This window comes from Cydia pomonella, chromosome 3 (genome assembly GCF_033807575.1).
Source record: "Cydia pomonella isolate Wapato2018A chromosome 3, ilCydPomo1, whole genome shotgun sequence".
NCBI lineage: Eukaryota > Metazoa > Arthropoda > Insecta > Lepidoptera > Tortricidae > Cydia > Cydia pomonella.
This window is the reverse complement of record NC_084705.1, coordinates 4,926,530-4,998,618: the sequence shown is the minus strand read 5'-3', so window position 1 is coordinate 4,998,618 and position 72,089 is coordinate 4,926,530. Positions and strand designations below refer to the sequence as shown.

Genomic DNA, 72,089 nt, shown 5'->3' with positions numbered 1-72,089 from the left:
CGTCTGCACTTTTGCTGCTTCACATGTTAGCTGAACCGTGCGTTCGGCGGGGGCTGGGCGGCTGAGCTAGCAGCGGCTCAAAAGCGGGAAAACTATGCGGTATTGACTCGTGCATATTTGTCCCTCTTGCCGTGAGCCATTGGCTGCTGGTGAGCTGAGGCCAACACGTTTTTTGGGGAAGTGGGCGCGTTTTTTGGGGAAGTGGGCAGAAATTTGAGAGAGAGAGTGGTAATGACAATAGCCACGGGTAGTTTCTTATAAAAAGGTTGTCCATCGCGGTTCAACGTGGCAACGAGGTGAACGTGTTGGGCTACTTTGCATCTGGAGGGGCGCGGGCGAATTTTGTGAATAGATTTGTGTTTGTTAGTTTTTAATTTAAGATTCTTGTAATTTTTGTAAGTAGATTTTGTAGTTTTTGACATTAATATAAATTGATTTTCTTTGGGTAAGTTTTCTTTTATTATTTAATGATCGCCTGAAACACAGGGAATCCTAGTTCAGGCACATATAAGCCATGACTATTTATTAAATTCTTTGTTTTATATGAATGTAACTATCGAATACGTGTTTTTCTATAAATTACGTTTATGTTTGTTATTAACCTTTTAATCGCCAAAGACGTCATATGACGCGCGCGGCTACAGCCCAATATCAACCTTCATGCGTACCGATAAGGTTCACAATTACGCGCCGCGTGCGATAGGCGTGGCGTTCAAAAGGTTAACCTTCAGTTGCCTCTTATAATCAAAATCGCTTAACATTTCAGGCCCCTTGTTTACAACGACGTCGCGAGGCGCTCGTATCATTATCATGGATGGTTTCAAGTTCTTCCGTCAAAAGACTACCGGCTCGAAAACCCGTTGGTTCTGCTCTCGACACGGTTGGGGATGCCGAGCTACAGTCTTCACCATTGGTGACGAGATCTTGAAGGGCAAAAATGAGCATAACCACGATCCGCCTAGTAGCATTTAACGTATGCTACTAATATTCCAAGAGTGAAAGTAGCAGTTCTTTGTGGAAAGTCAAAACCATTTCCTACTATGTAGTTAAAAAGGAATTCACCCAGACATCCATGATATCCCTACGTCTATCGATTAATGCAAGTCCTTTGATTGGATGTATGAAAGCGCAAATTAAATTCATTTATTATGAATTTGATTTCCTGATTACCTACTGTGAATTTGATGTATCCAAAGACAACTATGATGCGATGTATCAGTTTAGTTACTGCCTGCTTATTGTCCACTCTGGGTTCTTCGTGCTTTGGCACATTAAAAGTAGTAAGTAAAATTTAGTTAAGTATTTTAACAATAGTAACCAATATCGTTTTTATGAATTTTACTTTCGACTGCTTTTAAAACTAGCGATCGGACACTTCTAATCTATTGAAACCTATCCTGGCACAGTACAAGAAAGAGGAATGGCTTATTTTGGTATCATGTTTATCAACTATGGTAATTCATAATTAATGCCTCTTTCTATTTTAGGTCCCATGTTTCAAACAACATCACGTGGCGCTCGTATTATCCTCGTGGATGGCTACAAATTCTTCAAACAAGTAACCTACGGCCCGAAGACCCGCTGGTATTGCTCGTCCCACGCTCGGGGATGCCGAGCTGTCACCTTCACCATTGATGACCAAATCATTAAATGCAATAATTATCATAACCATGATCCGCCTTATAGGGTTTAATTTAGTGTTTTGTATTAGCCTAATATATTAATAACCTAAGTTATTTGTGACATTTTTTAAATACGTTTGCTACTCTAGTATTTACATTTGATAACCACATCATTAAATGCAACAATGTGTTGTGTTTGTTTCGGTTATTTGTGACATTGTATTGGAAAACAAGTTTGCTACTCCAGTACAAAATTAGTCTAACAAAGAATTATAGAACAGAATTTAAATAATGTACTTTCTGGTATACCATAGACAAGGGATTATTAATAATAATAGTAACAAATATCATTGTTCCGATAGTCGTGTCAGCGAACGGTCTTATAGCGAAGAGTCTCGACCAACACCTAGAGATACTCTCATTGGGTGGCTGGATCAAGGGTCAGATTCAGAAGGCGGTAATCTTGGACACGGCGCGTATATTACGACGGTACCTCTCTCCCTGCGGCCCTGACAACCGGCAGCTTGGGCCCTGCCCAGTTGCTGGCGGCACCCTGGGGTTAGGTTTCTTATAATATGTTTATATGTTTTTGTATTGTTTTGGTATGTGTTTTGTATTTTAATTTTATATTCATGTTATAAAAAACCTAACATAAGAAAGAAAATAAATAAAGAGAATAATAATAAGAAAATTCTTTATTGTGCACTACTAGAGTAAAATTCATAATACAAAAACAGGATTTAAATAAGTAGGTAACAATAAGCGGGCTTATCGCTATAAAGCGATCTCTTAAAATTGTTTGATTACTAGAAGTTTCTTATTACAATATTGTGCACCTGTTATTTATTACCTTATCAGAAGGGCGTTCTTTAACACTGTATTCTGCTACTATTTCTTTCATAGAAATTGTTTTCAGAAGGAGCCTTGAATTAAAAAAATATATACTTAGTTATGTTTTAGAAAATAACATATAGACATTTACCTTGTATCTACGGAGTATAATTTACCATAATACGTGGAACAATTCCATAATTGAACTATGATGGACAAGTTCCCTGTATTATAAATAAATATTTGAATAGTTAATACCTTTAAATAATCTAACCACTATGTACTGTGGCCAATGTATGATGCGCTTTTACGTTGCTATGATCAGCGTTATTAATTTTATCAAAACAAAAAAAAAATTGCATAAAAATAAAAGTATTTACAATTTTAGGTGCCATATTTCAAACAACATCTCGCGGCAGCCGAGTGATCATCAAGGGCGGCTACAAGTTCTTCAAACAAGTTACTTACGGCCCGAAGACCCGCTGGTACTGCTCCGGCCAAAAGCGGCGCTGCAAGGCGGTCATCTTCACCGTTGACGACCAAATCATTAAATGCAATAATGATCATAACCATGATCCGCCTTACAGAACTTAATGCAATGATGAGTGCGTTTTATTTTAGGTTATTTTTGACATTTCATAAATAAGTTTTTAAACACTTAAATAATTAAAACATTGAACAACAGTATTACAATAATATGCTTTATATTATAGACTAGGAATTGTTTAATTGCTAGCAATTGTCACACGTCCGGACGGGTATTCCGTCTCAGTGTACGTGCCTTTAGGTTCAGCCGATCACTGCCTCGACTGTAAAATTTATAGGTAATGTAATTTTTTTTTTTACTAATAATAAAGGGCAAAAATGTTTTGTAATGTACAATTTGAGCTCATTCAAATGATACCCCACATGACCGATTCACTAGACTTTTAAATTTTGCCCCCTCTTCATATTGGGCATTTTCCATATATAATAAAAATAAAATTAATCAATATGTCTGGGTAAGCGTTGGTCATAACTATTCTAAATTTCAATAAATCGATATCTTAAGTGGTTCTCGAGATATTTAGTGATGTGACAGACAGACGGACGGACGGAAAAAGTCGCACCATAAGGGTTCCTTTTGTTCTTTCTTCGTACGGAACTCTACGAAAACGAATTTTGAAAAATTTGACACTTACAAGGTTTTGATATAGGACAGCCGCTTCATACAGGTTTTTAAAGGGTCGGCAACGCACGTCTAACACCCCTGTAGTTGCAGACGTCGATAGGCTACAGTGACTGATTATCTTCAGGAGGGCCTTGTTTGCCTCCGACGTGGTACAAAAAAAACTTATTCTGCCACTGTTTTTTGATAATTGCTTTGGGACCTTTGAATTATAATAATTATATTTACTTATGTAACTGCTGCATAAAATGTTTCTTGTATCTACAGAGTTTAATTTACATGCTTGCGCTGTTAAGGACTAGTTCCCTGTATTGTGGTAAGTAATGTATAAAATTCTTAATACCTTTAAACAATTTAACAACTATGTAGGTACCGTGGCATCTCAATTGACTGTTTCTGACGATGCTCATATTGTTTGCCATGAATCGTTGACATTGTCAAGTGCACTCCCTAACAATTAGCTTCTCGTTTTAGAGAAATAAAAATATTTACAATTTTAGGAGCAACATTTCAAATAACATCGCGCGGCGGTCGAATGATCGTGATGGGCGGCTTCAAATTTTTCAAACAATTTACTTACGGCGCCAAGACGCGCTGGTTCTGCTCCGGCCAACGTCGGGGATGCAAGGCGGTCATCTTCACTATTGATGACCAAATCATTAAATGTAATAACGATCATAACCATCCTCCACCATATATGACTTAATGCAAAGTTTTGTGCGTTTTGTTCTATGTTATTTGTAACATTTTATAAATAAGTGTGTAAAAGTATACACAGCTATTTTTCAATTTGAGTATAGAATAGCAATATTCAAATCATATATTTCGGTACCTACCCCACAGACAAAGATAAGTTTGATCGCTAGCAGTTTTTATTGCAATTTATATTATGTACTTGTTTTTATTTTACTTTATCAGAGTTACTGTATGCTGTCAATATTATCCAAAATGCAAAATGTTGCCAAGACGAAACCATAAGGCTCGCACTGTCAAACAGTTATGATATCTCTTGTAGAGCCAAGCTTCTAACTCTATTCACAAACTCTACACTTTAGTCAAAATATATGGCTTGGCCGTTTCGCTAACGTCACATACGCGTAAGGGGAAAAATGTATTTACTATTAATTATTTTTTATTATACAATACTTCTTGTAGTAACGAACAGCAAGGCCACATATTTTGACTAAGGTGTAAGGTTTGTGAAGTTAGAAGCTTGGCTTTGCAAGAGATCTGATAACTGTTTGACATTGCCAGCCTTACGGTTTAGTCTTGGCAACATTTTACATGAAAATGTTTTTGATGGGATTTCACTTCTTTTTGTAAGTTGCTTATGACAATTTTCCATCCCCTAACTTAAAGGTTTGGGGGTGATTTACTATTAAAAATCCTGAAATACGTATCGGGGGGCATCTTTTATACTCGTACAAACTGCTTTTTACTGTTACTCCATACAAACTTCGCTCGTCTGGGGGGTGGGGGGGGGGGGGGCACTACCGGGCCCCCAGATATAATAAACTTGGGAACTTTTTTACAGTGATATGACCGCCTGTTGCTACCTTTATTGAAATTGTAAATCTATTTATGGATTTGTTGATTTACGGTGCAATAAACTACATTTTCTTACTTAATTTTAGGTCCCGTATTCAAAATGACTTCACGAGGTGCTCGAATCATCATCATGGACGGCTATAAGTTCTTCAAGCAAAGAACCATTGGCATGAAAACCCGATGGTACTGCTCAGCACATAGCTGTGCTTGCAAAGCCTTCATCTTCACCATTGAGAACGAAATCATCAAGTACAATGATGAGCATAACCATAGGCCACCAAAGAAGATTAAGGTGCTCCGTGAAATTAAATAAATATTTTATTTAATTTTTTGGTAACATTACCTTACTACTAAGTTACCAAGTACAGAAAGCTTGACACTTTCCATATGCGTTGTTTACGCAGCATACTTAGAATTAAGTGGCAAGATCGTGTGACTAACACGGAGGTATTACGTCGGGCCAATACGTCTGGTATGGAGGCCATTCTCATGAAAAACCAACTAAGGTGGAGTGGCCACGTCTGTCGCATGGATGACTGTAGACTCCCTAAGTCCGTTTTCTATTCAGAACTCAAGGATGGGAAACGTAGCCACGTGGTACAATATTTTTGTGATACATCCAAACGGTTTACAGGAAATTTCGAAATTTTTGACGTATACCAAAGAGCCGAACACCCGAAAGGTGCTAATTGCAGCCTATTTCTGAAGGAAAGTGTCATATTTTGCTTCAAAAACTGAACTTTTTTGGGTGGCATCGTCGAAGGGCTGAAATTATCGTACTTTTATTTTGCGTACGAAAATGCTCTTTAGAACGTATATCGTACCGGAGCCTAAATTATCGTACGTGTACGATAATTATCGTACGTCTTACGGCAACACTGGGTTTGACACCAATGTGGGCGAAATATTTAAATTAATATGATATTAAATATTTAAATTAAAGTGTACACAAGGAGTTTCGCCTGAAATGTTAAATTGTATTCATGTAAATAGTGCTTGCTGAAACAGTAAAAACTTTTAGAAAATATGAATTATGAACCGATGTCTAGGTCTTTTTTTACTGGACTGTGATAAATCTCCACTTTCTGTAACGTTTTCCAACGTAGTTCCTCTTACTTTGATTAGTTTAATTATTTCTTGCTTACTCTCAGGTATATTTAGGCCCTTCGCCGACTTGAGCACGGAGCGGGTGCACACGGTCTAATGGTAAAGATAAAGATAGTTTATTATTCAAGTAGGCATATTACAATGCGCTTATGAACGTCAAATAAAGCTACACCGGCTCTAACCCTACACCTCTGACCCGAGAAAATTTAAATCCCCCCTCAATTGGAGGAGGGTATATGTGGCAATATGAACCAGCAAGAAACTCGGCGGGACACATCTTTTCAAAACATTACATCTTATAATTAACATTCATTAAATAAGAAAAATAAAATACAATTTAGATTACTATAGAGATCATGCAATTATATACAGTAGCTACTTTTCTTTATAGAAAATGGATAAAATATATATTCTATTTATTATTTTGCATAAATGATCTTCCCGACATACTTGATGAGCATAGCACGCTTTTTGCAGATGACATTTCTATACTATTGCCATGCGCTACTACTTTAGAAGCTCAGAATAAATTACAGTCAACCTTAAATACAATTACTAATTGGTTGCAATCCCACAACCTACAGCTCAACATAAATAAAACTAAAATTATCCAATTTAAACCACATCAAAAATCATCATTGCCAATAGACTTTAAATATAATAATTCAAAATTAGATAACGTGAGCTCTGCCACTCTATTAGGAATAGAATTAGACTCAAATATGAGCTGGAAAGACCATATTCTAAAATTGTCAAAAAAATTATCGTCTTTTATATACGCCCTTCAGCATCTAAAGCGAGTTACAGACCTACAGACATCCCTTGCGGCATATTACGCATATGCGTATTCGCGAATATCATATGGCCTGGTTCTTTGGGGAAATAGCTGCGATATTGAAAAAATATTTATTCTGCAAAAAAAGTGCATCAGAATTCTAGTAAACAATGATCAAATGGAGTCGTGTAAACCTTATTTTATTAAACATGAAATACTGACCGTTGCGTCTATGTACATATTCGAATCATGTAAATTCGTTAGGAAACATTTAAACTTATATTCATTCAAAGATACAACTCAAATCAAAAGAAATAATCGCAACCTAAATCAACTAAAAGTGCCTTTTTCAAAATTAAAACTTGTCACAAGTAGCCCACATTATATGACTATGAAAATCTACAACCACCTCCCAAACTCTATCAAAGATCTGGACAATGTAGGTCAATTTAAAAAACACCTGAACCTGTTTTTAATTAATGGATGTTTTTATAATCTTAATGAATATTTTGATAAAGTCAGTAAATGAAAATATTGCCGTGCTTCGTTTAAGTAAGGAAATAATGTTATAATACAATCAAATGATCATGCGTGAATGTATGTGTAATATTATTTTAATGATGTGCGAAATAATTGTAAATTAATCACCTACTGTAGCCTTCTTATATTGCTGTGCCCTTACAGGGTGTCACATGTATACCTATATGTTCCATTCCATCCATGCTTGTAATGTGATATGCAATAAACTATTCTATTCTATTCTATATACAGGGTGATTCATGAGACGTGAGCTAGACTAAGACTACAAAATCAGTAAATGTTAATGAATCGTTCAACATCATATTTAAGTAAAACAATCACGGTTTTTATCTGTTATTTAACTTTTTCTTAAGGACAAATTTGATTATCTACAATCATGGACACCCTACAACAATTAATTAACAAAGATAAAACCTCTTTAACCGTTATGACAGCAGTTTGATTATGAAGAAAATAAAATGTCACACTTGAGTGAGATACGATTTTATAAAAGTAACCACACTCCGATGACATTCAATTTGTCACTTATTATGGATAAAACAAAGAGGGTGACCATAAATATCGTAAATAAAATAAAACTCTTTTTTTTGAGCAGTAAAAATTAAATTAACGTTAATCTCACAAATACTGGTACGAAACAGTTGCTGATAATTTACCGAATATGCAGGCTTGATCCTGCTCACGTCTCCTGAATCATCCTGTATATATATATATGTATGTCATATAAAATCATACAAATACGTAGCTCTTTCAGAAAACATCGAATTCGTACAAAAGAAACATAAAAATTATTTTAATAAAGAAATGAGAATATACATTATATAAGTCTGACAGATTGATAGCAATCTGACCTACAAAAAATATTTGATGTGCTTTCTTACCTGATTTTACATATACACATAGTACAATGAATTTAATTGCCACTTGTTTTTACAGTTTCTAGTTTAGACCATGCATTTTTGTCTGTCAAGTAGTCCTCGACTCTTTAATAAGCCTTCAAGATCAATTACTTCTTTAAGTAATGCTTAAGAGCTGGCAAGGGTAATCTTAAAGCATCGTCAGGTAACTTGTTATAAAAATGAATGCATTGCCCAACGAATGACTTTTGTATTTTGCGGACACGAAACTTTCTGATAGAAAGCTTATTTTCATTTCTAGTGTTATAGTTATGGACATCTGAATTATTTGTGAAGAAGTCTAAGTTCTTAACAACATAAATAATACAATCATAGATGTATTGGGAAGCTACAGTTAAAATATTAATTTCTTTTAAAAGTTCTCTTAATGATTCACGTGCTCTTAAGTTATACGAGTATATAGAACGAATGGCTCTCCTTTGTAAGACAAATATACTTTGTATGTTAGCTGCTTTGCCCCAAACCAGAATACCATATGACATTACACTATGAGAATAACTATAATAGACAAGGCGAGCTGTCTCAACATTGGTCAATTGCCTGATTTTCCTAACGGCGTAAGCGGCCGAACTTAATTTGTTTGCTAGCGTGGTTAAAATCCGCCGCACGTGTCCGCGTCAGTTATCGTTGCTCACACTATTGTTCGTTAACTTGCTCACTCGCTCCGTGCACCCACTCAAGTCGGCGAAGGGCCTTAAGTATATCGATAAATTAATTTTGTACTATTTCATGACGCACCCACAACATAACAAATGATACAATTCCGCTACTTTCTATTTATCTACGTCTTATTTAAACTTTTTATATGTTTCCCCCAGCTATATTCGCCACCACGGCCCGAGGAGCTAGCTGCGTGTACTTGGATGGCTACAAGTTCTCGAAACACAGAACAATTAGTGGTAGAGTCAGGTGGCACTGTCCCTTTAGGAAAGACGGCTGCAACGCCTTCCTTTACAGCCTTGATAACACTGAGATTATTTATAAGCACAAGAACGTTCATCACCATCCTCGAAGTGAAGAACATTGGAAGCAATTTAATAAGCTGTTGACGGAAAGGCAGTTTGGTTACCAAACTTAGGTTATAAAATCAGGTGCTAATATTGTTCATAAAATTGGGCGAAGCGATGCTTAAGTATATTGTTGTTTTGTGCAATATAATATAAATTTCAGAACACCTTTTAATAGCAGGGCCTTCATACTTAGTCATTAGCCTTTTGTTGATTCAGATTTTGATCAAAAAAAGTCCTCCACTCTGGATGGTATCTTGTTCAACAGTCGTTAATTTTAGTGCAGCGAGGAAATGCCTCAGGCATTATGGGGACCTTTGAGCCAAGTACGATGCAGGGTAGAGGCGCAGATTAGGTAAACTTATTAATTTATTCAATCATACTACTATACATATACTATCTAATGTAATTTTGTTATTTCAGCTATATTCTTCACCAAATCGCTTAAAGGTGGGCGTGTCCTCAACTACAACGGTTTCAAGTACCACAGACATCGCCAACGTCTCAACGGTCAGGTCCGATGGCAATGTGGCACCCACCAACGCCGGGGCTGTCTGGCCGTAGTGTACACGATCGATGACGTCATCGTCAAGTTCACTGGCAAGCACGACCATCCGCCTATTGATCCGATGTCATATTTTGTTGGCCCTCTTCCTCCGCACTTAGATCTCTTGAATCCACCTGCGGTGCTGCATTGCGAACCGATAATTACTCAAGAAAATTAGGTTACGTAATATTCGATGAAATTTAAGCGTCTTAATATTCTCGTACTTATTGATCACTACTTTTAAAATATGTTTGTTATAGTCACCGTCACCACTATCTCTTTACATGCCCATATAAATATCGGCCATGTTGTAGTCTTATAACTTTAGTTTAGGACAAACAAATAGAAATAGATATATTTGTATTCGCAAGTCGAAACATAAATGAAAAGAATTTTATAAAAGAAGAACGTACAAAGAAGAAAGTGACACAAAATAGCCTCATCTTAGCATGTTATTGGCTTCCGAGGAGAGACAATCAAGTGGGAAAAATCACTCAAAATCAACTAATCAATAGGTCGCTTAAACCGCAGAAACACTTTTTTATCCTACGTAGTGGTCTTATTATTATTAAAAGCTTACATAACCTCAAACAGTATTCAGTCAATTAAAATAAATTCGTCTAAATGTTTGACAGATTAATGATGCGATGTCATATTTTAACTAGGTAAATTGTATTTTTTAAGAAGTCCAAAATTTCTTTTTAAAATGGAGATTTTTAAAATCTTAAAACACCTTACTATTCTTATTTAAAGATGACTCACGTTAGACTGGCCCGGGGCCGGGCCGGGGCGTCCGTTACTTCGTTTTCTATGACGGGTGATCGATGATCACATGATACTTTCTGTAGAAACGAAGTGTCGATGCATTAACTACCTTTGATCAAAGTAGGTACCTACTACCTAATAATCGTATGTTTCATTATTAATATATATAAGTATCTAAATTAAATGAAAATAATAGTGATAATGATAACTATGTACAGTAAGCTGCGGAGTTAAGTGAACCCCTGCATTTGTTTTCAGGGGGGGATGGGGGGAGGGGGGCGTAATGTACTAGTTAGGTTAAGATCTTTTAAATCGCAGTTCTTTACTCGTGAGAATCAAGCTCGTATTATATTTTTTTTTTGTTTTTTTTTAGTTATAAATTCCTAATTAATTTTAATTGTCCTTTGTCTCTTGTATTCTCTACTCACGATGTTTCTTTTTATCACCCTGCCTATGAAGCCGATACAGTCCTGAGTTCTAATCCTGGTAAGGGCATTTAATTGTGTGATGAGCACGGATATTTTCTCCTGAGTATTGGGTGTTTTTTATGTATTTAAGTATTTATATATTAATTTTATAATTATATACATACAACACAAGTCTTATTGAGCTTACTGTGCTACAATATTTATTTATTTCATGTAATTAAATTGCAATTAAAATGTAGCCATACAGTTCAACGCCTTTATTATTTTTGTATAACATAGGTACCTGTTTTAATTTACGAGTTGATCCCTCATTTACTACTATTATATAATAAATACAACTTTGTCTCTCTAGGTATATTCTTCACAAAATCGCTAAAAGGTGGCCGTGTCCTCAACCACAACGGATTCAAATACCATAAGCATCGGCAAACGCGTGGTGGCCAGGTTCGCTGGCACTGCGCGACCCACCAGCGACTTGGCTGCCTCGCTGTTGTCTACACGATCGATGACGTCATAGTCAAGTTTACTGGCAAACACGACCATAGGTCTATTGAGCCAACGGCGTATATAGCCCCTGCTCCTCCTGGTTTAGGACTCTTAGATCCACCTGTGTTCTCCATTGCGAACCGATAATAACAGACGAATTTTCGCACAGATAATTTTAATGCGTAAATGCTAGTTTCATATTATAGAAAATGATATTGCGTTGCCTTTATATTAAGTAAAGGGTAGGCCTCCGTGGGAAACGTCCAGCGCGATGTTTCATGGGGCGTGAGACTTATTCAGGCGTTACTTGATTAATGTACTTAGGTAGGTATCTGAAGAACTTTTATATGTTTTATAACTCTAGGACTAAAATCCTATTCCTAGCTCGCTGGTACTCAGGTTTGTAGTACCGCATTCGTAAGGTAGAGTGATGAGGTAAATAAAATATTTTCAAATTATGTTACTTACTATCATTTGTTTTTTGTATTATTATTATTATTTACTACGAGTAAAAAAATTGATTTCAAATACCCGCTTCTTCTGGCAAATAAATTGGCATTACATCAGTCCAGGTTAATTGTTTTTCTTTTAAAACCTGCTTCTAATGAAGGTACCTTACTTACGCCTAATTAGCCCTATTGTTTTTTTTTTTGTTATTTGTAATTTTAACTTCCAGTGTTGTCTGTATTAATAGCGAACATGGGCATAAAATTGAAACTCATTTATTTATTAAATGTAAGTATTTCATTATGAAAGTAAACGACATGACACATAACATTCTCATCTTCACCACTTTGGTTGACAGTCCTCAACTTTACATTTCTCCAGAAACTGCCTCGCTAAGCTAAACTGCGGTATTTCCGGACCGATACGACGTCAAACCTTGAAGAAAAGAGCGTTGTGAGTACGCTCTTTTCTTGAAGGTTTGAAGGTCGTATCGGTCTTTAAGGCCGACAACGTTCTTCCGAACCCTCTGGTGTTGCGGGTGTCCATGGGCGACAATAATTGCTTAGCATCAGGCGATTCATCTGCTCGTTTAGAGAGGTAAATCATAAAAAAAAAGATTTGGGTACCACGGTGGCTGCAGTTTGGCCGGCGTAAGTAGTAGAAAATACATGTCTTACAAAAGGAAGTTCTCAATTCAGGAACGTTTTTTCAGAACTGATCTTCATAAGCACACGCAAAGGAGGTCGAGCATTAATCCTTGAAGGCTACAAGTACCTCAAACATCGTCAGCACGGTCACAGGATCAGGTGGCACTGCAGTCAGACACAGCGATTTGGGTGCCGAGCGACTGTGTTCACAGTTGATGACGTTGTCGTCAAACGTCATGGAGACCATGACCATGAGTCGCCGTTTGAAGTTTGCCAAGTGACAGTGTAAGAGTGATAGTTCGTTGAGGATACTTCGTTGTTGTTAATTTTCATGTCCATTTAACGGCTTGTTATATCAGGTCCGGCTCCCGGATCCCAGCCACTTGGCGTGGGGTCCGGCTCCCGGATCACGTCAATGGAAGGGATATTTAATGTCGTTTCGTGCACATTTTGTCTGACGCAGCGTGCATCACAGAAATGTGAACGCAACCATTTTAAATTCATGTATGATATCGATTGCCGTTCTGTGAAAAACCGTTCCAAAAAAACTGCCACTGGATGCGCCAGGAAAAAGGTGCCTATCACTCCTACAGAAAAAATAAAACATGGGTAAAGATTGATTGTTTTTGGGTAATGCGGTAACGAACGTCACGCATTTGAATAAGGAAATTGAATGTGACAGAAGCCTCGTCAACGCCGCAGCAGTAATGCAGCTACTGACGTACACCTTAAAGCTACAACAGATCATAATGTTGTACGCCGTATTCGGAACAGCCGGCCTGGCCAAGGTGACAGTCGCTATTGCTTCGACAACGAAACGCTTTGTGTCTCTCTATCACACTTCTATGTTAGTGCGACAGTGACAGTTGCATTTCGATCGCTACGAAGCATAAGCGATTTGCGTGTTGGGTACGCGGAAGATGTAACGTATACTAATAGATATTTAGGAAGTTTACTTTGATTTTTCGTAATAGTTTATTATTTTTAATGGTTTTATTTTTGGTAGTTGTTAGTTAAAGATCAGACATTAACATTAGGAATTTGCTTTTGTATCTCTGAAACTAACCAACTTTTTATTGAACGGACAATTTAAAACAGCCAAGATTTTTCAATTTCTTTTATTTTTTTATATTAAGAGACTATTGTTTACGCTAAATTCTAGACTGCATGTAAAATGTGAGAAAGATGTACATTTTTCATAAAATGTATTGTTATTTGTTATTGAAGGAGAAAGTGAACGTCGCTCGTGTCGTATCAGGCCGTCAAGGAAGAAGCCAATGAAAGGCATGCCTGGAGATTGCTTCACCGACAAGAGCACAGCTCTTAAATTTATGATGATGATTGTTATTTAATAAAAAAACTATAGAACCGTATATTTTATCTTGTGTTTCCATAACAAATTACTACACAATATTTAACAGCCATTTTATATATAGGTACGTATATATTATATAAAGTGTAAAAAGAGTGAAGTAATGGTTTTTAGGTCTGGGATTCGTTTACCAGAAAATGTGACCCCAATTAGGTTGAACGGGGTCGAGGACCGATATGAACCAGGTACAGTCGCCATCAGATATATCGGAGCGGCCGAGGTGCTCACAAATATCTGTCCACCAGTAGTGTAGATACTACCTACACGTTCCTCACCGATCGTTGTATTAAGTATTAGTTATCCTTTGAAGGCCACGCCTATTTTACAGTCGCCATCAGATATATCGGGGCGGCCGAGATGCTCAATAATATCTGAACACACACTTTAACACGTTGACAATAGAGGCGTGTCCAGATATTTGTGAGCACCTTGGCCGCTCCGATATATCTGATGGCGATTGTACCTAATCTTGTTGAAATGCAAAAGTTGATATTAGGCTGTAGCCGCGTACGTTATTTGACTTCTATGGCGGTCAAAAGGTTCATCAAATCTGTTTTTTTTTTTAACGTTTCATCGACGTTATAGTTTCATTCTCATCCTATGGCCACTAATTGGATTCGTATAATAAATGTTTGCCGTAACTAGAAAACCAATTACCCAATGTAAAGCACTCTTTACAGTTAGGTAAGTATATCACACAAGGGCAAATATTGCAATTATGAATGTTATAAGCTGTTAGACATTTTATTAATATAAAGCATGTCTTTTTTTCTTTTAGCTCCCATCTTCGTTCAAACCAGCCACGGCGGGATAATGATGTTCTACCAAGGCTACAAGTACTACCGCAAAAGACAGACAGGCGCTAAAGTAGCGTGGATCTGTGGGACGCACTACAAACAAGGCTGCTTGGGCAAAGCTACCACGATTAATACTGAAGTATTTACACATGACAGGCATAACCATTAGTGGTGTTAAAATTACCATTAAATTGGAAGAAAATAAATCATTAATCATAGTCGGATAATGTGCTATCAAGAATATAAGTACTATCGTAAGAAACAGGCCGGTGCCAAAGCAGAGTGAGTCTGGAGGACGCACTACAAGAAGACTGCTTGAGTAAAGCAACTACGACAAATACATATAACATGCATAACCATTCTTGATTAAAATGATCTACGTTGGAAGAAAATAAATCATAAAACAGCGTGATCATGCTGTTCTTCCAAGGCTTCAATGAGCTTCGAAAGTGTATATCCCCATAACCAATCATGGAGTCTTTGAAACAATATTTAATTGTGTACATCTAAGAAGAAAAATCACTGAAGTGGTATATTGCTGATCCACATCACTGCGCAAGTACGCGCAAAGCCAGGCTAGTCGTTTAGTAACGATTGTAAATAACTTAATTTAAATATAATGTACAGGTACCTAACCTAACCCCTAACCTACCTACAATGTTTTTTTTTACTTTCAATATCAGTGAAAAGGCGACAAAAAGTATGTACAGTTTGATTCGACAGAAAGAACCTTGACTTATTTCCTTCACCTGGCTTGTTTTATGCTGTGAATGTATTCTGATTTTATTACGTTTGATTCAGTTGTGTCTACTGCATTTAATTATTTTGTATTGTAACTCTCTAGTGTGTCTGAATGTAACTTATTTTTTTTTCTAATATTTCAGGTCCCGTTTTCCAACAGACGAGTCGAGGTGGCGTAATGCTTTTCTACCAAGGCTATAAATACCACCGTAAGCGTCAGTCAGGCGCGAAGGTCACTTGGCACTGCGGGACCCATCAGAAATACGGCTGCGTGGCTACGGTCATCACTGTGGACTCCACCATCGTCAAGTTGAATAATGTACACATGCATGGGCCCACCGAATGTAGTGAAACTGTTTAGTTTTTTTTATATATCCAGGGCGTCCCAAGACTATAGGACATCAAGGGAAAGTACCTTAAATATCGTAGATAGGATATTTTGCTGAAAGAAGACTTTACGTTATTTTTAAAAGTCAGTAATTCTGCATTTAAAGATTTTGTCTGGGAATCGAACCGACTTAATAGTTTTCTTCAATTTGACTCAAACATTTTACGTTGTTCCTTTCTTTTAAAATACTATGTTACTTAAGAAGAATTATTATTTTTTGTCCATTCTTTCGATTGGCAACATAAAAATAGGGGTGATTGTTTTTCACATTTAAGTCGGTTCGATTCCCAGGCGAAGCAAGTAATTCTTAGAAAACCTTTAAATGCAGAATTACTGACCTTTAAAAATAACATACAGTCTTTCAGAAAAATATCCTATCTACGATATTTAAGGTACTTTCCCTTGATGTCCCGTAGCCTTGGGACGCACTGTATAGGTAGTTTATTTAAACCGAAATAGTTATTTTAATTAATAACAAAATTAGAATTATGTGGTGTTTTCATTGTTCAGTAGCTGTAAGAGGCTTTTTCTTGTACCTGTGTTCTTTTTATTTATTTCAAATTAATTACCTAGCAGTTCACCCTCATTTTACTTAAGAAATCATGTTATAACAACAACAATGTTTTATTTTAAATATGATTATAATTATAATATTAGAGGTTTGATAACCTACCTTATAGGTATTTGAACATTTTGCCTGGCAAAAATAGTGACTGTAGACAATCTTGTTCCTAAAACTCGTAATTTTCACTAAACTATTTTTCTTAAATAATCTTTGTAGTTAGAAGTAATTATCAAATTATTTACTGCGGTGATATACGATCTGAAAGGGATCTTGTGTGACTAACTAAAACTAAGACCAAAAAATTCCGAGTCTGAAAGAGTTCCCAGAAATGGGTTGATAACTATGGCATTAAACTGATAATGCTTGTTTCCTATTGGTTAGTAGGTATAAAGAAACTCATACTTAAAGTCTACGTCATATTCAATTGTAGGTACATGTATTTTTCTATATACTGTTGTTTTTCACTGATTATTGATTTGTGTGTGTTTTTAGGCCCAGTGTTTCGAAAAGGATTACGCGGTGGCGCTGTTCTCTACTACCAAGGGTACAAATACTACAAAGATAAAGTAGTCGGAGCAAAGTTAAGGTGGATTTGCGCAACGCATAGAAAGCAGATAGGCTGTACTGGCTCCGTTTGCACGCTGGACGCTGAAGTTGTACCGACCAAGATAACACATCCGCATAACCATCATCCTGTAGAGAATATGGTGGATAATCGGATACGCGTAAGGAAAGATCTTAGTGGAAATCACTTTGAAACAAATGAATGAATAGCTTTATACGAGGTTTGTTTATAGTAATGATGAATAATTGACAGTTTTTAACCATTGTGGTGTAATATCTAAAATACCATGGTTGCAATAATTAAATATGAATATAAAGGATCAAACCGCTGTTAGAGTCGTAGTCTAGCGGCCCGATTCGAGCTTTAAAGGTATGTGATTGTCAAAAGTAACGTTTCTCCAAACAAAAACGTCACTTTTGACACTGGCAGATCATGTCCATAACAAATACAGATTAAATGTACCCTTTATTGCAAGCATATTAGTAAATAGAATTTTATAAGTGTGACTGAATTGCGATTTTCATTTATTTGTAAATAAATCTTAATCATTCGTGTATGACATATTGCGTTTTACTTGGACCAAAAATATTTGATTTTTTACGCTGCTATGTTAATGCTACCAGAATCTTAAATTAAAATATGTACAGTATAAGGTAAGGTAAACATAAACGATTTTTTTAAATGACTGCTCCGCAAATAGCAATTTATTAAAAACACTGGAGATATCATTGGTGACAAGCCTAAGTAGGTTAAGATTTTTTATATACCATTATTTTTTCAAATTTGTATATGTGGCTAAAATGGCGGGTTATAATAAAATAGGTACTTTCTTGACCATAGCTTAAACGGTACCTTTAAATTATTCATTTCAGAACCACAGTTCGTAAAAACATCCCGTGGCGGGACCATTATGTTTTACCGAGGCTACAAATACCACATCAGAAACCAAAGGCCAACGAAGAGCGGAGTGAAAGTGTATTGGAAATGTGGGACTCACCTCACGAAGGGGTGCTACGGTTCCGTTGTCACCGTTGGAAACGATGTGATAAAACATATCAAGCCGCATAGTCATAATGAAGAGTTCGGAAGAATAGAGGAACTGTATGGGTGCAATATATGTAAGCGAATGAACTACGTCAAACCAGTAGCAGTAACCTAGCTACAGAGCAGTACGGTTGTTTGCTTTCCGACCCCGCGACACACCAATGGGGAACTCACTTTAGGGTCATTCCACTAAAAGGTCAACTTTGTCGCGAACGTGACACGTATGGCAGCTACCTTAATTTAAAGCTTAGTTATCAAATCATGTCAAATATCGGCTTCTTAGCTTTATCAGAACTAAAAAATAGCATCACAATGCCCCTTCAGCTGATTTTTTCTTAGTTGCAAATGTGCAATATACCGAAAAGGGTGATTTTTCAACTCATCATCTTCCTAGCGTTTTCCCGGCATTTTGCCACGGCTCATGGAAGCCTGGGGTCCGTTTGGCAATACTTACTCCAAACCAATGCGTAGACACTAAATAGTTTTACCGAAAGCGACTGCCATCTAACCTTCCAACCCAGAGGGTAAACTGGGCCTTATTGGGATTAGTCCGGTTTCCCCACGATTTTTTCCTTCACCGAAAAGCGACCGGCAAATATCAAATGGTATTTCGTACATAAGTTCTGAAAAACTCATTGGTACGAGCCGGGGTTTGAACCCGTGACTTCCGGATTGCAAGTCGCACGCTCTTACCGCTAGGCCACCAGCACCCAAGAATTGGCGTAGGTACGAGATTTTACAATAGAGACTGCCTTGTTGAGATTAGTCCGGTTTTCCTTCACCAGGGTTTGAACCCGCGACCTCCGGATTGAAAGTCGCACGCTCTTACAACTCGGCTAGGCTACCAACGTTACCAACGCTTCTAACTTGTATCTAAATAAAGCGATAAATGGCGTAGATAATTGTCATATAGATAGAGTCATCCAAGATGACGCGCAGATTTGTCCAATGTAACCTTTAATAACATGACTTTACGAGTCAAGGAACAAGTCACGCGTCGTCGCCGATGACACGATAATTATGTAAGTTTATGCGAAAGTTTGTTAGATTTTGTGTTAGAGATATTAAAAGATTGTACTATTATCATTAGGTTTAGGTACCTACTAAATAAAGCCATATTTACTTAAATGTTCGATTTTTGTATCACTTTGTATTTATTTTATGTAAACGACTATGAAGCATTAATATTTGTAAACCACGTGGAAATCCCCCACCTTCTTGAAATATTCCACCCTTAGATTTCGAAATTTGACTTACTTAAACCATTGTTTTAGATTTTGCTCGTGGTAAGCGCAAGCCATTAACGTCAGCTGAAAAACAAAGAAGGTACATGGAAAGGCTGAAACGAAATCCAGAAAAAAATGAAGAGAGAAAAAGAAAAGAAAGGCTGCGTTATCATAAATCTAAACGGCTGGTTAAAGATATGTCGCCTCAAGAAAAGAAAAACGCAAATGCTATGTGGAAGCAACAGAAGAGAGTACAAAGAAATATGTATTCATCCAGTTTCTCAGCTGCAGCAGCATCATGTAATTACGACATGAATGACCTGCAAACTATCCCTATTTATGAAAACCCTTTGGTAAAAATTGAAAAATATAGTGACATAATATAGAAAACAGAAAATTCTTGTTTTAGTTCAAATTACTGCTCTCATCTTTTTTTGTATAATAAGTTTGGTATTGTTTTCGTATAAATCGTGGATGTCGAATTCATTTATGTTAACGTAATATGTACACCGAAGGAAAACATATAAAATATGCCAATTTTTTTTATTCCTCTTCACGCTTAAACCGCAGAACCAAGTTAGTTAAAATTTGCTATAGAGATAGTTTGAGTCCCGGGAAATAACATACAATAGTTTTTATTCCAAAAATCTTCCCTTAAGTATGTGAACAGGGAGGTGGAATTTTGTATGGGAAATCAATAACCGCTGAATCGATTTTGATGAAATTTGGAATAGAGATATTTTGAGTCCCGAGGAAGAACGATAGTTTTTATCCCAAAATCATCCCTGAAAGGTGTGAAAAGGGAGGTGGAAGTTTGTATGGAGAACCAATTTAGATGAAATCTACGTTTACATCTTTGATTTTGTTAAAAATAGTACCAAACTTGACTTAGAACATAAACTTAAACAGGTATTAACCTCATATGTCACCGAAATTGAAAACCCTACTACTTCAGAAAAAGCCGTATTTGGCATTTTTATGTACCACAACTAATAATGTAGTTAGTATAATATTACTAAAAACAAAGTTCACTTCATGCACAAAGTCACACGCCTACTACTAAATTAGGGCACTGAGGTCACAAACCAATATTTAACTAGACGTTATGTAGTTTAGTATAGACGTTACGGGTTTAATTTATGATGTTTTACAAGTAATTGTGACATGACACAACGACGTATTTTTAATTAAGCCCGACAATTACCGTATTTTTCAAAAAGCTTGGGTACTTTGTTACCTTAAAACGCAAATCCCGGAATTTCGTATTGAAATGACATCTGTTAATTTACCTATGTTGTTTGAAGAATAGAAAGGCGTGAAATGGATGCGGCATCAAGAGATGTTCATTGCCTGAGATCTATAAAAAGACAAGTTTAAGTTAGATAATTTTAAATAATCTCTCTGTTAGGTTAAGTATTGCACTACTATCTACTGCTTGTAGAAAAATCATCAATCAATCATGTTTGCATTTAATTGAAGTATGTTTTCGGCAGTGATTACCTATTTTGATGTAAGATGTAGTTAGGTCCTGAATATTTGTCTGAGACTGCTTGCCATTAGGCGGGCCGTAAGCTTGATTGCCACCGACGTAGTATAAAAAATAATTAACTTGATTAATTTTACAGCCGTTTAAAATATTTTTACACAATTTTCAGTCGTGGCTGAATGCCGGACGGGTCTGTCAAAAAGTTACAATATGGCGAACAAATGTTTGAAATGTACCCGTATTTAAGAATTATTTCGCTTAAAATTTAGTTTTTTCTTCGCAAGTGTGAGAAAAACATTGTGTGTAACTCCGGGGCTAAGAATATTGCAAACTCGGGCCTTTAATTCCCTCTTTTATAATATCTCACTTACCCCTGATCTAATATAATCTTGCAACTGAATAAAGGTTTTATTATCAAAACTGCTCGTTTCTTTATCATTGACTGGTTGAAAATATTGTTATTATTCATTCATTTTTTTAAATGATTAAAAATAGACAACTCTTGGCCGTCCTGTCATCACTCCCAATATAAAGGGTTTTGTCATACATTGTTCATACCACGTGAATGGTCTATTATTAATACAGATGTGTTCGATAAACAGGTTTTCCATGTTCTTTTTAGTTTTTTTTTTATCTTTTGTAATGACCATGATATCTGTAGGCATAAAGCTAACAAACATTGTTTCAATTTTCAGATCCTCTATTCGAAACGACCGTCCGAGGAGGCGTCATAATGTTCTACAAAGGCTACAAGTACTATCAGAAACGAAAATCAGGGCTAGCGTTAGAACGTGTAGTGTGGATATGCGGGACTCACAAGAGGTTCAAATGCCCCGGCTCCGTGACTACTGTGGGTAGCGAGATTGTGAAGATCAATAATGTGCATGATCATGATATTGTTAGGGGCAAGGAGAATTTGACAACGATTAAACGACAAGAGTTGTGTCGTGTATAGTTTGCTTAGAAATATACAATAGGTAAGATAGTTTGTTTAAAGCTGTTTTTCTGCAAGATTTTATTTAACTTGCTATGTACTTACCGGTTTGCTTATGAAGCTGAAAATTTGCCTGCACATATAAGTCGGGTGACAATGCAATTTTATGGTACTATCGAGCTGATCTGGAACTCTTTGATAAAACAACACAACCTAATTGCGTTTGGGGTTTTTAGAATTGTCTCGATGAGTATTAGTTGCCTGTGGAAAGAAAAGTACAGTCACCGATAAAAGCTTGTACCAAAAATGAAATTTTTGCCATAAAATTATTTTTAATTGTGTTCAACTAGAATTATATATTGACTTAATTTAATATTGACTGTGAAGCAATTGTCTCTAGTATTTTTAAAATGTGTCAGATCCATCAAAAAGCCTGTGTGTGCAAAACCTATGCCATGTTTACGTGTGCAGCTAATTAATGAATTAAATATTTCCATTTTGGTATTTTGGCTGTATTCTTTAGACTATATGATAAGATAAGATAAGAAGAATTTATAAGCACAAAAAGAACATAAATAACCATACACAAATTAATATACAAACGAACAGAAAATTGTGCTAAAAGTCGTAGAGTTTGTAAGTTATTTAGCCTAATTGGATCTTGCATATAAATTAAATTTCATAAAATATTATTTGTTGTTATTATTTTTAATTGTAGATATGCTTACTTTACATATACACAAGTTTCCAGCTTATTATACCATGGAATGGAATGACCCATCATATTAGGGGGCAGAAGCTTTTGATTTATGTTGATTTTCCTCAGGATCGAGTCAAACATAAATTGATTCAAGTTGGCGACCGTTTGGTTCAATTTTGACTTTTGCTTCGTATTCGGGTCCTCAGATATCGATTTTCATCAAGATCGGGTAAAAATAAAGAAATTCAAGATGGCGAAAGTTTCGTTCAATTTTGACATCAGATTCGTATTAGAGGGAGTCTCGACTAACAGGATATCGATTTTCATAAAGATCGAATCTAATATAAAATTCAAGATCGTTTATTAAAATGTTTACATCAGATTCGTATTAAGGGGGCTCTCGGGTCAGATATCGATTTTAATTGATCAGCTTGGACGCTACGTTTAAAGTATGACTGTCAAATTAATACCAAAAATTGTCTAAGAAATTCAATACTACTGTATATATAATTACTTAGATACACAACGTTTAACATACTCGTCTATTTTCAGAACCAATTTTCCAAATGACAGCCAGAGGGAGCCGCATCCTATACTTCAGAGGGCACAAATACCATCGCGAGCGGCAGAAGGGCGCCAAAATTAGGTGGCAATGTGGAACACACCAGAAGAAAGGTTGCCACGGATCCGTCACGACTCTAGAGGACCAAGTGGTCAAGATATCTGTGCACAACCACTTCCCTTGCTTTTTTGATTAGGGATCTTTTGAAAGTTGTTTCCAGAGCCCGGAAGAAATGTGGCGGTTTTTTAAATGTCATATAGACCTCATAAATTATTACTGTATTGACTTATTATGTTGATACTTTTCTCGATACATGACGAAAACTAAGTAGGTCATATGCTATGTTTTTAAAATATTTTACTCCTTTGTTAATTTTATTCAGTTATTTTATCTCTAAAACAAGAAAAACATGTTTTTAATACAGTTGACCAAAAATAGCTACTTTACGTAGCTTGGTTTTTGCGAACTAGTGCTTTTTACTTTGCCAACTTTTTTTAATTTATTTTTGACGGTTATCCATACGTCCAACCAAAGAGTTTGGATACCCAAAAACTTTATATGTATTTTTATTTCGCCATTGCACGTTTATTACATCCAAAAAATATTATTACACGATATAAATTGAATATTTATTTGTTATTATATAAATAATATGTTTTAAATTACGATATTTCACTAAAACATTTTTTTTATTATTGGCTGAATGAAACTATCATTACCACGTTGGCTGTCGTTAACAGAAAAAAATAAGAATGAAAAAGTAAAACCGGCGCGGCGCCCGCTGATATTACTTAAAATTAAGTTGTATCAAAATAATTCACGTTAAATTGCAACTGTGAGTGTTTTTGTATTAAATGAGATGTGATTAATTTTTGCAATGTAAATCATGGCTGAACGTATGTAGCGTATAGTGCTGAATTAACAATATCATTCAAGTTCAAGGGAAAATTCGTAACTGTAAGCTTTGTAAGTGTATTACTCAGGTAACAAATATTTGTTTTATTGTGATATTTCGCAAATGTATTTAAAAACGTCGTTCAATGATCGTGTGCAAGTGTCATTATTTACTTTAGCCTACGGCTCATAGAAAACGTCTCGGGACTCGTAAATAATGACACACTTTGCACACTTGCATTGAAATGTACTATTATTTTTCACATTGACACACAACATTGATATGAAACTTATTACTTAATTAAAACTAAGTAACATTCATTGTAGCGCTGTCAAGAGTTGCTAATATACACATATAGGTAGAATTTACTATTATGTGCATATAGATACCTTTACGTTTGAAATCGAAGTCACAAATTATTCCGAGCTTTACTTATCACATACATTGAAATACTCAAAACTGTGCTAACAGTTCTACGAAATCTTTTTTCATACCTAGAGCTTGTATATTTTCTATAAAATAGTTGACTCCTGTTACCTACTGCAAATAGGTATTCGTTATATCGTCCTAAGGCCCGCCATACAAGAAATCAATTTGGAAACAATAGTAAAGGAAATATTCATGTACTTTTTTGTTTATAATCGGACGTAACACAATAAACGCGATTCTGTTCTAATTGAAAATGGTTTAAATTACATTGAAGAAATTATTACTACCGGTAGGACCGTGGGCCTTGCGAGTGTATAGTAGCTCAAACTGCTTAAAAACCATCATTAAATTACGTGCCCTTAATGCACCACACATATAAAGTAATATTATGGACGCAAAGCACATAAAAATAAAAGTACCTACTTACAGAGTTTAGTTGTTAGAGGCGCGCACTTTAAAAATGGTTGTTCTGTACCTAGCTATATAGTATGATGTCACTTGTTAGTCATTATATTTTATTATCTTGTTCACACTTTGCAATAGCATAGTTACAACTGTAACAAGTGATGTTTCAAACAAGAAATAGACAATATAAAGTCTATGTATGTTTGTATTTTGAGGTGCCTTTAGCGACATAAGTAGTTAAATTAAAACATGTACAAAGTTGAGGAAAAAGTATTATATTGTTATAAATACGAATGTACCGATATTATTAAATAATTGTGACGTTACTATCTACTTTTTTCAATTTCTTATACCAAATTTTCTTACTTTGATTTTGTTAATATTCTTTTTTTAACGTATCTTCAATTAACATAATTCATTATCTTAGATCAAGCGAGGGCAGCGATTAAGGATTAAAGGCATATTACATACATAATTAAAAATGTAGATTATTGGGTAATGGGATATTAAAGTATATTGATTAGTTTTTATACTGTTAGTAACTGAGAGTAATAAAAAAGTACTAACTCATAACTGGCTTTTTAATTTACTCATTGTATGTCATTTAATATATTATCAAAATATGTATAAACAACGCACATACAAAGAAGTCTATAATGCTGTTGAGCTGGCACACAGTCACCGCATCCGAATGCGTCGCCTGTGTTATAACCGTCTAATTTGTCCCATGGCCTCAAGTTTCTTCGATATATTGTGTTGTATTTCTATACATCGTTAAATCTGTCGCTCCGCTCACGTCTATAAAATACTTTTTCAGTATGTGTATCGTCTTTTTTTATTTTTTATTTAGGCAACAAACAGTCTTATACAAAAAAATAATGTAATAATAAGCAATGTATTAGTAGACCTTGAGTGCCCTACCTTAATAATAATAATATGCTTTAATCTAAAGTAGCTAGTGTAGGAGCAGTAAGCGGAAAACAAAGTTATCAGTAAGTAACAATAAAGTTATCAGTAACTTGAGTGAATCTGTATTCATTCATCCATGTATATGTATGCACGGGCAGGTTCGTTGATACTCGTACATACATACGTCTTACAAACTGATCAACTCAATAAAAACATCTTTCAGCAATCTTCCACCCAACAAAGCGCGGCGGACAAGTGCTCGTCCACGGCAACTTCAAGTACCACAAGGAGCGCCAAAACGGTTACAAGACTCGCTGGCAGTGCGCAGCAAGACAGAAATTCGGTTGTCCGGCAACCGCAGTTACTATAGGAGACGATATTGTGAAGCTTAGCCATAATCATAATCATGTGTAAGCTTATAAAGCTTAGCCATAATCATAATTTGGAATATTTTTTTATAACTAAGAATTAGATAAGTAGTTTTTAGTTTTTGGACATTTTCATTTGCTGTTTCGGCTGAATACGGTGACTGTGTTTATAGGGGAGACCAAGGAGAGTTGAAACAATTTTACTTTTTCGGTCATAACAGTCATAACTCTGTTGTATTAGAAGCTAAATTAATTTCATAACCATTTACCACCCCGAACAGAAATACTATAGTGTACTTAGAACTATTTAAAAACATTTGTGTAGTGCATCAATCAAGCCTCTTCACTCTTCTTCTTCAACTCTTCTAATACCGAAGTAGCTTGAAATAGGTACTAAGGTAAGTTGACACCTATAATTATGAATTTAAATAATATCTAGCAAAGTGTCAAAAAAATATGCTACATTAATCAATATTTTTGTCAAGTACACTAGTTGTTAGAGACTGAAGCATTTTGATATACACGAATTTTTCAATAAGCTCTCAGTTGGTAACCAAAGTGACCGTAATAGTGAGTGAGTGTGATAGTGAGTGGTGAGTGAGTTGTGAAGTAGAATTATTGAAAATATGATTTTAACAATCTCTGATCTGATCGATCTGGTATGAACAGTCTCTGACAAACACAAGCAATAAATTTACGATGTAAGTTGCAACATTCCCTTGTATTTTTCAGGTGTTTGCACTTTTCGTTTACAAAACATTAAAAACGTTATTTAAAAACATTGATAAGTCCATATATGATAGCTATGATAATAAATACTGCTAGAATGCTCCAAACATATGTCGAAAAAATGCCAAAACTAATAAAGAAATAGCCTTACTCGTACTTAAAGAAACTTACTTTTAGCAATATTTTGGCTCTAACCGCCGTAAAACCTCAACTGCTCATCTGAGGCCTTAACCATGTATGATGAAGTTGGTTGATAGTTTGTTTTTTTTTGTATTAACTTATTTGCTGTGTTTACGATGCGTTTTGCAGATGACATTTATGTACATGCATGTTTTATTTTCACAAAACATAAGGTAGATCAGAAAGAAAAATGAACCATTTGTTTCTTGGGAGTTTTCTAGGGTCTATAGTTTGCGAGATATGTACGCTGTGTCAACTTATCTTTGAGTTGACTTACCTCGGTCTCCCCTACAATGTAACATCTTGTACCTACGTATCCTTACAAATAAACGTTTATATTCTATTCTTTTCTGTTCTACGCCATTTTCCATAAATAAATAATATGTTCTTCTATAAACCGATATTTTTTCATTAAGTATCACACTCTCCTAAGATGATCGGTATCGAGTTACTAAAATTATTATTATTATTCTATTATAATTAATTCTTTAATTCTGATAAATTTTATTCATGTAATTGTTAGTATGGCTTATGGCTACGTTAATAACTTAACAACTACATTACTTATTTATAATTAATTGTGCCCACATTTTTAGGAAAGTACAATCCATCCTGTATGCTGTTGTGACTGCCACGCACAACAGAGACGCTATTCGCTTACGTCTGATGACATAGAAGTCATCAGTTCGTTCCGCGGTGAACATCCCTGAAGCGCTGCCGTAACTAGGCAGACCCAACAGCATCCTAATGGCCTGATCCTGATATTATGTACTTAGCTTAAAAATAATGAATAATCTGGATCTACTTGGACTTGTAACTTGGAGTAGCCTAAAGAACGGCAACACTGTTCAACGTGGCTGCAAGCCATTTTGGTAATGCTATTGGATTGGCCAATGAGAAAAGTGAACATTATAGCCATGTCATCAGCCATCTTGTCGAATCAGCTTGTAGCTAACTAAACATTTGTTCCAGCCACATTCCAACGAACTAAGCGAGGCAACGTCATGCTCATCCACACCGGCTACAAGTACCATAAAGAGCGTACCCGCGGCATCAAAGTTCGTTGGCAATGCGCCGCTCGCAAGAGAAAAGGTTGCCCAGCAACCGCAACCACGTTAGAAGGTCAGGTGGTCAAGCTTAGTTACCAACATAATCATACCGTGGATGGTGATGCCAAACCAAGAGATGCAGACTTCGAGTGGTTTATGAATCAACTTAACAAATAGATATTTCAATTTTGTGGAATACCAAATACCTCTTATAAGTTTGCAAATTCCATTCTTGTGTTTTTTTTGTCAACTGCCATTGGAAGTAGGAAAATGTTTTCAGTAAAAAGAAATGACGTTTGAAATGTTTTCATGCGGATAGTAATAGTCAAATGACAATAATAAAATATAATATTGAGGTTGAAATAAACGGGATCTATGTGATTTTGTACTAAAGTTAATAAATAATATTTTACCTATAATTATATTTATTCTTACCCATTCAATAACATTACTATTATTTTCTTATTGGTATTTGCAAAATGTCTAAGTGCTAAGGTACTTTCACAAAATTTTGGGCGGGTTTTTACCATTGTCTGCAGCAACAGTTGTGTGTTTAAGTTCTATACGTTGAATAAATATTAGCGTATAAACTATCTGGTAAGTTGTGATTTCATAAGAACAAAATTTACGTGAGCAACCTTGTACTCGTATAACACCTTGTTTTTTTCAGCACCCATATTCCTACCATCCAAGAAAGGCGGTCGAGTGCTATGCTTCGATGGCTACAAGTATCACCGTGAGAGGCAACGCGGCATGAAAACGCGATGGCATTGCGGTACACACGCCAGGTTCGGGTGCGCCGGCTCTGTCATCACCGTGGACGACATGGTCGTGAGGACCAGTAACACCCATAACCATCCTGAGACTTACACGTAGTTGGAGAAAATATAAAATAGTACATTACGATACAAGTGCGAAAAATAGGAAATTCGAAACGAGTGGCGATAAATTAAAACACGACCGAAGGGAGTGTTTTAAATCGACACGAGTTGCGAATTACCTATTCGCACATGTATCGTACAACGTTTTACAGTACATATGGCCCTTTAAATGTTCGACACAGTAACGTAATATGCTACTTCTCGCACTAGTGCTATAAAGTAGCCCCATATGTACTGTAAAAAAATTGTAAGTTGATAACCGTGATAAAACAGGCATCTTATGCGTTGACTACGAGAAAAATTGCGGGAGACAACGTAGAGTTAAACTTTTTTGACACTGCAATATAAATGAATAATTCGAGTATGTGTAAGGTGTAAAATGTAACATAGACTGTTCAAGATATTTTTGCATCTTTCTCTAAGGAGCCTTAAGAGGCGAAAAATATAAACATAATATTTTTGTCATGGATTGTGAAATAAATAATAAGTTTAAAATTTATGAATTAGATTAGTATAATGGTGGTCCCACACTGGCTGAAATATAACGTTATATAACGTTGTGTATCAGGGACAATATAATAAAACACTATCAATACTATCATCTTGTCCGTATCACACGATGTTATATAATGTTATATAACAGCCTGTGTGGGACCAGATTTTAAAATGTTTTTTTTTTATTGGCATATTGTATTTTAATTTGTTAGTATCTAATGATTGGACAACAAGTAAGTACTTTGTATGTTTTGGCACATGGTTGTTTTAATTTTAAGTATGTTTTAAGACATTTTAAACAGTTTTCGTTATGATTTGCGGCAGGTAATTAATGATCTGTCGCTTAATTACTGTGAATTATGCGACAGCACTTTATAACCTCAACACATAACGATGTGCTGTGGTATTAGTAACGGTATAGTAAGATAAGTTTTCTTTTGTTTCAGGTAAATACTATTTCTTCGTATGTATCGGAGACAGGTAGGAGAGAAATTATAAAAACCGGAAATGACTTTTAGCCGATTGTTTAAATCTAATTCATATGATTATAAATAATTAATCTACTATTATTTCTAATACTATGATATCATTTGTGTGGGTAGTTTCGACAGTAACATTTTTACTGCATTGCACATTTTTTTTCTACCATGTGGACCACCAAAGCCTAAAGGTGCATCCCCAACTCGGTGGAGCAGCTGTGGAGTAACACTGTGCAACGGTGAGAAACTAGGTAAATTAGGTAGGTTACGACGTTGCACTGTGTAGCTCCACAAAAGGTGTGAAGTGTCACTGCGGTGTGGATGTAGTGTAACAAATATCATACTTCCAGACCTCTACTACGGAACATCCCAACTAGGAAGCAGGGTGCTCTATCACCGTGGATACAAATATCACCGCAAGCAGGAGAAGAATGGTAAAACCACGTGGCATTGCGGGACCCATCGCCGTGCCGGGTGTACGGGCACTGTCACTACGTACGAGGGCGAGTTTTTGAGAGCACATGAACATAATCATGGCCCTGTGGTGTGATCTTTTGAGACTTAAGTGGTAATACATTGTACCATTGGTCTATGGGATAGCGGAAATCTAGAATCAATGTTTAGCCTTTAGTAAGGCGACGAGTTATTTAGGGACCGATTGTTTGTGTAAAATGGGATGCCAATACAGATGTGGCTTTAATAAAAATGTTATAAAGAGTAAAAACTGACATAAAATAATGTGTTACACAATTTCAAAAATAAATCATTAAATAATTCCTGAAAGAAATTACTTCAAATATTTGTTACGTGCCTATCATTAGTAGGTCAATGCGGCCAAATCCGTCGTAGGGACAATTCCGAACACAAACGTTTGTTTTTTGCCGCATTGTCCTGTCTTAATTATATCTTTTTTTTGGTATACCAACAACTGGTATTACACAAAGATCTTCTTTTCAATTTGAAAATACATATATTTTTGTATAATATAATAAATATTTCATAGAAAACTAGTTGTTTAATTAATTCGCATAATAAGTAACGTTCCCAAATAATCATAACACTTTTATTTGTTGGTATGGTACCTATTATCTATAAATAATATCAACCCAATGGTTGACTGGCAGAGAATGCCTTTTGGCATTAAGTTGGCCATTGGTACATTTTTATTTATTTGTGCAATAAAGATTAAATAAATAAATAAATATTCTCTTCAAAACATTTGCTGTTATTTATTCAGAATAAAACATATATAATTACCAAATATAAAATTTCAGGGTTATTTTTCGGGACATCACACTTTGGTAATAAGGTGGTATTCTACAGAGGCTACAAGCACCACAAGAAACGTGAGACAGGCAACAAGACCGCCTGGCACTGTGGCACCCATAGAAAACTCGGCTGCAGGGGAATGGTCACTACCATTGATAATACGGTGGTCAAGTTCACCTGTCATTACCATCACCCAGTACTTTAGAATAGTCGTCTAGTCAGCCTGACACTATGGCACCCAAATATTGAGTTCACATGTCCACACAAACCCAAGTGTTGAGTCACTACTCGCGGTTTATAGTTGGTTAAATTTACCTGTTACAGCCATCTCCCAGTATTTATTTTAAAATAATTATCTTGATACTAGGTTACCTAAAACTTGGATGCATGTGAATTGTCACTACACTGGATGATAAGTTGATCAAGTTTGCCTATCACACCATTACCCAGTACTTAAAATAATCATTTAGCCTCCACGGTACCCAAAATTGGGGTTCGAGTGGATGGTCACTACTATAGAGGATACAGTGGTCAAGTCTACCTCTCGCTACCATTGGACATGGTTATAGACGTATTAATGATGAGATAAAGTGTATTTCTATTGAGCGCTGGTAAAAAGTGACAACCGACGACGATCATGATGTTATCACGTCACTAACCACGCGTGTAAATAAGCACATTGTACCTATTATTTTCATCTTTTACCAAATATATTGTATATAAATGATCCATCATCATAAAAATGGTCTAAATCATTTATGATGATGTGTTCTGTGTTGTGATAAATATTAAGTAGAAGATATAATATGTTGGAATATGATTCCAAAACATATTTAAAACTTGTTAATAGTAAGGATTGTTGTCAAAGTAATGCCTACTTTTAAAAATGGAATAATTAGTGCTATTATCACTAAGTAAATTTAAAGAAGTACCCACGTAATTTTGTACCATTTCTACTGACTTCCTATTTGTGTTTCAATGTTTTTTTTTTTTCTTTTCTGTATGCATTTCTGAGTTGGTGTGACATTCAATACACCTTTGAAACTATATTTCTGTGTCATTATCTCATTATATTCAATCCCTACTACAAACATATTTCTTTGTTATTATACTTTTATGTTATACTTATATTTTATGCAAGGATCAAATTGTCAAGCCTCGTAAGGTCCGATGTGGCTTACAATGTACACTCCGTTTGAATTTAATTAGGACCTTTCACAAGCCAAATAAAGTAGCATTTCCTTTGTTTCTTTGATTTCTCAAACAAACGAAATTCATTCCAATTCATTGTACAGTGAGGTTAAAATAAAAACAGCAACATTTTGTACGGTGAGCCTTAAGCTAGAATCAGGGATAATTTTATTTTTTACAGTTACTTTTGGGCAGACACGGCTGGGTGGTCGGGTTTTGTACCACAACGGTTACAAGTACCAAGTTCAGTATGCGCGCAATTGCAAAACTAGATGGCACTGTGGTACGCACCAGCGGCGGGGGGGTTGCAGGGCTTACATAGTTACCATCGATGATATTCTGGTTAAAAGTAACGAAAACCACAACCATGTGGTTGCTGACAAAGGACCGGATCTAAGAAAAAAGAAATTCCGAAGTAAATAATACATTTTTAAACAAGGAAATAATCTGATTATGCTACTTGTTTGATATGTATTGGATAACAATAGTACAGAGTCGATTTTCGTGAAACTGTTTAGTACAACTAGAAATATAGTAATAAAGTCTAGTAAAACGTATTTTTATAATTAATTTATTGAAATCACGTAAAGTTGCTCCGCTTCTACAAAACAAATTCAAATACAAATACAATGTCATGAGAATCACTTAAAAACTCTGTAGCAATGGGGCACCCACAGTTGATAAAGTCATCATAAAAAGTATTGAGAATTTCAATTAGATTAGAGTACATGAAATTTCAATGAAAGGACCATGTAGATTGATAACAAAAATGTATGATTTCGATACGAATTACTCAAATAATTAGCAAAGGATTAGAGACTAAAAAATCCAGACTAATGAAATAAATAAAAAACGGTAGCAGTGTGATTGATGAAGTAACAATGTGAATTGTGTACCCTAAAATCCGACCAGAAAAATTAAAATGAAATAGTATAATTTTGATAGGATCACATCACAACCGTAAAAATAATATATAATACAATTATAAAACCGGAAGCTGTCCGGTGGATCGGCCCAGGTATCGCTGGGAAGACAGTGTTGCGGCAGATCTGCTTCAGCTTCGCGTAAGTAACTGGCAGAAAGTTGCACAGGATTGGGACCGGTGAACTCTCGTTTCGAAGGCTAAGATTTTTTTTGGATCACTAAGCCAAACTAGGTACAATTATAAAAAAAATATGTTACAATTATAAAAAGCGTAACAAACCCGCGAATGCCAACTAACTGACATCGTTCTGATACCAGTTGCACGTTCGAATTGGCTTGTTTGTGATAGAAAAGTGAACTAAGTTCACACACAGTGCGCGTTCAATAGCGTAGGTACTTACAGTTTTTATCTTCATATACCTACTTCCCTAACTCTGTAAAAAAAGGTTGTCTGGAAGAGATCGCTCTTTAGCAATAAGACCGCCTGTTGTCTGCCTTTATCATTAATCAATTGTTTTTCTTTAAACTGTATCTTTAACTGAGGTGTGTCAATAAAGAGTATTCTATCTGTCTCTACCATCGGACCAGCTATCATCTCTATCATTACCTATTCTCTGGGTGAATCAACTTTTTTTGTTTTGTTATCCTGTCCCGTTGTCCAAGGGACAACAGTGGCACAGTTTGTTTGAAGAAACGTTGTATGCCGTTCTATTAACATGCTTAGTAGGGGGCCCATTATGGACATTGGTTATAACGACCACAAAAACGCAAGTACCATAAAATCAGTATTTCAATGAACTTTTGTCCCCTGGACAACTAATCGTAACCATGGCAACGAGTGACGCTAAAAAGTTGATTCTCCCCTCTGTTCTGTGCAAATAAATTCGTTGAATCTTTTAAGCTTTTAAATGCTTGCGTTTATCTGCTAACTATACACTTATAAAAATAATAGTAGAAGCGAAGGCTAAGTAACTGTTTTTGTTATGTTTAAGGTTCTTTAGTGCTTGCGATTATTGAAGAGCAAAAAACCGTAACAAAAAGGTCGCCTGTTTGGCTGTTTTTTGAAAAGGACATGGACAACCCAAGGCACGCAATTTGCAAACTTTGCAAATCAAAACTATCGCGCGGTGGTGAGGGCAAGGCTGCTGGAACTTCTGCGCTGAAAAATCATTTGAAGAGCAAGCACGAGAATCAGTACAAGAAAATTTATGGTCCGTTCTCTTAGTGGTTCACTGGGAACTTCCGACAAGGGCACAGCCATGACCCTATTACTGAAAAATAACTCTATGTAAGGTAGCAAAAACAGCAGAGGTCCATTCATGCATGACCGATAAAAGAATATCATTATTTGACTAGAAAATGTTTTGATTGATTGAATTAGAAAATGAGCCATTGTTAGTATTAAATGGTTTTAACTGAGTCATACAGAAAACAGTACGGAATTATATTATCCCAGATATTTACAACCGAATCATCATGAAATTAATAGAAACAATAGTAGTGTCATTGATAATGTCGATAATGTAATAAGAAGGCTAATAGTAATGAAATATAATTACGTTTTAAGAACATCGTGACCCTTCATTGTACTTACTCCTCCGTATAATGTTTATCTGATTTTGAACAAATTATAATATTATACCGGTGCAATATCATTTCTAATCTATTATTAATTTATTTTTTAGCATTTTATGCACCATCTACTCGCGGTGGTCGCATTCTACTATACAAGGGGTACAAGTATCACTGCAAAAGCAAAGTGGGCAAGAAAATTCGGTGGCAGTGTTACTCTCGCGTTCGTCTGGGATGCAAAGCGACACTTTATACACTGGACGACGTCGTAGTCAAGCATGGCAACTCTCACAACCATAATTCATATTTCGATCAAATTGAAATGAATTAATAGATATTAATAAGTAATGATAATAATAAAACATTTCAAATAAACTTGTATATTCATAGAAATTGATGGAAAAAAGATGGATATACCAATGTAAACTCCTCGACCCGTTTTGAGCCAGCGTGAAGACTAGTTATTAGTTTACGATCATTGTGTGTAATTTTTAATAGTAATAAGTATAAATTTATCATTAAATACCTACATTTATCATTAAATATTTTGTTTACTTTCCTCCTCTTCTTATATTTTTGATTTAGGTAATACTTGCCAGTGAAAATTTTGCATGTAGGATAGGTCACATTCAAATACAACTTGCCGCGTTACGTACTCTTCCAAAGGTCTTGGAAGAGTAGGTAACCGAGCAGAGTGTGGAGAGTAAGTGGGATATGAGGAGGTTTAGTGAAATCAATGAAGTCGGGCGTAGGTTACTTTATTTTCCAGTCAAGGACACTGGTCAATATGGAACTTCAGTTACAAAAAAGGCTAAGTTATATGAGGTTAAGAACAAAGGTCAAGTTCGAACTAGATAAAGAAGAGAGGGCGCAGGGTGCACCGTCGTCCGTCGTCTCATCCGGCATGTACAGTCTTCGGCAGGGGCACTCCAGAAGCGAGCCCAGGCTCGCACGCTTGAAGGTGGGGCGCGCCATATTGACCTTTAAAAAAATGTTATTTTTCGGTAATACATCGGAACTATGTTTTCAGCCCTAATATTCGGAGTGACTAACACCGGGGGTCCGTGTCTCTACTACAAGGGGTACAAGTACCACCGCCACCGGAGCAACGGCAAGAGAACGCGTTGGCAATGCGGGACCCACCAGAGGCTCGGCTGCAATGCTGTCTTACACACAGTTGACGGTTGTATCATCAAAGCGAACGAATTTCATTTCCACGACCAGCCTAGTTCTCTCAAACATCCTAAAATTATAATACCGTAATCCTGATAGAGATCCGTATAGGTAATGCAAGCACATACTGTGGTTAATGCTGGAGAAATTTTGCCCGGTGACTCGGGTGGCCTAAGGATTAAGACGTCTACCATGCACGTACGGGTAGAAAGGGCATTCCGCAACAATTTCATTCCCCAGGCTATACCTATTATCGAATTCCCAATAGATTCCGCTAAGCAGTTTTGGTTGTAGTTGGAACTTGGCACGGGTTACACAGTCACCAGAAATGAGATGCTAATAAAGCGGAATCTCCTGGGAATTTGCGAATAGGTCCATACCTATATATTTCGTTCCCCTGGCCATCCAGGGGAATGAAATTTTTCAGGAATGACCAAGAAGATGCTAGTTCAACCCCAGCCTTGGGCATTGAAAACCTTAGTCGCTTTTTTCTTTCGTATGTGACATTTATTTCAGTTTATCCGAAAATTACTGAATGGAGTACAAATCCAACCGCCATCGGGGCAGGTACCCTTTAGGTACTTAACTTTTTTAAATATTGTAGCTATGTATTTTAAAATGTTGTGTAATTTTAGATTAAGCTTTGTCTAAGATACGGTATTTAGAATTAGGATCCTGTTTTTATGTAGTTTATTATACTATACTTACTTGTTTCCTATACAAATAGTTTTTTTAGCCTAGTGCTATTTTTAATTTGAAATTAAAACAATAAAATCAATTTGATATTTTAATGGTATCTTTAGTATTATTTAGCCTATATTGCCTACAGCGGTGGTCTTCACCTTCTATTTCAAGGGGTACAAACCATAAGACGTTTAAGTACCATCTTAATTAGGTGAAGTCCGATTTTAGTTCGTAGTTTAGTCGAAACACAAACGTATTGCATATTATTCAAACGGGTCACTCACGTATTTTGAAGTCGACGATTGCTCGATATGTTTCGCTCCATAATGAGAGCACGCGTAGGTGGTGCGAAGCAGACTGCAGGCTAGCAGCGACCGATTGCTTGATTGAGTGAAAAATATCGAGTACCTAATGATGAACATGAGTGACCCGTTTTAATACCTAAAATTAAATATGTTTTATGCCTCATAAAGGTTTTGTTATTAAAGTGAATTTATTTAAATCCATACAACTCACCTTGCCGCACTTGCCTTGCTTGCTTGCTTGCCTTGTTGGTGCAATAAAGAATATTTACTTACTTACTTACTTACTTGCCGGTCTTTTCAGCCACGTTTTTTCTAAACAGAAAGAGTGGGCGGGTGTTATTTCGGGGCTGCCGGTACTACCGACATGGAACCAATGGGTCGAAAACACACCGCTTGCCGAACGTGTGCATGCACAGCTGCAACATTTTAGCGCATGCGCACGTCTTTGCACACGCAGCCGGTGTACTCTGGCCTTAAGATATATAGCATTGTGTTAACGTATAATTAACATTTTACCATCAGTATTATGTTTCAGTCATCTTCCAACCGACCCAGAGAGGCGGTCGAGTGTTACTCTTCCGGGGCTCCAGGTATTACCAGCACGGGTGTATTGGAATGAAAACACGCTGGCAATGCCAGTATCGTGGGCGTTGGTGTCATGCCTCGGTATACACTGTCAACGATAATATGGTCAGCTTTAACGAAAATCACAACCATATTTAATTTACTTTATCTACACATATCGTAAACCTACTGTGATGTGGTCAAAACCGCAAATTACGGCCAGGTTAAAATTATGTTACAATAAATTTTATATGTGAGAAAATATTTTCCATAATGTCAATATCCAGAGAGGAAAATGGGGACTACGTTTGTACGGAGAAGCGGCCGTCCCCTTTCCTCTTAAAAGTATACAATAAAAAACCGTGTGGTGTTAAAATAAAGAAAAAATCTTAACTAACCTAATCCTTAATCGACTTTTTCTTGCGTATATTTATCCAAACGCGTTAAAAGCAAAATCAATATTTACATAGGCTTAAATTTCACTAGCAATTTTCATTTTAAACAAATATTGAAAGCCGCATATCTTAGGTAAGATAATTAAATGTATGTCACACTTATAAGAATATCTCATTTCACGAAGGCGGGTATAAGCGGAACCGAGACCCTAATACCTTATAATAGGAATCAAGATTGCCGACTTCGTGATATGAAATACTCCATGGTTTTAAAATGTAAACAATAAACCTACCTATTAATATTAGAGTGTAAGAGCGATTACAGCGACAGTTAAGCCCTAGGAGGCTTTGTTCGCTGGAATTATTTAGAGAATGTATGTATATGTTTTTGTGTTAATAAAAAAAAAAAATGTGTGACTGGCCTTTTAATGAAATGTTTTAATTTACAGGTTCTAAAGACCAGTCAGCGGGAAAACATGTTCTAATCCAGAGTCGTGACAGAAAGCGGTGCGTTGGGTGCTACGCAAAATGTAGACTGACCGAAAGCAGAAGCGTTGCTGTATCAAGAGTTAAAAAATTTAGGACTAAATGTATCACTTGTGAAAAAGGTTACTGCATACCTTGTTTTAACGATACGCATTACATTACATTGCAATAAAGTCGAAATAAGTTTTGTTGAACTTACTTAGTCATGGACAGCATAATGCTTTTATTATTTTTTTTACGAGTTTTGGTCTTTGTAACTTTGCCTTGTTGCCTTTCAGTATTTTCGGTAAGATTAGTATTTTTTTTTCTATATTAATATTTTGCGTTTTAAACATCGATCTCTGATACAAACATTGCTTTTATTTACTTACTTACATTTTATTTTAGAAAATGATATAAGTATGTAAATTGTAAGTATGTAGGTATACAATTTGAATAATATCGAACTTTTGTAATACTTAGGACTAATAAGCCATTTTACCAGTCGTAATTGACACAGTCTAGAGTTATCAAAAGGTAGGAAAAGGTATAAAGTTATAAAGGCGCTTATATAGTATTTCAACAAGGTTACAAGCAATAAGGTAAGGATGTATCGGTAACATGTTTTTTTTTTCAGATATATTTCCACTAACAAAGTAGCCCCACTTCACATTAGTACACCGTCGTTAGTCTAAAAAGGTACTTATTTTCCCTTTTTTTTGTCTCCAGTAACATTTCAGCGGAGCAACAGAGGTGGTCTAACCCTACACTACAAGGGGTACAAATACTACCGGCAGGAGTGCTACGGAAATAAGACACGATGGCAGTGCCACCGTCATAAGAACCATTGTACCTCGGTAGTGTACACTATACAAGATGTGATAGTGAAGTCGAAAGAGTTACATAACCACTATTAACAGGGAAATAGTTTTTCTCTAATATGCTCGGAAATGTTCACCTTATTGTAGCAAAAATAGTACAGGAAGTTCTTCGTTATGGTCAAACTCAAATTTAAAAAATTCAAACTATTATTGTCGTGTTTTAGCGGACGGGAAAGTTATTACAGTATTGTTTTTTTACTTTTTAAAAACATGATCCACTAAGAAAAACGCAAAAAGCCAATTAATATAGCCTTGGGCCGCGTCTACACGACCCGGTCAGTATCATTTCAAGCTATAGGATAGAGTCGTGTAAGACCGTCGTGTATGATCGTGCGGATACTGCTTAATAAAATCATACCTTTTATATTTTTTTAAGGATCTCATGCGTGCAAATACAGCTTATCTTGCACAATATTGAATGGTACTGAATGGCAGAATAGTTGAGCCTGCAACCTTTGAAAAATAATTGAAGAGGGAAATTGTTTTTGACGTTTTTGATGTGAAGGTTCGACTCGAGTGATGGTTGATGTTTAAATTATGATTATTTTACCTGATTTCCTCGTATGTTTGGAGAAAAGCACTATATATATGCCTCGGCAGGAACAGCAATTCGTGGATTCGTCTACTTTGTCGGACTCCGCTTCGCGTCGTCCGACAAAATCGAAACTCATCCACGAATTGCCCTTTCCCGGCCTCTGCAATAATGTACTATTGTAACATATATTCTAGTCCTCGTTACTTAATTTGTATAATTTTCATAGGCTTAAGTACTTAACTTTCCAAAACCAGCGTTTCATTTTATAAAAAGCTTGTAACCTATAACCATAATTGTTAAAAAGAAAGGCAAACGATTACATGTTAGCACACATCCTTTATAAAAGCGATCTAAGATGTATTCAGGCATTGTAATTTACACGGGCGCCTAGAAATGTTTAAAAGATTATCTACCTGGACCTAGTCCTAGAATTACCTACTTCATCATCCAAGACGACGTGTCTAGAACAAATGTACAATAATTAAACTACATTATATCAGTATTTTGCAACATTATCAGATATTTATTAAAAAAACTCAGTTGCACTAAATGTATGCCCATACTAGTTATCACCTACATGTAAATAACCTAAACGCCTGTATAATTTATTTTCTTTTGTGCTGTTTTTTATGTGAATATTATTTTAAGCACAAGGGTGCTTTTGTTGCTTTTTTTATTTTTGTCAATTTTTATAAACTAACAATAACCGATTTCTTCCAGTCACATTCATAGCCACGCCAACCGGCGGTCGCTTGTTATACTACAGAGGCTACAAATTCTACAAACACCTGTGCAACGGCAATCGGATTCGGTGGCAGTGTAGGCGTACGTGCCCTGCTTCCATACACACTTATGGTAATATAATGGTGAAATGCAGTGATAATCATAATCATCGCCCGACTCCCGACGTGCTAGGCCAATCATCACTAAATTCATAAATATCGTTTTTCTTCTCGTCGACGACTTTTTTGTATGAGCTCCCAACTCAACTCTGTCTACTGAGATACTTACCAATTTTCATTAAAAATTTAGGATTTATAGTTAAAAAAAGTATTAATTTAGATGACTCGTAAAAAAAGAATTGTATACAATAGTGATAACTCAAGCTTTTCAATCTCGTACCTTACTTAGGCAACTCAGCAAGCTTAACTGAAAAGCTCTGTATTATATCACGATTGTATAAAATACTATTTTGCATACCTCCAAACCTCAACTTTGCAACAGTAGTAACTAGGTAGGTAAGTTACCTATTGTTAACATGTTGCATAGCACAGATGAACCTTAATGATTCGCTGAATAACAATTCGAAGATCATTAGGTAACTGAAATAAATGTAATACCTATACTATTGATCCATTAAAATAACGGGTTTTACCTGGAATTGGAAGATAATATAGGGATACATGATATATTGATATACGATGAAAGACTTCCTATGTAAAATTTGAATTTCGCGATTTTTTCTACTTGTCGAGTGTATTTCAGTTCAGTATAATCGGGCATTAAAATAAAATATTACAGTTACATTGTCTTCGATTTTATTAAGCACTATTCGCACGATCATACACGACGGTCTTGTAAGAACGTAAATGTAAGTTCGTTTATCTGTCTATCTCACTCCATCCTAATGGCTTGTAATGCTCTTTTATATTAATTTCAATTAATTGAACATAGTAATTAATTTTACTTTTGCTTAGCTAATAATAGAGAAGTAGTTATTTATGTTTCAGGGCAAATCTCTTTAAATATATTTTTTTCTTAATACATGATTGTTTGTATATTTGTAAAAAATAGATTTTTGTATCACTTTTATCCTTTGGATTACTACCCACAGTTTTTGTTATTATTACTATATCATCAGAAAACTAAGACGACTTACTTGTGAGTAAGTATTTTATTCTGACACCTAAATACGAGTAAATGCTGCAAGGAGTATCCCAACAAAATTATTAAATTCTTTAAATGAGGGAAAAATACGAAAAATCACCACTGCGAGAACTCGCGACCTAGGACACCGATCCAATCCAACAATCAAACCGAATCCAAAAAGTCGCAAGTTCGAGTTTCCTCCGAAAAGATATTACCATTTCTCCTTTAAAATAAATGCGTATTTAAAAATAAAGTGAAGACGTATTGGTATAGTTTTTAACCAGCGATATTTCAACGGACAAAGTTCAGCAGCGATACTTTTGCATTCGGGCATCGTCATTAATCTAAAAAGGTACTTATTTTCATATTTTTTTTTGTTTTCAGTAACATTCCAGAAAAATAACAGAGGTGGTTTAACCCTACATTACAAGGGGTACAAATACTACCGGCAATACAACACTGGAGTGAAGACGCGATGGATGTGCGAAATGCAAAGACGTTCTTGTAACGCGGTGGTGGTCACTATAGACAATGTCGTGGTCAGGTGCCACAATAATCACAACCATTAGTAACTGACAATTGTACCGAATAAACTAATTTTTATCATGCATGCTTGATATAAAAAAAATTTAGTATCGTTTTCAGATGTATCTCCTTGATAAAAATGAAGACTAAATGATTTTGATGTTTTTTTTTCAAACTTAATTTCCGGCCCGATTCGATGAATGAGATACGATGACGATAAGTTCTGGTTTAGATAAGTAAAGTTCTCATTTAGATATCGTATAATTGACAGAAGCAGCTCGATTCGGGCAACCAATGTCACTTTGACGTTAGAAATATCGTAAGAACTTACTGGGATCACATCAGAATCGAAATAAACGTTGAAATTTTGACATGTCGTTTAGGTATCGATCTTTCAAGGATCTTTCCAAGATCTTAAACGTGTCTTAATCGTTTTTCGAATCGGGCCGTTATTCGTACTGAAATAAGTACCTACTTTTTTATCTGTGTTCTATCCGGTGCACGCGACACTAAACTCAAAATACACCAATTCTCAATTGATACCAATATTAAAAAAAAACTAACCTCGTAAAGAACGAAACCCAAATGAACTTATTACCAATATGAACCGTTCTTCATTTGCACTTTTCTCAATATGGCCTAATCACAAATGGATTGAAGCTCATAAAAGCCGATACACAGAAGGCTCTTTTCCCAAAATACCCTAAATTTTAATCACAGAGCACTCGATTTTCATAAAGATTGATTCACAAAACGGCCTTTTCCCACAATACACCAAATTCTCGATTGTCTTATTTTTATAGAATAAAACCTCGCGTAAACATAACAAGCCACTACAGATACTATCTTAACACTAGCCACTTAAAAATAAAGTGTGTTTTATTGAAAATCAAAAAGGACACCCCGCTCTTTTATATGACGGGCACCGTTACAATTTTAGTCACAACAACAAAAATTCCGACAACTGGAAATGTGACAACCGCAGTACTGGTTGCTTTGCATCCGCAACTCTGAACAAGAATAAAGACACAGTGCTGAAAGTAAGCGATCATGTCTGCAAGAGGCACTACAGTGAGAACATACGCAGTATTGCCATAGATACTTGTAAGGCAGAAGTTTGCAAGAAAATGACACCGGTAAAGAAAGTCTTTGAAAAAATGGTGATACATTTGCATGAAGCCGATCCTGACTTTAGTATGTGCTCCTTTGATGAAGTTAGAAGTTCTTTCTACAGGGCCAGGCACAGATATCTAAACCAAAAGACTACTGAGTTTACTCGGTTGGAAAATGACAAAGTACCTGATTTATTGGCAGATGAATTTCGGGTACTGGAAGATGGAGACACGGAGAAAATTTTAATTTTTTCGACGAAGGTTGGCAGAGAATTTATGAGGAAAACAGCGGAAAAACAAATTCAGTACTATGGCGATGGGACTTATAAAAGAAAACCAAAACCCTTTAGCCAATTGTACTCTATACATGCTAACATAGAGGCTAACAAAACTATAACCAATGTTGTACCCGTACTATTCGCGTTGCTGCCGAATAAAAATCAAAAAACTTATACAAGATTTTTCACGTTGCTACGAGATGGAATGGGAGCAAATATACAAAAGTTTAAATGCGACTACGAATTAGCGCAAATTAATGCATGTGAATCAGTTTACCCGAACTGCGAGTTGACAGGATGCTATTTTCATTATAATCGTGCGGTTTGGAAGAAAGCAACGTCATTAAAAATTGATACTACCACCGAGGGCCACAAATTTACTGAAATGTGTGCTGATATGCCGCTGTTGCCACAGTCAGAGATATATGATATGTGGGTGACACTACTAAGTGAGGCACCAGTAAGAAACGAATTCATGCGGTTCAAACAGTACATGGAAACGACTTGGTTGAAATTAGGACCCCATAAATTGAGTTGCACTCAAGAAAAACACCGCACCAATAATCCGGTTGAGGGCTGGCATCGGCGGCTTAATATTCGCATGCCGCACAAGCCAACATTAGTGCGGTTCCTATATAAACTAAAGCGAGAAGCCAAGTACCAAGACACTCGCATATGCAATCCGTTGTTCAGTGGAGCGAAGAGGCAACGATGTGACATTGTTTTTGATCGCAAGTATCAACAGCAATTATCGGATCTCAGTCAGGGATTAATATCCGCTACAGATTTTTTAGAAAACGTCATCCGACTCAAGAAACGTCAGAGATAAACGACGAAGATTAACAAAAACAACAATAATTTAAGTTTAAAATAGAAATGTTTTGGTTTTTTGCCAAATAAATATCGTTTAAGTTTATTGCTACTGTATTTTTTTTACGAACATTTGCATAATCCTACTCGGACGTACAGCATGTCTACCATGAACATCGAAAATTGGCATTGACAGAAACACCTCTTTGTCACTCCAATATGCACGTGTGACAGACATGGAGATACATATCCGCAATTGTTCGATCTTCGTGGTACCAAGACAGGGTTTCCAAAGGACAGCAACGCATAAGGCTGCATTTCCACTAGCACTGAGCGAGGAGGGTGTTTTTGATTATCCAATAGGATTTGAAACTCCATATACTCGTCCTCACACAGCTAAAGAATAAAAAATAATAAATATATATAGGAAATTGCTTTCTATATTTTATTAATACCGCTTTGTCGGCGTGACTAATAAGTATACCTGTACCAAATTCTAATACCTAATGGTCACTGAGCTAAGCTGCGGACAGACGGACGAACGGACGGACGGGCGACAATAGCGAAACTAATAAGGGTTCCTATTTTATTCCTATCCTATCCTAAAAAAAGTAAAAAACCGGCCAAGAGCATGTCGGGCCACGCTCAGTGTAGGGTTCCGTAGTTACTCTTCCGTCACAATAAGCTAAACTGGAGCTTAAAGTATAGTAAATTGTTAACCAAGGGATGAAACGGTACCTTTCACCCGAGTTAAACAAATAGGCAAATTTGCATAATCAGTACCTAATTAAAGTAAGTCTTTTTACTATGAAGGGAAAACTTTTTGCGATAACTCAAAAACAGCTAAACTGATCATGTCCGCTATAGTTTTCATTTAATGTCTTTCTTAAGCTCTACTTCCACGATTTTTTTCATATTTTTTGGACCTATGGTTCAAAAGTTAGAGGGGGGGGGACACATTTTTTTTTTCTTCCGGAGCGATTATCTCCGAATATATTCACTTTATCAAAAAATGTTTCTTGAAAACCCCTATTAGTTTTGAAAGACCTTTCCAACGATACCCCACACTCTAGGTTTGAAGCGAAAAAAAAAATTCAACCCCACTTTACGTGTAGGGGAGGTACCCTAAAAAAAATTAAATTTTTATATTTTATTGTACGACTTTGTCGGCTTTATTGATTTATATATCCATGCCAAATTTCAGCTTTCTAGCACTAACAACCACGGAGCAAAGCCTCGGACAGACAGACAGACAGACAGACAGACAGACAGACAGACAGACAGACAGACAGACGGACATGGCGAAACTATAAGGGTTCCGTTTTATGCCATTTGGCTACGGAACCCTAAAAACAGTATTTTCGATGTAGGGGAGATACTGTTTTTTTTTTAAGATGTACTACTCTCGTACCATAGTACAGCGTATGATAATCGAGATTTTAGGGTATTTTGGGAAGATGCCGTTTTGTGAATCAATCATTAAGGGAATTAAAATTTAGGGTATTTTGGGAAAAGAGCCTTCTGAGTATCGGCTTTTATGAGCTTCAATCCATTTGTGATTAGGCCATATTGAGAAAAGTGCAAATGAAGAACGGTTCATATTGGTAATAAGTTTATTTGGGTTTCGTTCGTTACGAGATTAGTTTTTTTAAATATTGGTATCAATTGAGAATTGGTGTATTTTGAGTTTAGAGTCGCGTGCACCGGATAGCAATAGTCTATTTATACCCACCAATTTGGGTATAAACAAGTAAATACTGCTAAATTGAGTTATAACTCAGTATTTACTCACTACCCATCTCTAGATATGAATCATTATAATATGTAAGTGCTTTTTGGAACTGTCAACTTACTTTTTTATTGAGCAAAAACAGTAATACATTAATAAACATTATTCAGTAGATTAAGCAGCAGTAAATAGCCCTGTAGTTTCCTTAATTTATATTTTGTTTTTTTTTTTTTTTTTTTTACTTATTTGCATAATCAAGTACATTACAATACACAGGTGTTATTTTGAAGTAGGAGGTACAAGATATCCTGTCAGGGCAATGCAAAATTCTTAAATACTAAGTTTTTAGTGAGTAACAGTATTATAATATCATGCATGAAGTGTTTTTTTCCTAAACAGTTTTTGTGCAGGATCTATATTAGGACGCAAAATCAAATTTTTTTAACACTACATGGGTACATAAATTAAAAGTAAATCAATTTATATTCTAATACGTAAAAAGAAGATTAATTAAGAATATAATTCTATCAATAAAATAGCTATAAATGTCAAAAACTTAAAAGAAAGTAATATATATATATATAATATATATATAAATAATAATTACACTAATAAGTATCTATACTAAAGTAAAATATCATGCAATGTCAGTTATATATTCTTTAATTGAGTATAATTTAGGCTTTATGGATGAGAAATGTGTTTTTTTTTATACTACGTCGGTGGCAAACAAGCATACGGCCCGCCTGATGGTAAGCATTATCCGTAGCCTATGTACGCCTGCAACTCCAGAGGAGTTACATGCGCGTTGCCGACCCTAACCCCCCTCCCGCCCCTCGTTGAGCTCTGGCAACCTTACTCACCAGCAGCAACACAATACTAGCTTTAGCTTTTTACTTAACATACATAATTAAATATAAATGTAATCTGAGTGTTAGCATGTAAGTTTTATCTGTTAGCGCTAATATTATATATATTAAATAAATAAATTTGTTTTTCGCCTTTATGAATTCTGGTATTTTATTGTAAATTATTACAGATCTGTATGGCCCTTGCTTGTATATGTTTAGTTTCGATTCTGGGGCAGCTAACTTATTCTGGCGTCGTCCGCTTTTATATGTGCCATATATATGTGCTTCCTTTATTATTATTATGAGCCCATATTGTCCCACTGCTGGGCAAAGGCCTCCCTCTTATTCTTTCACGTGTCCCTATACTCGGAAGTCTCTCACCAGTCTCTGCCAAAGGCGTCAAGTTCGTCCCGCCATCTCCGACGAGGTCTACCGTGACGCCTTACAACCTGTGGGACTCAACAGGTGGCTGTTTTGGCCCACAGGTCATCCGGCATACGGCAGACGCCTGCCCAGCGCTTTTGAGCTTAGCGGCAGTTTCAGCTACATCAGTTATTTCAGTTTTGGAGCGTAGTATTGTTTTTTTTAATGCGATCGGTTAACTTCATGCTCAGAATACTACGCTCCGTAACTCGCTGACAAACCTTGAGTTTGGTATTTTGAACTTTTGTCAATGACCAAGTCTGTGCTCCGTAGGTGAGGATGGGGAGAATGCACATGTACATAAGTTTTCTTTTTAGTGATATAGGGAGGTTTCCCTTCATGTGCTCCTTTATGGACCAAAAGCTCCTCCAGGCATTCTTGGTCCGTCTTGCCGCTTCTTCCGTCTTGCCGACTTCTTTATCTTGCCGCGCCTGGAAGGAGACTATTTGGCCCAGGTATATATACTCATGGACATATTTTATTTCTCCCCCGTCCACTTCTACTTCTATTGGTGGTTATGAGCTTAGTCTTTGACATGTTCATTGTTAACCCAACCTCAAGGTTTGCCCTGCTTAGGTCTTGCAGCATGACGCGGAGCTCCGTAGCTGAAGATGAGAAGTCTTCCGCCGAGGTCAATTCCAATTGTAAAAAATGGTTTCTACAACTTTCTGGAAGATGAATATTCATAATAATACGCAGGCATTTTTTTTGTTCAACAAACATTTCGTGAGCGTTACGCTATGTCCCCAAAGAATCACTCCATGCCGAAGCCAAGCGTATGCATAGGCATAATATACGGAGCGAGCGCATTCGATTTTTGTGCTTCTTTTTATTACGCTTAGTGCGTATAGGAAACGTGAAAATTTTTGTTTTTAAATTTTGATCATGTCCTTTCCAATTTAAGCTTGTGTCGAGTTGTAGTCCTAAAAGGTTTACTTCTTCTATTCCGATTTTATTAGATAAGTTTGTTCGGTCTAAAGATAGCTTTTGATAAGGCTTGAATTGTATCAGTTTGCTCTTTTTAGGGTTTAAGTCTAGACAGTGGTCTTGCAACCATTGTTTTGCTTCTGTAAGCGTTGATTTAATCTCATAATCAATGGCATAGTTTTTAGGGCATTTGAAGAGTAATAGGGACACATCATCTGCAAAGAGCACGATATGGTGTTTTAGGGCTTTAGTCAAATCGTTTATGTAAATTATAAACAGAATGCAGTCTATAACGCTTCCCTGTGTTATGGATGAATTTATTATTCGCGTTTCAGATCGAATATTTTTAAGTTTGTTTGTCATAGTACGGGATTTCTACTGGTTGAGTAAGTAAGAGTAAGTCAAGCAAGACCGTAGCAATTTATATGCGTTTCCGCGAATGCCAACTCCATATTAATCAAAATACGCAGTTAATGCACCTGTTAATACAAAAAAAAACGTATATGTCTTCAAGTTCTTCTAGGATATTTTCCTACTTTCCAGTATTTTGATTGTCATGTATATTTTTTTTACTTTAACTTTAATTAATTTTATCAAATTTCAGCTGTATTTGTACCCAGTATTATAAACACAGGCGATCGGATCCTATACTACAAGGGGTACAGATACCATCGGGGGTATCAGAAAAAGAGTGGTGCACGAATTAGAAAGTGGATTTGTGAGAAGAAAAGTACATTCCTACATTGTGTTGCTACATTACACACTTCAGGAGATATTGTGGTCAAGCACACTAACGACCATAATCACGGTCCAGTACATAATTATAAATGATAATCGAAAATAATTAACTATATATATTGCGGTGTTCAAAGATTCTTTCATAATCTCAATTGTAATGCTCTCACGCTAATTTCAATTAATTGAATATAACAATAAATTTTAGTTTTGCTTACCTAACAATAGAAAAGTAGTCATTTATGTTTGAGGGCAAATCTCTTTAAATAAAATATTCTCTATCTCTTAAAATGATTGTTTGCATATTTGTAAAAAATAGATTTTTGTACTACTTCCTCCTTCCATCCTTATAATTACTACCCACAGTTTCTGTTATTATTACTAAACAAACAGAAATATAAGACGACTTACTTGTGAGTAAGTATTTTATTCTGACACCTAAATACGTGTAAATGCTCAAGGAGTATTCCAACAAAGTTATTAAATTCTTTACATGAGGGAAAAATACGAAAATTCACCACTTCGGGTAAGACTCGAACTTCCGACCTGTGGGGACAGTAATAAAATGAAGACATATAGGTAACGTTTTTAATCAGCGATATTCCAACGGACAAAGTTCAGCAGCCATACTTTTACATCCTGTACCGACATTAATCTAAAAAGGTGCTTATTTTAATTTTTTTTGTTTTCAGTAACATTCCAGAAAAATAACAGAGGTGGTCTAACCCTACATTACAAGGAGTACAAATACTACCGGCAATACAACATTGGGGTGAAGACGCGATGGACGTGTGAAATGCAAAGACGTTCTTGTAACGCGGTGGTGGTCACTATAGACAATGTCGTGGTCAGGTGCCACAATAATCACAACCATTAGTAACTGACAATTGTACCGAATAAACTAATTTTTATCATGCATACTTGATATAAAAAAATGTAGTATCGTTTTGAAATGTATTTCCTTGATAAAAATGAAGTTTTACAAGCTTAACTTCTTCGTACTGAAATAAGTACTTACCTACCTTTTAAGGGTTCCGTACCCAAAGGATCAAACGAGACCCTATTACTGAGACTCCGCTGTCCGTCCGTCCGTCCGTCCGTCTGTCACCAGGCTGTATCTCATGAACTGTGATAGTTAGCCAGTTGAAATTTCTACAAACTATGTATTTCTGTTCCGCTATAACAACAAATACTAAAAACAGAATAAAATAAATATTTATTTCCAATTTCGAGGTTCGAATCCAATCACCGAAGTTAAGCAACGTCGGGCGGGGTCAGTACTTGGATGGGTGACCGTTTTTATAGATAATGGTACGAAACCCTTACTGTGCGAGTCCGACTCGCACTTGGCCGATTTTTGTCTGCACGGTGACTGTGTCAATAGTTTATTTTATACCCACCAATTTGGGTATAAACGAGTAAATCGTGAAAAGCTAAAGCTGCTAAAGTGAAGTAAATACTCAGTAAATACTCAGTATGTACTCACTACCCATCTCTAAATATGAATCATTATAATATGTAAATGCTTTTTATTGGGAAGAAACAGTCATTCATTAATTAACAGTAGTCAGTAGATTAAGCAGCTGTTAATAGACCCATATATAATATAGTTGCCTTTTAATAAAAAAAATATCGTATATAATTGCAAACAATTTTTACAATACTTTAAACTGTGAGCTTATCTGTGAGGTTGTCTAATTAAAGTAATTAACATCTAAAAAGAAAAGTGAATTTCAAAGGCATGTTAAATTTAAGCTAAACAAGAAGCAAAGACATCTTAATTTTTAGAAAAAAAACCGGCCAAGTGCGAGTCGGACTCGCGCACGAAGGGTTCCGTACAATTAATCTAAAATGTGGATAGAAATAAAGATGTGGCCGTTCAAAGGACTGGTCTTTCATGGGAAGTAGCCGTTCACAGAACTGGCTGTTCATGGGATGTGGCCGTCCAAACATGTGGCCGTAGACAAAGAGTAAAGTAAGTATATAGGAAAGAGAGCCCTCTTGAAGCATTTTAAGGAAACTAATTTCGAAGCGCTATCTCTAATTTGTATCCGAAACTAGCTATGTATGCGTGCGTACTACATAATATTAGGTCTACTTGGGCGGTTGAAAAGTTAATTTTTTGTTTGATTTCTTGTGACTTTGACAGATTTTTTGTTTACAAGATATCAAACAAAATATTAACTTGTAAACCGCCCAAGTAGATCTAATATTATGTAGAAAAGTTTGAAAGGATGGAATAAAAAAAAGACATACTTTATAGTAAAGTATATATTTATTGCTTTCAATTTGGTATATAAGATATTAATAGACTAGGTGTTATAAGTACTTGAATTATTCTTCTTTTTACCTTTGTACATCTTTGTGTACAAAACTGCATTAGCTTCGTGTTCTGTAACCTGTGTCTCAACGGACCCGAATGTGTATTAACGGACTGGTTAAGACATTGGGGCACTGTCGTCCTACAAACTAACATCACTAGAACTAACATATCGGTTTATCAAATAATATAAGACATATTACAGGTGCCAGCATTAGGCTAGGTTTAAAGCTAATTCTAAACAACTAAGTATACAACTATCTTAACTATTATACCCATTGACATATATCTAAGGACGGGCCTTACGGGCACTAAGAATTGTGCTAGTTCAGTGGTGTCACTCACGAATTCGAGCCAATCGTGTAGTCTAACGCAACTAGTTGCGATGATGCGAACTCATCAACTAATCGCGTTATGGCGTTAGGCTGCACGATTGGCTCAATTTCGTGTGCGTGACACCGCTATACGTGACACCCCATTCTCATTGCCCGTAAGGTCCTTAGATATATGACAATGATTATACCCTTACCCCAAAAGCATAAGGAAGATTACGTAGATATGGAAAGCAACATAATGTAGTCAATTCTATTTATGTTAAAGCAGAGGTGGTTTTGTACATCATTAAAACATATTTGACTCATGAATCTATAAGTATCATTTGCTTTACCTGCCTACGCCTATAATGTTTTAAGTGTGTGTAATTGTACCCAATACTATATTACTTACCTTACTTGTTTCAGCCTTTTTTCAACCAACGAGGGCAGGCGGTCGAGTATTACACTTCAGGGGGTACAAGTTCTACAAAAACATGGTCTATGGCTGCAAGACACTTTGGATTTGTCATGAACACAAAACACAGTGCAAAGCGACAGTGCACACGGTAGACAATTTCGTGGTGAAGTACAAAGACAGTCACAATCATGGAAAGTCTGTTAATAAGAAATGGTACAGAAAATTATATGGGACCCAAAATAACACTGTATAACCTTGCGTGCAACAATAATTTTATTTGATATTGATTTAATATTTGATCCGTTTATCAGATAGGACAGTGAGCACCGCGGATCAGCTTATTTATGGCCATAAATAAGTTGATCTAGGGTCCTAGCCAACACCGATCTAAAAAAAATGTATCAGAATGACAGACGGAACGAGAAGTCACGTGATCGATTCCATATATATAATTACATATATAGGGACAGCTTATGCGTTCTCAGCATTCCGCGCCCCTATGGAAGGTCCAACGTCCATATAGGTAGTGGTCTCCCGGTCGTGATTGTGTGAATACTCGTTCCTTAATTAAGTGCTTTTGCATATCTGATTACTATTCCCAGATACCTCATAGTGGTGAACCGACTTTGGACATTAATTAAGTGCACCTTGAACTAAAACAGCAGTGAATTATTAAGTTATTTTACATACAAACTCAAGTGATAATTGATGATCAAACGAACTTCTTGAAGTGAAGTTCGAACGAATTAAATGAAATCTCACAGCTAACACCATAGTACGCAACGAAGATCGTTATAAAAAAAAATACAATGTGGTCTTGTGCCGAAGTGTCCGGCAACTAGACCGACGTGTGGACGCTACCACGCACAAATAAAGAATGAACAGCAGAACGGCCGCCACATCGGCGTAAGCCACAACCAGACGGAAGCTAATAGGAGAATGCGTAACCTTGCGCGTGATAATATTCCGGAGGACACGTTGATCTATTTTTGGCAAAGTAATCTACCATCATCGGTCGCGGTCGATTATTTCACTTTCGATTGTCGCTGTTCAACAATTGTCACTTGGCTAGGCCCCTGATACCAATACACAGCTGAAACGTTTATCAACTGTTATGACTGTTATATAGTACACTTAGTACATAGCGCACGGTGCAGTGTTATTTGCCCAAACTTTTTTATATGCAATGTATACTTTTGCCTTTGACTTAGTACACTAATTTGTATATGTAGTAATTAAGACCGAGACGGGAAAGATTCTCTGATCTCTGTTTAATTAATAAACCTACACCTCATTGTAATCGATGTAAAGTGCAGTTCAACAGAAATTACAAATAATCTAAACAAATATGACAGATTTTGTTAGCATTTGACGTATACGCTAAAAGTTTTACGATGGATATTTTCAGTGAAATATTAATAATTGACGTATATTTTAACTAGTGATTGATATAAATAAAAGAGAGGTACGTACACTTACATAAAATGGAGTTCAATAGAAATGAAAAATAATGTAAACAAACTAATTTACCTCCATTTTTAATCGTAAGCGTAATCTCGCACTTTTTATGGACAACCATGATTTTATCGGCAGTTTATACACCTGTCTTTTACTTTATGTACGTGTTTAGGTAAGTGTATCGTTTTGAGAAATGTTACTTAGTCGAGTGTATAACCCCGGTTCTCCTTGAGACAAATGTTTTTCCTTACGAAACGCTAGCAGTTCTTGATAAACGTATGCAGGGTTAGATGCCCCAAATTAGAGAACTCGGTTTTGACTTTGGCTTAGTGATATGATAAATACACAATTTAAGTAGGTATTGTCATAACGTGCATTCATAACGCAGTAAATTTTCGTGAAACACTGAAACACGATGTTATTAGGTAACTTACCTAATTACTTACTGTTGAACAGTGGTGCTGCACTATAGTTTATTACGATGGGAATGCACCTTTACCCGCTAATCATCGTTTGTCCCTTTCCGACGTATTGGTACGATGGAAAGGGACAAACGATGATTAGCGGCATCGTAACTTTAGTACACGTTTATGAATAAGGGGGTTAGAATTTAAGCGCTATTCATTATCAACAATCTATTTATACTCGTATATCCATTTATAAATAAATGTAACTGCAACCGGCAAAACGTCCCACTCTGTCACTTGCTATAAGGACGAGATTTGGGCGACATTATGGCAAACGACAAAGTGGGATGTTTTGCCGGCAGCGGTCGGAAATACGCTTTTATCTTTTTAGTGCATTTATATTGGTAGTGATGTTCTGTAGACGAAATATTGTGTGTGCAGAGTGATTATATGTAGGACTTTAAACTTATATGAAATAAAAGTAGTGTGACATCAATCAAGTTATTTTATTTTTCAAATTATTTTTCATATGAAATGAAAATGAGATTAAGCAAATCAGAATAATGTTTTATAGTTTTTTTTATGATATAGGAAGCAAATTAACAGATGAATCCTCTGATGATAAGCAATTACCTGCAGGGCAATTAGATAATATAAACTATCCAATTAAACAAATAATAATGATCACCTGCAATTCGGTAGTATAAAATACATTAATACTATTTACAGTAATATTCGAACCAACCAAAGCAGGCGGTCGTTTCCTTCACTACAGAGGCTACAAGTACTACCAGAACACTCAAAAGGGGCCGAAGACCAGATGGATTTGTGTGAAACACAAGAAACACTGTACTGCGACTCTGTATACTGTGGAAGATGATGTAGTGAGATGGAAAGATACTCACAATCATGGTATCTATGGTACCTAATTTTGAATAAAGACACAATCTACATAAGTATCTATTTCACAGTCTTAATTTAGTTTTGTTTTACTTTTTACTTTTGTTATATTTATCCCTAGGTTTTATTTAGGTAAGTACGTATTCTGCCTAGGGGTCACAAAACCGCTAGTATTTTTGAAAACCGGTTTTTCGGTTTTTGTACATTACAAAACCGGGTTTTCCGGTTTTTCGGTGCTTTTTCGGTTTTACATATAAAAAGTGAAAAAAAAACTGCATTTTATGAATTTAAACTTTAATATTCAGTCATTTAACAATGGATATAAAATCTTTTTTATATCTTATAATTATTAGGAACAAAAATTAAAAACAAAATAACTAAAATAATAACCTCCATGCACTTCTGGAACGCAAATTTTAACTACAAATAGTTATCATTATAACACAAAACATCGTATATTCCTTTTACGAAAGTAAATACTTATTGAATACACTTAACATTTGAGATCAATATTAATTTCTTTCATAGGTTAAGTTACTAAATTGGAGATCAGTGAAAAAAATAATGTAATTATAATCCCTCTTCTCGCCTTCTTTCAGCCAGGCAATTAAGAATAAATCATTATAATAACCCACATATAGAGATATTCGTTGCAGGGATAAGTTCACATTTGTTTGCACACATATAATTTTCAATTTTTCATAGTTTGCATTTACCTTGTGGTTCGTACAATAAAAAGTTCGACTGCTAGTATTAGACTATTGCTAATAACTTTACTAATTGGTAGGCTAAATCAACTATCAAGGCAAGTGATTATTTTTGGTTTTTCTTTACGAATTGATAATGGGATCTTAGGATAGAGAGAATGTCTAATGTATCATCACTCAGCGATGTTCTTATCCAACGGAAGACCAGAGATGTTGTATTGAAAAACAAACTATACTTAGGGTAGGGCAATTAGCTAATTTTTTAGGGTTCCGTAGCCAAATGGCATAAAACGGAACCCTTATAGTTTCGCCATGTCCGTCTGTCTGTCTGTCTGTCTGTCCGAGACTGCTCCGTGGTCGTTAGTGCTAGAAAGCTGAAATTTGGCATGGATATATGAATCAATAAAGTCGTACAATAAAATCTAAAAATTTAATTTTTTTTGGGGTACCCCCCTACACGTAAAGTGGGGGTGAAATTTTTTTTTCGCTTCAACCCTAGAGTGTGGGGTATCGTTGGAAAGGTCTTTCAAAACTAATAGGGGTTTTCAAGAAACATTTTTTGATAAAGTGAATATATTCGGAGATAATCGCTCCGAAAGAAAAAAAAATGTGTCCCCCCCCCTCTAACTTTTGAACCATAGGTCCAAAAAATAAAAAAAAATCGTGGAAGTAGAGCTTAAGAAAAATATTAAATGAAAACTATAGCGGACATGATCAGTTTAGCTGTTTTAGTTTTCCCTTCATAGTAAAAAGACTTATTTTAATTAGGTACTGATTATGCAAATTTGCCTATTTGTTTAACTCAGGTGAAAGGTACCGTTTCATCCCTTGGTTAACAATTTACTATACTTTAAGCTCCAGTTTAGCTTATTGTGCCGGAAGAGTAACTACGGAACCCTACACTGAGCGTGGCCCGACATGCTCTTGGCCGGTTATATTAATTCAATTATATGTTCTATTCTATATTTACTGATAAACAGGGGTCGGACAAAAAGTGCGGATGACGTCAAACCACTTATAGGTGATTTCAAATAGTATTTTTGATTTTCATAAACAATTATCACTTATCATTTATCAACCTCTTTATTAAACGATATCGCCACTTGAAATGAGTAAGTACGTTTTTGACTGACACATTGTCAATCAGATGAACAATAAATTGACTTCGTTATTGTTTAGCTATTGCATCTTCACGATTATATTTAGCTAAAATTTATATTTACTAATGTATAAGAAAACGCTCTAAAATGTCATCTTTACTCGAATATTGTGGCAATTTTCCGTTTTTGGAGGTACGTGACAAACACGTATACTGCTCTTGCTGTAATCAAGATATACCAACGAAGGTAAGCAATATTAAAAGACATTTGGAGACAACCAAACATGTCGGGAACGTAGAAAAAAAGGGCAAAGTGAATTTAATATGAACCTTACAAATTTTATGATAGCACCCAGGGTATGTTTATACCCTGGGTGCAACTACAAAATGAAAACTTCCGTAATTTCATAAAAAAATGCATAAATGTATTATTAATTCCATGGATTTATTTACGATTATTTTGTTACTTCATTAATACTACTTTGTTACTACATGTCACACGGAAGTTTAATTACAAACTCAAACATCATCCTGTGTGCAACATTACGTCATTTTTACGTCATCCGCACTTTTTGTCCGACCCCTGCTGATAAACTAAAAAGTAGAAATTACAAATAGAAGAAGAAGTTATAAGTAGTAATAAACTGATAATCAAAGTAATACTTACAACTATCAAGTATTTAAGTGTAAAACCGAAAAACTCGAAAAACCGGTTTTTTCAAATTTGAAAGCCGGTTTTCTCAATCGACAAAAAACCCGGTTTTTCCGGTTTTTTCGGTTTCGGTGAAACCGGTTTTGTGACCCCTAAATTTCTGCCACATTCTGACACCTATCGCAAATTACGTCCCCTTCACTACTGAATGGCGCCTCAGACATTTTGGACTTAGATGGGCATGAACGAATTAAACAAAAAATAAAAGTGTACAAAAAAAGTTGTACTCTTCCCATATTCGGCGCCATATATAGAATGGGAGTTGTGTTATTTTGACCACAGGTCTAAGCGCCGAGCAAAATGGAACTGACACGCCATCTCATCTGGCCATCTATCAGTAGTCTGATTATTGGAGGAACATATTTTCTATGGACCTTCTCGGTCTTCTTATTTTATTGTTTCTTGGTTAGGGGCACATAGTTATTTATTGTTAAAATTGTATTACTAACTTACCGATTTAAAAGTTTTTTTTTATTTCCACTCAGAATCACGAGAGGTCTTTCGATTTTGATAGGAGAAATTTTTTTAATTCATAATCTCATAATTTTATTTGTCCGTTTTGTGACGGTTATATTGAAAACGTAACCAAACGGACAAAAAACATTGAGGATATGTTTTTCTTAGTAAAAATTGAAAATGCTCGTACTCCTGAGTAGAAATAATATTCAAATTCCCAATTCTAACACAAAAAATGTAGGAGCAACTTTAAATAGAAATGCCCATTTGGCAACTTCATGTTTATGAAGGTCTGTGGAACCTAAAATAAAAGAACACATGAAAAGTAACTTGGTAACTTGCTAGCCTAACAGTTTAATAATTTCTTGTCGGAGTACTTCAGCCACTACACTAATAGCTTCAAGAAACGCTGGCAACAATGGTACTCGTACTTTTATTAACAGTTGTATCGTTTTCAGAGCTTGTGTTCCTGCCATCGCGACTAGGCTCCCTAGTCCTATATCACTCGGGTTTCAAGTACCACCGCCAATACATCAGGGCCGGCAAGACCCGCTGGCATTGCGTCCGACGCAAGAAAGCCTGCCTTGGGTCCGTGACCACCATCGAGAATAGGGTGTGGAGTAGGCAGATCTATCATAACCATCCGCCAGAAGCATTTCATGAACTTATGACGTATTTTAAGGAAAGAATTAAGAAAGAAAATAATCAAATTTAAACTACACAAGACGTAACCACGACTACAGTGTTTTTGATTGTATAAAGTATTACGTTAAATAAAAATATAATATGACAAAAGCCATTATACATTTGTATGACACCGACATTTTTAAGCCACTGTGTCTACTTGAATTAAAATTAGAAAATTAATTTAAGCTCTCTATTTTCTTTATATAAAAAGTATATTAAGTTTCTTCTTGGTTTTAACAATATTTTGGCCTAAGAGTTCATTTTATTTGATTATTTTATTTTTGTGTAATTTTTCACGTTCTTTCAATCTATTAAAAGTAAATCATAATAATAATAAAAATCTCTATTTCAGAATATTGAAATTCCATAAAATATTATTGGAATCATTAACGCTATATGTTAGTGAGTACATAAAAAAAAAATCATAACATTATATAAATACACAATATATAGATATATACAGAGGTATAACTAGCTTAAATCTAAAATAGGCCCTTGAGATATTGTGCTAAGGATGTTCGCGGCATTTCTTCGGTGTATCGCAATGCTGATACGTTGTGCGAGGAAGCCACCAGCTCTTCGGTCATCAGTCTCTAAAATTAGAATAATAAAATGCTGGATTTTTATAATCATTTCTGATCGGAATTTAAACTGATTTAGAAAATAAAGATTTTGGAGAGAAAGATGAGAGTAGTCATCTACAATAATATTGTACATTTCTATTTTTGTTTTTAGACTTTACAGTCTTACAGTTAGAAGCGCAAGAAATTATTTTGATTGGTTCAGTAGATTTTGAGTTTATCGCGAACATACTAATTGAGAAATACCGAAACACCGCGAGATTTTTCGCCAACTTTGGCCACGTCAAACGCTGCGATCGTTCTTTTTTTCCATCCAAGCCCTCTAGTCTGCACCCGGCCAATACGCCACGTTTAGCTAAGCTACAATGTAAAGACAGGGACATAAATCGTTAAGTGTCGTACTAAATTGTGGTTCTACACTCTTATTCTCCTCCTTCAATTGCATTTTCCTAACAGAGGGATGCGAAGACTGTGGAGGTGTGGAAACTCTTCACTTACGATCTCCGAGCCGCTCGATCTTGGGATCATGGCTAGCCTGTAATCGCACTTTAATGGCTGATATAATTATGTCCATTCAACATAAGAGTTGAATATAACTCAGAAATCATTGTACTTCAGGCGCCATATTTTCTCTGTCTACTCGTGACGCGCGCTCCCTCTGCTTCGGTGGTTAACGTATGTGCTTCAATGTAACCATGGCGTTATGGTATGCTGGCGCTGCGCCACACACAATCGTTTTTGCTTCAAAGGTGCCTTATTCACTGTTGACAATCACATCGTCAAAGAAAACCATCCGCCGCCGCCGCCGGAGCCTTTCAGACACGAAGCTTACCGTCGACGGTCGAGTTAAATTTAAACAATTGTACAATTAGTTAGGTAAGAAATATCGTCTTCTTTTTTTTACTGGTTGAGATGTGTATACTATTTTTCTGATCGACGACAATGTTTAGCGCAGCGTGTCGAAAGTTGACGCTGCATGGAGAACAGAAAATTCAGACTTCAACATTTCGTAGGATCACAGATCTTTTGTCATGTATGTTTCCCGGTTTGGGCAATTTTGTTTTTGTTAGGATCTTGGAGAAATCGACGACCTTGTAAGTGATTTTAGTAAAATTTATAAGTAGTTAAGTTACACGAGTATGTAAATTTACTGTTTCAACTTCATTACTTATGTAAATGTAACTTTTTTTGTTTGTTTTAATAATAGTTTCAGTTTAATGTACATAACAGAAATTAACTGTTTAAACTTGTTATACTTTTCTTATTTTTTGACAGATCTGATTAATTATTTTAGAAATTATATAGAGGATATTCACAGTCAATTGCCATAGAAATAATCCATTTAGTCATTTTCGATTTACAGCACTTCAAAGTCAACTCTAGATTGTGACTTTGGTTAGAATCATTCATTTATTAATTTAGAATGATTTATTTATTTATATTGTGTATTACAGGTAATGAATACAGATGTTTTGAAAGTTTTCTAATAATTTTTTGTACCAAGTAGTGAAAATATTACAGTATGTTATATATTTCGTGATCTATTCACAGAGCCCTTTCATTGGTACCCCACATGGTATGTTTAAAAGAAAAAAAAGTTTGTACTGCCGCCTTTATGAGCACAGCAACTACCCCTACGATTTTCGTGCTTGTCATCTCATATATTTGTGTTCAAGACATTATATTGAATGCATTAATTTCATATTTACCCATATCCGAGATGACATGAACAAAAAGTAGCCTCAAACCTGTTAAGTCGCCCTACTATATCTCCTCTTGTCAAAACATGACCATTGTCTTATCGACGTTTTTTTTTACTATTTACTGTTCTACTTTTTATAGAGGTGGTAAAGGTTTTCTTTTTTTAGGTCCTATATTTATGACGTCATCCCGCGGAGCGCGCACACTCTTCTTCGGTGGTTACCGCTATATCAGGCACCGTGAAACCGGCGTTAAGGTGCGTTGGAAGTGCGCTACACACCAACGATTCAATTGCAAGGGCGCCCTGGTTACCTCTGAGGATCAAGTCGTGAAGATCAATGACGCCCACGACCATCCGCCGACACAGATGAGAATCGTGCAATTACTTACGCGCGCTTCAGCACAGAAAAAAAAAAGTTCTCCAGCCAAGTAAATACTCTTGTGTCAAGACATTTTGTGTTTCCTATATAAGGAAACAATAAAATTCTTGCGTCAAGATATAAAATATTTCAAAGTTTATTATTTAAGCTAAAAAATTAAATTCTCTTTCCGAGTCATAAAAAGTTTTTTTTTAAAAAGCTCATTATTCTCACCAAGAGCGTTTACGTTTTGTTTTAAGTATTGTATTTTTTAAATTGAACCTAACTGTCTTATTGCAATACTTAAAGAACTTGTGCCAAGAAACTTTGTTTCTTGGGGTTAGATAGTCATAATTGAATTGAGAATTATATTTCTCCATAAAAACAAGAAAAAGTATTGGTTCAAGAGTGCGTTACTCAATGTGAAATATGATATTATTTATATCTAGAGCTGAAATCTCTTAGCGCCAAGTTTAGTATGTCTTGAATAAAGAATGAATTTTCTTAAACCAGCATGGTTTTCGTCATTCGTTGAAATCTTTGTAGTTTTCAATAATCCTCTTTATCTTCTTCTTCCTCGCGTTGTCCCGGCATTTTGCCACGGCTCATGGGAGCCTGGGGTCCGCTTGGAAACTAATCCCGAGAATTGGCGTAGGCACTAGTTAAACTAGAGACCTTATTGGGATTAGCCCGGTTACCTCACGATGTTTTTCTTCTTCACCAAAAAGCGACTGGTGAATATCAAATGTACGTACAGAAGTTCCGAAAAACTCATAATGTACGAGCCGGGGTTTGAACCCGCGACCTCCGGATTGCAAGTCATACGCTCTTACCGCTAGGCCACCAGCGCTCTTGTCCCCTTCATCAAATTTATTGATACTATTTTATGTAAAAGTCTCAAACCAAAGTTTTGGTGCTTTTTCTTTTAAATAGCTTTGGCTCTTGACTGTATATTGACAACATCAAACCAAGAATTAATCGCTCTTGCGTAAAAACTTAAGTCTCAAAGCAACATTTTGGTGTTTCTTCTTTGAAATAGCTTTGGCTCTTGACTGTAGGTTGAAAACATCAAACCAAGAATTTATCGCTCTTGTCTAAAAACTTAAAGTCTCAAAGGAAAATTTTGGTGCTTCTTCTTTGAAATAGCTTTGGCTCTTGACTGTAGGTTGAAAACATCAAACCAAGAATTAATGGCTCTTGTATAAAAACTTAAAAGTCTCAAACCAAAGTTTTGGTGCTTCTTTTTTAAAAAAGCTTTAGCTCTTGACTGTAAATTGAAAACATCAAACCAAGAATTAATCGCTCTTGCCTAAAAACTTAAAAGTCTCAAAGGAAAAATTTGGTGGTTCTTCTTTAGAATTTGGTAATATTTTTGGTTTGAGGTAGAGTTACTCAAGATAAAACCGTTTTTTAAGAGCGTGCTATATCTCTTTCTAAGACTTTTTTTTCTTGCGGCGAATAATTAATATCTTAACTCAAATCACTACCATTCGCTTTAAAAATGTGTAAAGATAAAACTAAATAATTTTTATTCTTCTTTTAAAAATTATGTTGTTTTTAACTCAAGACATATTTATTGGACTAAGCAATTTATTATTTTATTTAAGCAACCGTGCGCAAGAGAGTTTTGCGTTTTGAATTAAGATATCTTTTTTATCTGTGAGCTCATTCGTAAAGCGTGTTCCGCGGTTGGAAACCATCGCGAGGGCGGATGCATATATGTGACCGAAATGGTGTGTTATTTCAACTGTTCCGGGGGAATATCGAAATCATTGTAAGAAATGGAAAATTAAATTTTAGCATTTAAGATTAAACTTATTGTATGATGTATGTTAGTTAAGGTAGGTATTTTTCTATGGGCCGTAGTTGCCTGAAAATAAACTATATTCCATTTTTTTATGTTTAAACGGTAATGCGGTAAAGTCACGCCGTTAGCCCTACTTGTTACTGAGGGTAAGGACTGAAGCACATACTATTCGTAGTATTTACCTTTTTTTATTTATTCCTATAACAACTGGTTCTCTGTTATTTTAACTACCCTTCATCAGTAATATTTCTTGATGCTTAATATTTACAGTAGGTACCTACACGTTTTTATTCATAAGACAAGCGTCTCGCACATGCCCAAACAAAATAAAAATAATATGAATTATTATAAATCTACCTAATTATATATAATTGCTACTGCAATGCTAATCTTAGGTATAGGTATTGTGTAACAAATTAATTCGAAAGAAAAATGCGTTATAATGCACATTGTGTTTCCATCCTGCTCACCCACTAAACCCTCAACGAAAATTTTGACGAAAAATAAGAATGCTTTTATTTTACTCTGTATTCTGACCCTGCACCAATTAGGATCTTTCGGTTTGGCTCATGGTTGACTGGTAGAGAATGCCTTCTGGCATTAAGTCCGCCATTTGTACTCTTCATGTATTGTGCAATAAAGTTTAAATAAATAAAAATAAATAAATGCTATGCCAACTCCCTATTTAACTTTTCTAATAAAAACAAACATCAATACTTTCAATACAGCTTTCCCACATATCTAACCACGAATCCTATTTCAGTAAAATATCGCAAATCATCGCGCGGCGCCACCGTGCTCTGCATCGGCGGACACCAGTTCTACCGCCATTTTGAAGACGGCACGGGTCGCATGCGCTGGCGCTGTCGCTTCAACAAGATCAATCACTGCCGCGCTACTATGTTCACAGTAAATAGGAGAATAGTGGTGAAAAAGAATGAGCATAACCATGCTAAGCCTTCGGATGATATCTTTAAGGCTAATTTTTGGTTGGAATAAACAACTTAATATTGTGAAGGATATGGTGAAATAACATTATCTGAATCACTCTAATATATAGCATTAAGAATGCATTGAGAAATTTTATATCTGTCATACTCTAAAATATGTGCGAAGCGCATATAAGAGCGCGATGCATCTATCTTCGTGCATTTCATTAACTCGCGTCGCCTTCGGATGATATTTTTAAAACTATTTTTTTGTAGCAATAAATAATTTTAAAATTGTACTTAGAGTAAATAAATAAGTAGTAGTAATAAGCCAAAACAAAGTTTTTTTTAGGGTTCTTACTTTGTAATTCGATAATGAATGAAATGTGTCTTAAGTACTGTAATTTCAAATGCCTTACATTTACTATAACTTTTTAAGTTTGTTTACTCGGTTTACTTACTTACTTATAATTCTTATAAATAATATTATAATTACCTATTATAAAAGTTTGGTGGCGAATGACATATGTATAAGGACGACATTTACAATTTTATAACTGTAAATGAAAAGCAATATCTTTCGGTTTTGTTTCCATATAATGTAGTAAAGTAAACATATTATGTAGGAAAGTGCGTGCTAAGCTTGTAGCGCTACGTAGTAGCCTGCAGACTAGTTATCCCAGAAACGAAAATGCTTCATAGAGACGTAACGACAGTGAGTCGCGATTAGCGCTGAATGGGTTTATACATAACGTCACCATACTAATTATTCGTTGTAAATTTTTTTTATCACTTTTATACGTCGTAGACATAAGCGATGTAAATGGTGTTCGATAAGCCCAAACTACTCGTAAAATAAAGAAAATAAATAGTATCATCTTCGGCCAGGAGCCAAGGTGTGCGAACTTGTTTGAACTTGTTCGTGCTCGTAGCGCGTCTCTTAAGGCTACGCTCCGTGTGCTGAGAGCCTAATTATTCTGGAAGCAAAGTACGTTAGTTCAAACTGTGGCGGTGAAAAGTGAAAAATGATGTATGTATAATTCAGGTAGGTACTTACTCGTATTTAGATTATTATTTTTTAATCGGTTGAGGTTTTTTTGATTCGGTAAGGGTATTAAGCTGTAATATTTTTTAAAGAAGTTTTTGTTTCTACAATATTAATGTGTTTCAATTTCCTTTTTTTCTATTTAGAATAATTAAAAACAGAAGCTGTGGAAGATGTAATATATATTTAAAACCTTCCAGAAATTAGAGAATCTACATAAATAATTCAGGTTTTCCTACTACATTATCTTCCTATCCTGCTACTTAGGTAATTATGGGTTTCATATTTTATGTTTGCCGTTATGTTAAAGTAGGCTTATATATATATATATATATATATATATATATATATATAAATATATATATTTTTTTTCAGAACAACGAAGAAAGACTTAAACTTTAGGTATTTATCTCCCCCCCCCCCTCACCCCCTCACCCCCCCTCACCCCCCCCCCTCGCCCCCCTCCCCCTCCCCCCTCACCCCCCCAACCCCCCCTCTCCCCCCTCCCCCCTCACCCCCCCCCAACCCCCCCCTCTCCCCCTCCCCCCTCCCCCCCCCTCTCTCACTCACCCCTCACTCCCCCTCCCCCCTCACCCCCCCTCCCCACCTTCCCCCGCCGCCGCCTCCCCGCCCTCCCCCGCCCCGCCCCCCTCCCCGCCGCTGCCCCTAGTAGGAGGATATGCCGATTCCCGCTCACTTTAGGTATTTATCTCCCCCCCCCCTCACCCCCTCACCCCCCCTCACCCCCCCCTCGCCCCCCTCCCCCTCCCCCCTCAACCCCCAACCCCCCCTCTCTCCCCCTCCCCCCCTCACCCCCCCAACCCCCCCCCCCCCCCTCCCCCTCACCCCTCCCCCCCCTCTCTCACTCCCCCCTCACCCCTCACTCCCCCTCCCCCCCTCACCCCCCCTCCCCCACCTTCCCCGCCGCCGCCTCCCCGCCCTCCCCCCCCCCCCCGCCCCCCTCCCCGCCGCTGCCCCTGGCCTGCGCCACTTGGTAGTTCGGCAAAGATCCGTTAGATGGCGCCACTAGCCCCCCCCCCTTCCCCGCCGCCTCCCCGCCCCTCCCCCCCGCCCCCCTCCCCCGCCGCTGCCCCCTGGCCCCTGCGCCCCTTGGTAGTTGTGCATATATCCTCGCCAGTTGGCGCTACTTTCTATGTTTAAGGTATTTATCTCCCGAGGGAAAACTTCGCTAAAATAGATGGCACCACTTTGTACGTGTACGACAAACAAAAAGTGACGAGGTGGCCTCCAGTGGCGAAGGTCTGATTCGAACCAGCGTCTTTAGCTAACCGGGGCGTCTTTAGCCAGTTAACGTCATGAACCCCTAGGCCACCCCGTCACGGTGAAACTGGTCCTAATTTCTCGACTATATATGCAATCGTAGTGAGACTAGGCGTTATGTGAAATTCGCATGTATCGATGCCAATTTCCTATAGCTCGTTGAGCAATAATGTAAATGACTACATTTGACCTCGCTCGACAAAGATGATTCAGTTTGCACCGAAAGTTGAGGTAAGTACATATATTTATATTTTAATTATTACAAAATAATGTAGTTTCGTTTCCTGTACGATAACTTAACAAACAAATCTTTTCCTCTTTTCATATAGTTCATGAGAACCGTTTCACACGTTTCTTTACCACATGCGCCCCGCCCGTCTACACCCCACCCCTCAACTGAATTTTTCTGCTATAAAAGAGCATGTTGAACCATATTCCCACTACAGTGTCACAACGAATATTGCGTTGAAATCATGGATCCGCAAGCTTCATCACATACCAAATGTAAGTATAGTTGTATTATACTCACATTAACATTTGAGTATTTCACCTCTGTTCTGTCTTTGTAGTTTAAATAATCTATCACTTTCGACCTATCCCCTATGTTCTCAATTAGGAATACTTGCTTACTTTTAATATAAATAATAACAATATTTTTATTATATTTTCCCCAGCCGACAACAATACCATCACCACTTGGTGCTGCCAGTGCTGGTTGTCCACCACCACAAGCGGCGGCGGCGGCTGTGACGGTGGTTGTAGCAGCTCCACTTCGCAATCGTCACCCGGACCACATCCGATGGCAACAGCAAAGGCACTGTTAAAACAAGACGATGGGGACAAGGGAAAAACAAACTGCCTAGAGAGCGCTTCTGAGAGCGATACGAGCGATGAAATGAAATCTTTTTATCAAGGATGTAAAAGCAAGTGGATAAAAGCGTTCCAGAACAATACTCTGATTAATAGATGGCGCCTCCCCATGCCATTTCACACATTTAGAGCGGAAGTAGCGAGATTGTTAAAACGATTGTATATCGAAGGTCACCATGACGATTGTCATATTTACCAGTTAATTGTAATGTGGGACGATTTAAACGATGACGTAGAAGAGATAGTGGGAGATGCTCAAATCAACTATCAAGACTGGATTGCGTTATTAGGTGGCGTTACAGCGGAACTATTTTCACGCGTGGTGTTCAATACTAAATCTTTTAATTATTTAATCAATGTAATATTTTGTGTGCTAGGTCCAAACATAATAGCTTCCGGTGATTATGAATGTGAACCTAAATGTAAGAATGCTCGTACATATTAAGGTGATGATGCATTTATTCCTTGTCATTGTTTAATTTTAAATTGTTAGCTCGCTGCGAATGTAAATGTTTTAATGTACACGTATTAATAATAAATTCATATTACTGAATATAGGAATGTTTTATTGAGTGAAACCTCATTGATTTGGAGTAAATGAATATTTATTGAGTAAAATAGTTACACAATGTTATCTTTTTCTATCCAACTTTTTTCATTTAAGCCAAGCCATTTTACATACACTTTATTTCCACGACGCTTTAAAACTTTTTTCCACTAGATAAATGTCATTGTGTTTAGTTTTCTGCAACTCTTGTTCATAAAAACATCCAGAGATGGGTTGGTGATTAGCGTCTTGAAGTAAATAGGTCACTGGATTAGTAGTTTGCACTTTAGTTATTGTAAATATTTCCGTAGTCCAATTGCCGGTGTAGCCTTTGGCGAAAGTGGATTTATATTTACTAATTCTCACATGTTGACCGACCTTGAACTTGGCACGTGGTTTGACTTTAATGTGATTGTAGACTTTATGTAACAACTGTTTAGAGTTGTTTTTATTCACACTCGCCGGTGCCATACCGATAGTACGATGCAGTTTGTTATTGTAATATTGTTCCACTTCACTTGTCAGCTGTATCCATTTGTAGGAACCATTCATGCTAAATTGTTTCCAAATCCAATGTTTTAAGGTTCTAATTAGCCTTTCCACTATGGAAGCTTTCATGACACTATAGGTAGAGTAGTGATTGATATGATGATGTTTCATGAGCGATTTAAATTTGACATTGAAAAACTCTTTTCCATCATCTGATTGAATATTCTTGGGCTTTCTCCCGTTTTCACTCAAAATTCTGCTCATTGCCTTTGTAACATCTTCAGCGCTCTTAGACTTTAGCGGTTGCATCCAAGCGTATTTGGAAAAGGTATCGATACACACTAGAATATACTTGTAGTTGTTATTATCCTTGGAGTACTTTTGCATATCAATTAGATCAATCTGCCATGTGTCATCGAGCCCCCTCTGAATGAATCGACGACGTGGAAATGTTTTTCTCGCATACCTGTGTATCTCGTTGACCACTTGAGCTTTACTCATTTTTCTTCAATCGCTTTCCTGGAGCTATTGCCGTTGCTGATGGTGTTTGGGCTGGTTGTGGTGCGTGTGTTTGTGTAGTAATTCTAGCTGATAATTGTTCAACCTTTACCCGTAAATCTTTTATATCTTTAATATTTGCCTTTAGCTTTGTGTTTAAAAATACTACTTGTTCATCCAATTCAGCCCTACAAATAGCATCAGTTTTAAGAAAAGATTTATGAATTCCTGCCACCCGTCTATTTTCAAAATTTACTAAATCTCGTTCCACTTTCAAGTCGTCACGGATTGTAGACTCGCTACCCAAGTATTGTCCAAACTTGTTAAGAGGCATTGTGAAAGTGAACGATGGGGGAGGCCTCATCGGTATTTATAACAAGGTAGCAAGGGGGGGAGAGGCTTAGTTACAAAACATGTCTGTTTTATTAGATAACAGCTCAGAACAGGTTTAAAAACAGCTAACAGAAGAGGGTCTGTTTTCTTACTTTAAAATTATACCGCTCTCAGTCAGTTCCTCAACGATTGCATTGATCTCGTTCGAATGAGAGGTGTTGCCAGCATTCTGTGATGCTATCAAAAGCTGTAAACGGCTCACCAGTTCGTTGGGATCATCCCAATAGATATAATCAGTTTTAGGATAAAAAGTTTTAGTTGTTAATACATCTCTTCTACCAGAGTTCAAACATCCACCTTCTTTATGTTTCTTTGATTCTTGTGGTTGTTTAATGTAACATTGATATTTTACACTTCTATCTCCACTCAATTGGCCGTTTGGCGAGAATCCTCTACGATGAGCGTTTGTAATGTCTAAAATATTATTGTAATCCTCTACATCTTTTCTCAAAACTATATTCTTGTTTGGTATTCTTTTAAAGATAAGTTCCAACAGTCCAGGAGTTAGGTTGAATCGTGAATCTTTAATATGTAACACGTCATCAATGATTTTAACCCGACTATTACCAATATGCATTTTATTATCCTTGAGATAAACACCAAATGGTATTTTTGATGTTTTTAAAAGATGTTTCATATATTTATTTTGTAGATCATCAATACTACTATTACCACTACCACCACCACCTTCATCAAATTCAAGAGCCGACTTCATATCTTCAGCATCGCTAAACTCTTCATCTCCCTCTGTTTTTCTTTCATCATCATCATCATCATTATCAGCATCATCATTAGAATCATCTTCATCATCATCATCATCAGCAGCATCATCAAACTGTTGTGTTTTTGTAAAAAGATTATTACTCCACTTAATCAGTTTACTATTGGGTTCTTCGGTTTTAATCAGATATTTCCTTTTACGTGAATGTTTTGACAATGGTGTGGAGGTCTTTATCAAAGGGAGCTGGGGGTTATTCATTACTGCTGGTTTAGCATTGTCATCATTATTATTATTACCTTTAGATTCTAAAGCTTTAGTCATTAAAACATTGAGCGGTTTTGTAATTGGTTCAAAGGTTTGAGCTAGCGAAGTGTCAAGCAAAGTTTTATCTGCTCGCAACGCTTTTACTTTTCTCTTTACACTCTCAATGGAATCTACGAGTTTCCGTTTCAACTTTTTATTACCAAACATATTTTATTTTATAGTGTATGTGCTGATGCTGCTTTTGCTGCTTTTGCTGCTGCTGCTGCTGCTTTTGGTACGGCCGATGCTAATATGTTGATAGGATATAAATTAAACGACGTTGTTCTTCAGTAGCTGACAACATAAAACTGATAATAAACCGGAGATGACACTAAATTTTATACAATAATGAAAACGTCAAATCCTTTACGATATCGACCCTTATTAATGTCTCTCTCCTTGTCGATTGTTAAAAAAGTATACTTTTTCTGCCAACACTCGCGACAAATTTCCTTAAACTGTTCCCAACCCATATCGGTGTTCACGTGATCGTCATAGGCATGTTTTAAATTCAACTCGTCCTGTTTGAATAGCAATATAAGATTGGCATTATCACGTACCAACTGTTTAGGTATCCTACTATATGTCTGGCATAAGTAGAAACAATCTAACCAACGATGACGTCCCATTGCAAAGTACTGACGAATGGCATCTTGATCTTCCAAAGCCACATCGTCAAATACAATGACGCTGTCCTCCGCAGCTTCCTCCGGTGGGACGACTTGACTCTTATCATTGTACGTGTGAAACGGTATGTCACCCGCTTGCTCTAAAACGTCACTCAGAAACTTGTATTTAGGTTGATTCAATGATTTCGAATAAAGATAAACATTATGAAACTTTACACCGTTCGGATGTAAGAGCAGAGACAACAGAACATTTGTCTTGCCACAGTTGGAAGGTCCACAGATGAGACATCTAATGTTATTCGCCAGCAACGAGCCATGTTTAAGGGAGCGACGAGTCATTGCTGGTTTCACATTATCATCTAGCACAACACTCCAATCTTTAATAGCCAGTGACGTGTTTTGTTTTTTAAGCTTCATTTCACTGTGATGTATCAAATCGTTAGGACATGTATTTTATACTCACACATACACACATACATGATCAAATTTCAAAGGTTTAAATATTATATAGATATATAGGCATACTTTATACTCACGTACACAGTCAAGTATAGATACTTGAGATGATAACACACATTGGCGGGGTTAGTGTTAAGCATAATCCCAAACGACCTAGACGACTGCGATCTCATAGTAGCGGTGGGGGTATTATAAATAATTTAATTAATAATCTACCATTCGAAGCGCACATACCCGGTTACAATTATTGCGGTCCCGGTACTAGATTGAAGGAGAGATTGGCTCGCAACGATCCCGGTGTGAATCCGCTTGACGAAGCTTGTAAATTACACGATATTGCCTACTCACGTGATAAAACATTGGAGGGACGTCATCAAGCAGATTTGCGATTGGCCCAAGCTGCTGAAAATCGTTGGCGTGGTAACAATTCAATTGGTGAACGTATTGCCGCGTTAGCGGTAGATAAGATTATGAAATATAAAGTTAAACACGGTATGGGTATGATTCCCATATCTAAAGTCATTAAAGCAAGTCGTGATGCTGTAAAAAAACACATTGCGAAAAAGAAGGATACAGCTACTAATACACTACTAAAAGTGGGTGTAAAAGCTGCTAAACATTTTGTTAAAGGGAAAATTGTTAAGGGACAACAGAAACAGCGAGTCATTCCAATACCTAAGAAAGGCGGTTTCCTACCAGCTTTGATACCGCTACTGGGTGCTTTAGCAGCCACGGGAACTTTGGCCGG

The 72,089-nt window shown here is 36.2% G+C and overlaps 2 protein-coding genes and 2 long non-coding RNA genes across 4 annotated transcripts; all 4 read left to right on the top strand.

Moving 5' to 3' along the window:
- The first annotated feature begins 20,767 nt into the window (after positions 1-20,767).
- Positions 20,768-25,517, top strand: LOC133515879 (uncharacterized). Its single transcript, XR_009799121.1, has 2 exons — positions 20,768-21,996; positions 23,206-25,517. It is a non-coding gene; the product is annotated as an uncharacterized LOC133515879 (long non-coding RNA).
- A 2,046-nt stretch (positions 25,518-27,563) lies between these two features.
- On the top strand, positions 27,564-31,508 carry LOC133516619 (FLYWCH-type zinc finger-containing protein 1-like). The gene is made up of 5 exons (XM_061849632.1): positions 27,564-27,570; positions 28,103-28,252; positions 28,850-29,020; positions 30,385-30,468; positions 31,309-31,508. The coding sequence occupies exons 1-5, from the start codon at positions 27,564-27,566 to the stop codon at positions 31,506-31,508; spliced, it is 612 nt and encodes a 203-aa protein (XP_061705616.1).
- Positions 31,509-52,768: 21,260 nt separating this feature from the next.
- Positions 52,769-63,624, top strand: LOC133515878 (uncharacterized). The gene is made up of 2 exons (XR_009799120.1): positions 52,769-55,089; positions 58,501-63,624. It is a non-coding gene; the product is annotated as an uncharacterized LOC133515878 (long non-coding RNA).
- A 2,606-nt stretch (positions 63,625-66,230) lies between these two features.
- Positions 66,231-67,857, top strand: LOC133515877 (uncharacterized). Its single transcript, XM_061848449.1, has 3 exons — positions 66,231-66,663; positions 66,762-66,936; positions 67,107-67,857. Exons 2-3 carry the CDS (start codon positions 66,906-66,908, stop codon positions 67,745-67,747), a joined length of 672 nt encoding a protein of 223 aa, XP_061704433.1. The 5' UTR covers positions 66,231-66,663; positions 66,762-66,905; the 3' UTR covers positions 67,748-67,857.
- The last annotated feature ends 4,232 nt before the right edge of the window (positions 67,858-72,089 follow it).

Excerpts from the sequence above, each read along its gene's own strand:
- LOC133516619 (XM_061849632.1), top strand. Across the intron at positions 29,021-30,384 it reads CGACATGGTCGTGAGGACCA|ACCTCTACTACGGAACATCC; the intron begins GTAACACCCATA and ends TCATACTTCCAG. Across the intron at positions 30,469-31,308 it reads CCGCAAGCAGGAGAAGAATG|GGTTATTTTTCGGGACATCA; the intron begins GTAAAACCACGT and ends ATAAAATTTCAG.
- LOC133515877 (XM_061848449.1), top strand. The coding sequence starts at position 66,906 with ATGGATCCGCAAGCTTCATCACATACCAAAT. Across the intron at positions 66,937-67,106 it reads AGCTTCATCACATACCAAAT|CCGACAACAATACCATCACC; the intron begins GTAAGTATAGTT and ends TATTTTCCCCAG.